At 34.8% G+C, this 72089-nt stretch overlaps 1 protein-coding gene, 1 long non-coding RNA gene and 1 pseudogene across 2 annotated transcripts; 2 read left to right on the top strand and 1 right to left on the bottom strand.

Annotated features, from left to right (window-relative positions):
- Positions 1-2057, top strand: part of LOC114052147 — a 19398-nt pseudogene extending 17341 nt beyond the window's left edge.
- A 15737-nt stretch (positions 2058-17794) lies between these two features.
- LOC114052445 (retinal dehydrogenase 1-like) lies at positions 17795-66926 on the top strand. The gene is made up of 13 exons (XM_027875055.1): positions 17795-17942; positions 26814-26918; positions 36164-36304; positions 40096-40225; positions 45771-45832; positions 46884-47012; positions 48720-48833; positions 51308-51410; positions 53012-53196; positions 56736-56900; positions 60998-61155; positions 64751-64825; positions 66732-66926. Exons 1-13 carry the CDS (start codon positions 17856-17858, stop codon positions 66802-66804), a joined length of 1527 nt encoding a protein of 508 aa, XP_027730856.1. The 5' UTR covers positions 17795-17855; the 3' UTR covers positions 66805-66926.
- LOC114052446 lies at positions 30649-48731 on the bottom strand. Its single transcript, XR_003570244.1, has 4 exons — positions 48686-48731; positions 48511-48568; positions 35497-35618; positions 30649-30730 (listed from the first exon to the last, which is right to left on the bottom strand). It is a non-coding gene; the product is annotated as an uncharacterized LOC114052446 (long non-coding RNA).
- Positions 66927-72089: the final 5163 nt, after the last annotated feature.

Below are 72089 nucleotides of genomic sequence, written 5' to 3'. Positions count from 1 at the left end.
GTGGACCTTGTAGTTGCAGTGGAGAGGGAATCCTTCTCACAGTCCCAAGGCAAAAGAGTGTTTGTGCATAGACCAGAGCACAGGCCAGGAAAGGAGAAAACACCTCACCCATTATCATACCACCTTGGAAGAACTGAAAATTTTCAGGTGCCTAGAAGTATCTCTGAAAACAGGTGCACAAAATCTACAAAACTTGGGACAGTACATTCTCCACACTGGAAGCAGACCACTACCTTAGCAAAGAGTTTAAAACTCACGTAATTGGTTGGGATCATGAGCAAACTTTGCAAAAATGTCAGACCATAGAATCTTTCTTTGGTGAACAAGAAGATCAAAACATACAACCAGAAGAAGACAACAAAGTCAAAGCTCTTATATCCAAAGCTTCCAAGAAAAATATGAATCAGTACCACGCCATCGAAGAACTCAAAAAGGAGTACATGATAGGTACATGATGCAATATTGCATCTTCAAAATTTCAATGCAGGAAAAAAAACACAAATTTACAATAAAATGTTAAATTTGAGATGTGTCTTTTTAAAATGTATATATATATTTAAATCATACAAATTTCAAAAAAAATTAAAGAGTTAAAGAAGGTAGATTTCCATGGACAGACTGAGTAATTTTTTTTAAAGGGGGTGGTAGGCCAGATACATGTGGGAACCTCTGTCTTACACCATACTTTCTTTTATTTTGTCCACCTTCTCTACAAAAAAAAAAAAACATATATATATATATGAATATATATATACATATGAGGGATTGACAACTTTTAAAACCACTCTTTTGCTTTGATATTCTTTCCTAGTATAATAATAAATTTTTAAATACTTCACAAAGAAACTGAACATTTAACAAATTCTTCTTTCTTAGGATAACCTTAAGGACACACAATAATGTCGAGAAAAAGTAACCATGATAGAATGCTAATGGGAACTAATTGTATTTATAATGTGTTGGCAGTTACCAAGTTATTGTTATTGTTTGTCGTTTGTTCTTGAGGAGGACAGATGACATCAAGAAGGTGATGTCTTGACTTGCAAGTGAATTAGATTTAAGTGAGAGAAGGCTGTTCAAACTTACCAGCCTCACTCTCTCCTCCACAGCCATCTTGGTCCGGTGGCAAGGTAGAAATCAGGACAGTAACTCATAGTTACTATGAAAAAATGGTAATAGGCAGTGATTGTGTTTGCATTGTGTTGATCATTACCAAGTAACTGGCCTAGAAACACTGGCTTTCCCAGCTTAAGCTACCATTTTAAACTTCTCCTGATGACTTTTGTCATAAGCTTTATCGATGTTATTGAGGAGGATGAACACATCAGGCCCGAATACCCCTCTAAATTGTAGGCCCAGTTCTAAATGACTATAATTCTCTTTTTCCAAATAAAAGTAAACCCAGATTAATTGAATTTTTTTTCTTAATTTTTAAAGCCTGTTAGAATGCACTATGGTTGAATAATAACTTGACAAAAATTACATTATTTCATTTCTCCAAGTACAAAATGTTTTAGAATCTAAAGCTCCTGGCTTTATTTGGACATTTATTGTACAGTAACTAAAGTACTGCCATGTGAAGATGGTTAAACAGAGAACTTCTTTTTCTCTTTATTTTAGTCACAGGTCAAAGACTTGTTTTAATTATCTAGCCATAAGGTTTCTTAACACAAATGTTTTTTATTAATAATGATAATAGTAGCAACTTACATTTATATAATACTTTAATGTTCACAAAGATATGAATTTAAAATTTAAAAATTAAAAAAAACTTTCAGGTCAAGAAAGCATTTCAGATATAATATTTGCAACATAACCATTTCTTTTTAAATCACAAGTTCGAGAAATCTTTGTCACTGTTAAGTTTTTTTCTTTCCTTTCTATTGTCCCTCTCTCCTTCTCCTTATATTTTCATGTAGATTGATAAAAAACAGTACACCAAAATACTTGCTCTCTTTGAGAGTGGGAAGAAAGAAGGCATCGAATTGGAATGTGGAGGACCTTGGTGAGAGAAAGGTTACTTCAGCCAGCCCACGGTTTTCTCCAAATGTTACTGATGAGAGATGCACATCACCCAAGAAGAGATTAAGATCTTGGTTACATTCTGTTCCTTCAGTTACTTTCTTTTTTGTCTACACACTTGTACACAAAGTGTCCATTTCCAAGACTCAACTAGTTGAATTACTTTCCCAGTAGTGCTTATCTCCCCTTATGTTTTACCTTCATTTGCTTCTCTTTAGTCATTAATACATTTTAGCTGTTGTTATCTAGGCTAGAGGCTTGAACACTCACAAAACATCTGGCAATAACTAAGATTATTATGTGGCAGTTCCAAACTTTTTATACCCAAGTAATAGGAAGAGAAAAATATCTCTATATGCTAGGGGGGGAAACACCGTAGAAGTCATAAAAAGCACTATTTTCACTGGTTTTTTCTCCTTTTCAATGATAGGGAATCTTCCCAACACCACCTAGTGGAGGTCTTCATTAGATTGACTTCAGTTTGTGAAATATCGTTGAAGTCATTGAGCCCATTTAAAAGTCATAGACCCTGAAGAGATCAAGAGACATCAGCTGATCCAGAGCACTGCCTTTTGGCTTACAGATAACGAAACCACACAGAACAAATTGTTTATTGTTGTTGCACTGCCCTGAGAGACAAAAACTTCACAGCATTTATTAGCATCCTCATCACCCTGACTGTCAAGAGATTTTTCTTTTATTCAACTAAAGTTTCTGTATTCCTTTCTTATTGTATCTAATAATAACAACAATGATAATAATTGCTAACATTTAGAAAGCACTCTAAGGATTACAGAGGGCCTTACATATATTATTTAACAGGAACATCGAAAACACACTAGTTACATCTTCCTCATACGATAAAACAATATCCTGCCATTCCAACTTGAAATTTTCTATATTGCATTTTATTCTCACCAAGCTATTGAGCTGTTCCTTGATTATATATAGATGTGTGTGTGTGTGTGTACATATATACACATATATGTTTAAGGCTATTTAAGGATACATGTAATTCCTTACAACAAGAATATACATAAGGAACTCCCTTGTTAGGAAACATTTAGATAGATGGATAGCTAGATAGATAGATACATACATACATACATACATACATGCATACACACATATACAGATATATCGATATCTATGCATATTTCTACATATCTGTGTATGTGTGTGCATCTTTAGAATGGCAGAATGTTCTAGAATTGAACTTTGCAACACAGCTAGTAAGTGTCATGTGTCTGAAGGCGAATTTGAACTCAGGTTCTCCTGTCTCCAAAGCCAAAGGTTATCCACTGTGCCATCTAGCTGCCCCTTATCACATTATTCTTTCATGGAAAAAAAGGGCTTTGTATTAGGTGATGTCTAAGGTCCCCTCCAAGTCCAAAAACAATATCTACACTTTTGAGATATCCAAATCACTAGCCATGTGCTCCATTTATACATACACACATAAGTGTATATAATACACACACACACAGGTATATACACATAACTACCTGTATATGTAAATATGCATATATAACATGCATATATGTATATGGAACCCCATTATGAGGAAACATTGGGATAGTAAGTGACTTGCCCAAAGTTACACAGCCAGTATGGGTTAGAGTTGAAATTTGAACCCAGGTGTTCCTGTCTTAGAGGTGAACCACTAAGTGCCGTCCACTGCACCACACTACCTCTCATGTGATCCCCTTTATGTGGATAGTATGTCATCTGTGCAGTCATCCCATGCACTTTTGCCTAAGACCACAAATCTCTGAAAAGGAAGACATGGGTATGAAAGAACATTTTTCAATTGTATACTAAGTACCAGGCACTGTGTTTCATGCTGGGGACATAAATAAAAATAAACAAAGACTGTCCCTGGTCTTAAGGAACCTACATTTTAATGAGGGAAAACAACACATTAAGGTATATTGAAAGTGTGTTTATGTGTGGAAAGCAATACTTACTTGAGGCCACAGAAAGGAGATGCAAGAAGTATCAAGGAGGCCTAGACTCCAAGAAGATCATTCAAAATCTTACCTCTCACAGTCTAGGGAGCCAAGAGTTGAGTCCAAGTTTCCAACAAAGTGAAGACTGTCATAAAATAGGGTCATTGTAAGGAGACTGCTGGGAAATAACATGGAGACCTAAGCCCTAGCAAAATAAGATTTTATATGTCAAAACCTTGAGACTCAGGGTTAGAATCCATATTTTCAGTGGGGTAAAAGTAATGGGAAAGTAAAGCCATAGTGAAATGGTCTTTTAGAGCTAGAGAGGGAAGGGTAGAGCAAAGAAACCGACAACAAGGAAGTCTTCAAAATCACTCAGTAACTCCCTCTTGCCTGAGACTAATTCTCATAAACCATTGCCATGGCCAGATTTCACAATCACCAAGAATCAAGGCATTCCTACAACAAACTCTTCTTAGCCACCATGGACTTAGGTGAGAATGGCCACTGTAAGAGCAAACCAGTTTTCTGGGACATCCAGAAATAAGTTATTTAAGACTGTATGTGGGGGCCCTGGGGTGGGGTGGGGAGCAGGTAGACAATGTGTGGCACAAGTATTCTTCTGCCCAATGTTAGCCCAGGGAAGAAAGAGGAATCAAGTTCAAGCTATCAATTCCCTTTTGTAAGATACTGGAAATGTAGATGGAAAAGCACATTCAACATTTGGCAGGTCAGGGTATAGAAAATAAATGCCAACCCAACTTGGTTGAGCCACTCCTTGGTTTTATCTAAGTTGTTTCCTCTTTGCTAAATGTAAACCTGCACAAGTGACTCCTGGCTATGAATATAGATCTAGGATGGGTACCCAATCACAAAACATGATCAGTTTGATATTTGTATTTAAAATAGTTTACACCCTGATAAGTATTTTCTTGCAGAAGGTCAGGTGTTGGCATCTGTGGCTTATTCTCTCAATAAAATGTCCCCAAATTTGTAATGTAGTTTTAATCTTTGACAGCAGATTAAAACCACAACAAGACTTTTGGAATACCCTTTTGTACATTTCCATCTAAAGTTAAAAGTAGGAATAGGAAGTCAAAAATAATAAGAAGTTTTAAAAAATCCTCATCTGAAATTTGATTTCTGACATAAATGTCATACATCTTAGGAAAAGAATCACCAATCTAAAACTGGAAGAGACCTTGTAGGTCATCTATTCTAATTTCCTTATTTTACAGATAAGTGAACTGAGACTGAAAAAAGGCAAAATAATTGCTCAAGATCAAACAGGTAGCAAATAGTAAAGTCAAGATTAGAACCCAAGAACTACTGATGGGGTTGGGATCTGGGCCCCAGAAAGGAAAGTAGACTTTCTCACTCGGCCGAATCTCTGGCATTTGCCTGAGGCTATAATCCCATCAACTGGCCTTTCATTGTGGCTACACCCAATCTCCCCTCCTTTGTTTTGCCTCCCTATGTATGGCCCCTGGTCATTTCCCACCCTTAATCCTAGCTAGGCTCATTCTCCCTTGGCCATGAGGTCCAGGTCCCAGGGGTTCTGTTTACCCCAGTTTACTGGCTACTCCTAGGTCCCTCCCACAGTCTTTCTGTATATAAGGTCTACCTTTTCTCCATTAAGATGCTCAGATTCCTAAAATATAGCCACTGCTTAGATTCTTAAAATCTAACCAATAGCTTACTAATGTGCAGACTCTTTAAGAGTCTGCCCAATATGAAGGATGTTCTAATAAACCTTGTCTTTGGCTGAAAGAAGGCTTGGGTCAAATTCTTTTGGGCAGGACCCACATGTTGTGATTTTGGGGTCCCAACGCCCCTGAACCCCTAAATAGCATCACTATGATTCTAGTTTGGTCATTCTTTCCACTATACCATGGCATCCCTTGACCTATTTTCTATTAGAGTACTTATTCAATAAGCATTTTTTTTCTCCCCCCTTTTTTTTTAGTGAGGCAATGGGGTTAAGTGATTTACCCAGGGTCACACAACTAGTGTCAAGTGTCTGAGGCCAGATTCAGACTCAGGTCCTCCTGATTCCAGGGCCACTGTGCCACCTAGCTGCCCCTCAACAAGCATTTATTAAATGCCTACTATGTACAAGGTTCCATGCTAGTCACTGGGAATGTAAAGATAAAACTAAAACCAGTCTCTGATCTTGAGGAGCTTAGAGGAACAATCACAAACCAAATTAAAGCAGTCTACACACCAAAAAAACAAATTAAAAAAACTTGATTTGATTTATATTTGTGTGCTTTCTCCTCACTTTCTCTCCCTCTCTCTTTTTTCTCTCTCACCTTCTCTCTCTGGAGTAGATTTTCAGACCAGTCTAACAAATCATAAAGTTTAAAAGAATTGATGAAGTGATTAGGAGGGGCAACCACACCCACTATGGCTTAGTAACAGGCATTTTTACCAAAGACCTGGATAAAGCTTTGACAATTTCCTCTGTCCTTCAAGTTGGAACAGTCTGGTAAGTCAACTGTTATGAATGTGGCCTTTTAGGAGATTCTATCACATCTCAAATTACATTAACAGAACAACAAGGACATTTGCAGAATTACATTTGTTTTTCTTTCCAACAGATGACTTACTGGGACGTAGCCTTTCTCTGTTTGCTTCAGTGTTACTGATAATTGTATAGATGAGAGACACTGTAATTTAATTGAAGTCTGTCTATCATCCATGGCTTATTTCTTGAAAATATTTTACTGAAGTTTGTTGTTTAATATAACTAACAAAGAAGCAATCTAGTGTTAGTAATAACAATATTAGTATTTCTTGTTGTTCTACTAATACTACTACTACTACTACTACTACCACCACCACCACCACCACCACTACTACTACAACCAGAACAAAGATTTTAATAATAGAATAAATATACTATAAATAACATTATAATATATAAATAAGTTGTACTGTAAATAAATAAATAGTATGACAGGTAACATTACATATAGTGAAATAATAAATATTATAAGAATAGGTAACCTTTATAGGCAGTCATGTAATTATACAATATATAATATTATTAGTAGTAGTATAATAAATCATATTACATTAAATAATAAATAAAATTATGGTAATAGGTAGCCTTTAGAGTTAGACTTTTGATTTCATCAGAATATAAATCTCCCACTGAGGAAAAACTGTGCTAGCAGTATAGATTAGTATCTACTCTGCAATTTAGAGAGTTCTCTTAGAGGTATGATGTTGCTTGGGGTACTGACAGCTTAGTGACTTGCCTGGGTTTACACAACCAGTATGCATGAAAAAGATGAGAACTAAATCTTATTTTCTTGGTTACATTTAGGGCCATGTAATTTAGGGTTTAAGGAGACCCTGGGGCGCAATTATTCCAACCCCCTAAACCTGATACACAAGAAACTTGAGTTTCAGAGAATTTAAATGGCATGCTGACATCACACAGTAAAGAACAGAACCAGGATTTCAGCTGAAGTCCCCTGACTCTAAATTCAGTTATTTTCCTATGTCAGTGCTTCAATGTGATATGGCAACCTTATGCGATTAACATCTTTGTTCTATTCCTTATAGGATTTGCCTGTTCTCAGATTTGCTGCTAAATCAGAGCTTTCCTTTGGGGTCATATTGCCATTTTAAAGTATCTGTCTCCTACTCATTTCTGGTCATTCTTTAGGCTAAAACAAGTGAACATTCATCTAGTTACTCTTTCTTCATTCATGATATTCTCTTGATACTTTTTTTCTATCCACACTCTCCAACATATATATAGGTAATAAAAAAAATAATAATAATTATACAGGCACAAGCAGTCCAAATAGACTTCCTTCTTAGGGAGTGTCCCAGATCCCAGTTTGAGAAGCTCTGTCCTAAGGAATTCCTGGAACCAAAAGATTTTTCTAAGGTAGAAGAAAAATTGGGAAAAGAAATGAGAGGTATGCAAGAGAAAGTCAATGGCTTGGAAAAGGAAGGACAAAAATTAACTATAGAAAACAAGTCCTTAAAAAATACAATTGGCCAACTGGAAAAAAAGTACACTGAAGAAAACAAGTCCCTAAAAAATACAACTGGGCAAATGGAGAAGGAGGTACAAAATCTAATAGAAGAAAACAATTTGCTAAAGATTAGAATTGGACAAATGGAAGCTAATGACTCTATGAGAGAACAAGAATCAGTCAAACAAAAACAAAAGAATGAAAAAATAGATGAAAATGTAAAATATCTCATTGGTAAAACAACTGACCTGGAAAATAGATACGAATGATCAAGGAAAACTGCTCTAAGGTCCTAGAACCAGAGGGTAAAATAGTCATAGAAAGAATCCACAGATCATCTCCTGAAAGAGATCCCAAATTGAAAATGTCAAGGAATATAGTAGCCAAATTCCAAAATTACCAGGTCAAAGAGAAAATACTGCAAGGAGCCAGAAAGAAATTATTTAAATAGCATGGAACCACAGTCAGGGTTACCCAGGACCTTGCAGCATCTACATTAAAAGATCAGAGGGCATGGAATATGATATTCTGTAAGTGAAAGGAGCTTGGATTACAATCAAAGATCAACTACCCAGTGAAAATGAGCATAATCTTTTAGGGGAGGAGATGGATATTCAACAAAATAGGGGACTTCCAAACCTTCCTGATAAAAAGACCAGAGCTCAATAGAAAATTTGATCTTCAAATACAAGACTCAAGAGAGACATAAGAAGGTAAATGGGATAGAAAAAAACAACATGTTTTTAATAAGGGCAAACTGTTTACATCCCTACAAGGGAAGATGACACTTGTAACTCTTGAGAACTATATTGTTATTACATCATTTTAAAAGGGTATACATACAGGGGGTGGGTATAAGTTGACTTTGATGTAATGATAAAAACTAATCAAGTGAGTTAAATGGATCTAAGTAGGTAGATTAATCCACTCTAACTAAGGGAAGGTACTGGGACAAAAGGAAAGAAGGCAAACAAGGCTAAATTACTTAATAGGAAAAGGCACGAAAACCTATTACAGTAGAGGGAAAGAAAGGAGGGAGATGAGCCTTATTTCAACCTTATTCTCATCAGATTTGGCTCAAGAAGGGAATAATATAATCAGTTAGGTATAGAAATTTAACTTGCCCTATAAGCAGTAGAAGGGGAAAGGGGAAAGAAAAGGGGAGGAGGGGACATAAGAGAGGGAAGAAGTAGTAAGGGTAAAGGGGAAGAAAAGGGAAGGGGCTAATAAAAGGGAGGTGGGACTGAGAGAGGTGGTGATCAAAAGCAAAACACTAGTGAGGAGGGAAAGGGAGAAAGGAGAAAGAAAAGCATAAACAGGGGAAAATGGGATGGAGAAAAAGACACAGATAGTAATCATAACTGTGAATGTGAATGGGACGAACTCTTCCATAAAATGGAAGCAGATAGCAGAGTGGATTAAAAATTATAATCCTGCAATATGTTGTTTACAAGAAACACATTTGAAGCAGAGGGACACACACAGAGTAAAGGTAAAAGGCTGTAGTAGAAAATATTATGCTTCAGCTGAAGTAAAAAAAAGTAGGGGTAGCAATCCTGATCTCAGACAAAGCAAAAGAAAAAATAGATTTAATTAAAAGAGATGAGGAAAGAAGCTACATCCTGCTAAAAGGTTCCATAGACAATGAAGTAATATCATTACTAAACATATGTGCTCCAAGTGGTATAGCATCCAGATTCTTAGAGGAGAAGTTCAGGGAGTTACAGGAAGAAATAGAAAACAAAACTATACTAGTGGGGGACCTCAACCTCCTCCTCTCAGAACTAAATAAATCTAACCACAAAATAAACAAGAAAGAAGTTAAGGAGATGAATAGAATTTTTTTTAAAAAGTCAGATATGGTTGACCCCTGGAGAAAACTGAATGGGGATGGAAAGGAATATACCTTTTTCTCAGCAGTACATGGCACTTACACAAAAATTGACCACATACTAGGGCATAAAAACCTCACAATCCAATGCAAAAAGGCAGAAATATTAAATGCACCCTTTTCAGATCATGATGTAAAAAAAATCACATGTAATTAAGGGCTATGAAAAGATAGACTACAAATTAATTGGAGACTAAATAATCTAATCCTAAAGAATGAGTGGGTCAAACAACAAATAATAGAAACAATCAATAACTCCATCCAAGAGAATGACAATAATGAGATAACATACTAAAACTTATGGGATGCAGCGAAAGCAGTTCTTAGGGGAAATTTTATATCTCTCACTGTTTACATGAATAAAATAAAGAAAGAAGAGATCAATAAATTGGGCTTACAACAAAAAAAGCTAGAAAAAAAACAAATTAAAAATCCCCAATTAAATGCCAAATTATAAATACTGAAAAACAAAGGAGAAATTAAGGAAATTGAAATTAGATATAAAGACAGATACTATAAGCAAACTAGGAGAGCAAGGAATAGTTTACCTATCAAATCTATGGAAAAGGAAAGAATTTATGACCAAACAAGAGATAGAAAACATTATGAAATGCAAAATAGATGACTTTTGTTACATTAAATTAAAAAGGTTTGGCACAAAGCCAATGCAACCAAGATTAGAAGGGAAGCAGAAAGCTTGGAAACAATTTTTATAGCCAGTGTTTCTGGTAAAGGCCTCATTTCTAAAATATGTGGAGAACTGAGTTGAATTTATAAGAATACAAGTCATTCCCCAATTGATAAATGGTCAAAGGATATGAATAGGCAGTTTTCAGAGGAAGAAATTAAAGCTATCTATAGGCATATGAAAAAATACTCTAAATTGCTATTGATTAGAGAAATGCAAATCAAAATGATTCTGAGGTACCACATCATATATATCAGATTGGCATACATGGTAAAACAGGAAAATTATAAATGTTGGAGAAGATGTGGGAAAATTGGAATATCAATGCATGGTTGGTGAAGTTGTGTAGTGATCCAAACATTCTGGAGAGCAATTTGGAACTATGCCCAAAGGGCTATAAAATTGTGCGTACCCTTTGACCCAGCAATAGCACTTCTAGGTCTGTATCACAAAGAGACCATAAAAAAAGGAAAAGGACCCATATGTACAAAAATATTTATAGCAGCTCCTTTTGTGGTAGAAAAAAACTGGAAATTGAGGGGATGCTCATCAATTGGGGAATGGCTGAACAAGTTGTGGTATATTGATGTAATGGTATACTATTATGCTATAAGAAATGATGGGCAGGCAGACCAGAAAAACCTGGAAAGACTTACATGAACCAATGCTGAGTGAAATGAGCAAAACTAGGGGAACACTGTACACAGTAATAGCCACATTATGTGATGACTGACTTTGATAGACTTAGCTCTTCTTAGTAACACAAGGATCTAAGACAACTTCAAAAGACTCATGATGGAAAATGCTATCCACATCCAGAAAAAGAACCATGAAGTCTGAATGCAGATGGAAGCATACTATTTGCTCTCCTTTTCTTTTGTTGTTTTGTTTTATTTCTTCTTTCTCATTATTCCTCCTATTAGTCCTAATTCTTCTATGCATTATGACTAATATGAAAATATGCTTAATATGAATGTATAAGTAAAGCCTATATCAGATTACATGCTGTCTTGGAGAAGGGGGAGGAGAGGGAAAGGGAGAAAATTTGAAACTCAGAATCTTATGGAAGTAAATGTTGAAAACTAAAAATAAATAAATTGTTTTAAAAAAAAAAAAAGAAAAAAGAAAATCACTTTTTAATCTCTCCCAGGAATTCTTGTTGGGCTTCTTTACAATTCATAATTTTGTTTGAGGCTTAGCTTATAGTTGTTTTGACTTGATTTTCTTTTTCTGAGACTGTGTCTTGATCATCCCTATCACTGTAATAGATTTTTATGGTCAAGTTATTTTTTTTATTGTTTGTTCATTGATTTTTCTCTCCTGTTTCTTGGTTCTTAATTTTATGTTAGTGTTAGGTTCAGTTCCCAGCATGTGAAAGGGGGAAGGAGCACTGCCTCAAGCTTCAGACTTTTCTACAGTGCTGTTTTCAGAGCCGGCTCTGGGGTTTAGACATTTTCAGTGCTTCCAATGTGTTGTGATCATCTCTGGTTTGAGAACTCCTAAAGCTGCTGCTAATTCTGTCACCACCACCTAGGGCCACTGCTGGAGTTTCATCTACATGAGCTGCAGGTCAACCTCTTCTCCTGTGTCACAGATCTCTCTTTCCAACCTCCCATCTTGTCTTGAGTTGAAAGAAAGTCTCTGTCCTTTTGTTGGCTCTGCCACTCCAGCATTTGATTTGAGGTATTATTTAAAAGTATTTTGAAGGGAAATGTTAGAAGAAGGCTTTATTCCACCATCTTCTCTGAAGTTCTGACAAAATCATTAACATTATGTATATTTATATAAAATAATAATACACACACACACCAGAGCAGAGAGAGTATTTGTATTTGATTTCAAAGTAAAATAAATAAATTGAAAGAGAAAATGAACACGGGCAAATGACAATGAGTTTATCAACAAATTTTTGTTAAATACTTAGTACCAGGCACTTTGCCGAGCATGAGGGATACAAAGAAAAAGTAAGGTTCTTGGTTTTTGTAAACATTCTGAAGAATAGTGTTCAGTATCATGTTGTGTGTCCCTAGGCAGCTTGAGGGGGCAAAGTTTGTATCTGCCTGTCCTGTGTGAATGCTTCATCAAAACAAACCAGAATGAACACTAATACTTAGTTGTCTAGCCCTGAAAAAAAAATGTTAACTCAATGCAAAATCTTCTCAGGCTTAGGTAGGCTTATAAGTATTTTGAAAATAAATTTGAGTGCCGGTCATTTGAAGCTAATTATCTATTTAAATGACTGAGGAATGAGGGAATAAGCCTCAATAAACATTTTTAATAATAATAATACTGTACAAACTGGGAAGAAAAAAAGTTCAATGGCAGAATTTTTAATTTCAGGATTTCCCCATCCCCCCTTACCACATACAGACCAGACCATGTCCTATCCGTGATTTGTTAGTGGGACAATACAATTTTGTTATGAGATTCAACCAGAATTTTGCCCCCAAGAAATAAAACAAAAAGGGCTGGAAATAGAACAAGAGAACTGACAAAAGCCAGAACACTTTAAATGTTTAAAAATGAAGATCTCATTGTATGAATAAGACATAGAATGATAACACAGAAACTCGCTCTTTTACATTTACTGCTATTAAGCCTGTACACATGGTTTTGGTCATATGATGCCAAATTTTGCAATTATGATTAATTCTAGTAGTCAGAATTTAGCACTTTCCAGATGCTTTAATTTTCAATTTCAAAGAAAAATTCTAAAAGAATGTCTTATGATGTTCCAAATCCACCTATATTTCTTCTTCCCACCGCCCATATTGTAATAAATAAGATGTTAAGTTAAGAGATTTATTGTTGGAAGGGACCTTTCAGGTCCTATAGCCTAACCACTCCATTATACAGATGGTGAAACAGAATCTCAAAGAGTTTAAATGAGTTGTCCAAGGGCTCCTCACAGATAATAAATTATAAAATTATAAAATTTTAATTAATTCAGGTGCTCTCTCTCTAAATTCAGAGTTCTTTCCACTGAATCACACAACTTCCTTTAATTTTGTCTCTTTTATTTAGATTAGCATTAACACTATTAACTTAAAATAACCCTGTGAGAGATGGCTATAAATTACTAATAAGAAATACAAAATAAAACTACTCTGAGGTTTCATGTGACTCATAGAAAACTGGTAAAGATGATAAAAATAAAATGAGAATAGTCACTCTCGCAAGCATTATTGAAAAAAAGGCATAGTAATGAATTGCTGATGTAGTTGTAAATTGGTCCAACAATTCTTCAATGCAATTTGTATTTATGTTATGAAACTAATATAATGTCCATGTCCTTTCACCCAGAGGACTCATTTCTCAGAAGATAGCATACATGGAGGACAAAGATAGAAAGATCCAGTAGAAACAAAAAATATTTATACCAAAATTTTTTGTTATGACAGAGTACTGGAGATAAAACATAGGCCTAGTGATTGGGGAATGGCTTAATAAATTATGGCCCATGAATATAATGAAATATTACTATACTATAAGAAATTATGTACATGATTAATAGAAAAGCATGGAGTGATGCAAGGTAATAGAAGCAAAGCCAGAAAGAGAATATACAAGATGATAAACCAACATGAATGGAAACAATTATAACAATAATAATAAAAGCTGAACAATGTGTCATTATACTTAGCAAGCTTGGCTCCAAAGAAGAGATACAGTGTGAAAATGGACCTCCCTCCCTTCTTGACACAGATTAGATTTTCTGTAATGCTGTTTCTCCCCTCATTCAATGAACATTGTGTACAGACCACTGTTCTGCTCCTGACATTTCTCCTGGAGTTGTTTGGCAGCAAATATATCAACGATTCCTTGGCCCTTTCTGAAGCCATTTTCCAGATGAAGGACTAACCTATTAAGGAGGACTCTGGCAAGAATCTTGTCAGCAGTGACTAAGAGAGAGGCCCACAGTGTGGTTGTCACAGAACAACCTATTTCCTTTTCCTTTGTAGAGATGGACAATGGAGGCATCCTTGAACTCCTGAGGGATAATCTCCTCTTGCCATATAACTTAAAAGATTTCAGTTAGCTTTTGTATGAGCAGTGGACCCCTGACTTGAAAATCTCAGCTGAAATAGAATCAATACCAGGAAAGGAGTCTAATGGCATTCAAAGCTTCATCTTCAGTTGGAAGTTTGACTAGAGAGGGGCTGACTTCAACCTGAGATATATGGTCAATGACTTCAGCATTGGTTGATGATGGTCTTTTGAGAATATCATGGAAGTGATCAGCCCATCTGTCAAAGATCATGACCTTGTTACTAATCAGCATGGCTCATCAGTACTGAGTAGTTGGGATGCACCATCGGTCTTTAACCTATAAATAGCCTTCAGGGCATCATAAAAGTATGTGGGGTTATTACTATCAGTGTAAAACTGAATTTCACCTGCCTTCTTACTGAGTCAAGAAACCTACACTTTTCTAAGTTTTGCTTGCACTTTATTTTTGACAGTTAATGTCTGTCTTCTTAGAGACATATGAATTCTGCTATTAGTGAACTCTGTGGAGATCTCATTTTTATTTAGTAACTTCTGAATTCTCCTACAATTTTCCTGAAACTAATCCTGATGTTTGTGAGTGTTCTGGCCCAGATGAGTAAATGCAGTGATATATATACCAAATTTCTGAAAGCTGTGCACTCCTTTTCTGCTTTACTATTGCTAACCATGTGTTGGCTCAGTTTTCCCTTCAAGTCAGCAATAAATTGTTCAGGGAGGAAAAGCACTCTAATCTGTTGACATTAAACCTACTGATAGTCATCTTGCTTTGGGTCTGCTGCTGTTGTTGAATGTAAATATTTAGCTTGAAGACTATGTCTATGATCGGTCCAGCACTCTGTACCATATATGACCTTCATCACTCTCATATACTCTCTGAAATTTTCCTTACAATGACAGTCTACTAAATGTCAATATTTACTGCAAGGATGAATTCATGAATTTTTTTTTGCATTTAGGTAAATGGAAGACAGTGTTGGTAATGAGAAGGTCATGAGATACATGTCTTCAGTAGTAAGTGACCATTGCTATTATTGTTTCTGATTCCACTCTTCCCAAGAACTCCCTGCAATTTCTATAGTCTGTGTCTATTGTGGCATGAAAGTTACTGAGAATTATAAGCTTGTCCCTTTTCAGCACATTCCATGTGCAAGTGATGAATGGAATCATCTTCACAAAATTTTTTGTACGCTTTTTTTTTTGCATGATTTGACTGCAGAGTAGGATCCCTGACTGCTGTGGTAAGCATATCAGATTAGGTTAGGTGAAGCAAACAATTTTTAGGGCACCTTTTCTAGTCCCTTCCTCATGCCAGGAGGTGAGCAGTGAAATCCTTAAAAAAAAAAAAAGGGTTGCTCAGATGCCTGGTAGGGGTGCTGAATCCCACTGCTATTTCAATCCAATGAGAAGATAACCCAATGCCCTGGGCTACCTGTGTGGAGGGTTGTGACTACAACTCCCAGTATATCTTCACCTGATGGTTTATCACTTGCCCAATGCCACTGGACTTCAAGGTAGGTAAAAATGATGAAAAGTTATGAGTGACATCTTTTGACTCACACATAAATTTTACTTAAGCAAGGCAGAGTTATTCCTGGATATTTGGGGTATTAAGGGAAGACATAGCTATGTCTACACCAAGCGTGTGAAGACTTAGTTGGTAGAATAGGCACATGTGAATAATTTGTTCTAATGGGCCATGATGGAGGCAGAAGCTGGCACTGCAGAACACTTAAAGCTTGATTAGACATCAAAGATACCAAGGTTGTCCATTGTAGCCCAAGCCATTGTCAGTGGTCTTGACTTTTATCTTGCCACTGGATTACAATGACTCAGGAAGAAAGAGTGAAGCCAACATGACCCTACATACCTCATGCCTGGATTACTGCAATAGCTTTGTGGTTCATCTCCATGACCCAAGTTTCTCCCTATTAAATCTGACCTCTATTCAGATGTCAAATTGACCTTCCTAAAGATCCAGTCTGACACTGTCACCTCCCCATTCAATAACTTCCAGTGCTTCCTTGTCTTCTCCAAGATCAAAGAGAACATCCTCTGATGCTAAAAGCCCTTCATGACTCTAGCACTTAGCACAGTTCTTGGCACATAGTAGGGACTTGATAAATACTACTTGATTGACTACCTTGCCCATCTCCTTATACCTTAATCCCCCACAAATATTCTGAGATCCAGTAATACTGTCCTGCATGCTATTGCTCACATAGGACAATTGCATCCTCCAACTCCATGAATTTTAACTGGCTGTCCTTCACTTTTGTGATTCTCTCCCTATTCATCTCTGCTCCTTGGCTTCCCTGGTTTCCAAGTACCAACTAAAATCCCTTGTACTAGAAGAAACTTTTGATCATTGCTTCATACTACTGGTTTCCCTCTATTGGTTATCTCTGTAATCCATATACAAGGTGCCCCAAAAAATTTAGTTCAGCTTAAGCTATTAAAACTAATAATTTACCTTGTTATCATTTGTGGCCACAATAAACTTACTCTTATCTTCCTCCAAAATGCTCAGTCATGATTAGAAAGATTGGAAAAAGTCATAAGCTGTCCAATTCTGTCCCTTACTCAAAGGAACTAACTCAGCAGAGGTGATGATATCCCCTTTACATTAAGAATGAAGAAGCCCTAGGGTTTAACACTTTGGAAGCTTGCTCTCTGTGTGACTTCAGGCAAATCACTGAACTTTCATTTTCTCATCTTTAATCTAGGGGTAGCAGTAGCACATACATCAGAGTTGTAAGACTTAGAAGAGGTAACATGTAGAGTGTGCTATTAAGCAGTCCTTCAATTAGAAAAAAAAAAAGCACAGATCTCTTACCCCTCATATCTCACAGAAATGGGAGTACCCAAAGACTACTGCCTTGTTCCCTTTACTAATATCTGTCAGAGAAATTAGTTCACACAGCAAAGGGGTTGAGAGAATGAGTTGGGGGAGGGGAGTGATCTCAACCACAATAATTAAAGCACTCACTGCTCTTGTCAAATATTTTGATTTTTTAAATTATGAATTTTTTTGCATATAAGTTACAGACTAGCTACAGTTTTGACAAAATAGTTTCTTAAAGATTTAAGTTTAAAGTCTGGATCTTCTCTTGCAAAGAAAAAAGTGCTTTCATTTTCTTTATTGCTCTGAATTGGTTCATCCAATCACAATCCAGTATGCAATCACCCTCAGTCAGTTCAGATTAAAAGAAGCAAATGAAAAGCCACTGGTTCAGTCAGCACAAAATTACTGAGACTGTCTGCTGTTTGACTTTACTCGTGTCTCTAGAACCAGCCCAGAAATGTCTTCTAAGGAAAAGACCTCAGCAAATCCAGCAGAGGGGACCATACCCGCCCCACTCACCAACTTGAAAATTCAATTTACTAAGGTTAGTAGATTCAAACTGCATGTCTGTTACCTTACCTTAAGTCAGTGACAAATACACTTATTTAAAAACTGGGAAGGATAATTTAAAGTAGCCTTATTTAAAGTACATTATATGAATTAACAATAGCTATACATAATGGGAATTTAGGTGAAGAATCTTACTGAAAACAAGATATTAAATAGGAAAAATGACCTTTTACAACTTTGTCTGAATTCTGATGCTCAACTGTATTAGCAGGGTTCTTATAGGAGCTATTGCAAATCACTTAAGGGGCATAGTTAGGTAATGTATAGTTTTGCACATATGGATGTTGAGCAGCAGGGAATAGTTAAGGATAATTATTTTAATAATCATATTTGAGGGAAAAACTGAAAACCAGCATACTGTATTGTGCATTATGAATACATTAATTTAACACTTACTGCTATTGAAACAGATGCCTAGTAGCAGACTAATCGACATTAATAGGAACATAGAACCAAAGCAGGTGTCCAGTCTTCCCACTTAGGGAGTCACGGCTAAAGTGAAAGTAAAATATGGTTCCAAAATGTTAAGCCTAAAAATGTTCCTGTGATATTCCAAACTGTTACATAAAAGCCTTGCAGAGTCAAACCACAGGACCTATGAAGAAAGATTTTTTTCCTCACCCAACTCACTAAAGTTGTAATTTATTATATAATTTGAAATTGACTTTAGCTGTAGTGAAAAGCAGAAAGTGAGAACGCTTGTGTCTGAACTCTAAAGAAGGCCAATTTTGCTTTCTGAACAAACCAATTTTAGAGAAATTGGGAGGGAGAAATAACTCTTATTCATGGCCTTGGAGATCTTAGGCATCTTAAAATTTAGCATATTTCTCTTTTCATAAAACTGAGTATTATGGGGTTATTTTTGAAAATGTCAAACTCTATAGATCATTCCTTTCATAAAATGCTTTTTTGGGAGAATAAATTTTCTTTTAATCATTGCAAAAAACATTTTACCAAGCTTAGGGAGTCAACGAATTCCATAAAGATGTATAATGAACAAAGTAACGTCTATATTCCAGTTGCTAACTCCAAGGTTATTTTACGTTACTGGCAACTTTCCTCCCCCTTCCCCAAAGTGGGCATCTTAAATTAATATTTTTATGTGCAATATTCCACATAGTAGCTGGTTTAATTAAGGTTGACTAATATAGAGTTTTCTGTCATAAATAGATGTGCAAAATCAGGTAAATGACATAACCTCTTTGGTCCTCAATTCTCTTTCTGTTTCTATAGGCTGATTTCAAATAAATGTTATTTGTCCCCTTTAACTTCAAAATTATGACAATGTCTGATCTACTTTTTCTATTATCATGTTATGCTTAAGTAAAAGTATACTATACTTCTTAAGCTTTACTATAATATAGTCAAATATATATACATGTATATATGTGTGTTATAATGCAAGAAATAACACAAGGAAATAGCACAGCAATTCTGAATAGAGAAATTGGTTATAAGGTAGAGTTCAAATTTACAAGTTTTCATTGTTGAGGAACACAAGAAACTAAAGAAGAAATAAATAAGTTTCTAGATGAAAAATCATAGAATAAAATTAAGAATATATATAAAGGGGAAAGAATTATGAAGAGGACAAAATAAAGAAATTAATCACTTAAATAATAGGGGAGAAAGGAAAAGAAGAAAAAAATTAATAATTTAAATAAATTAAGAAACAGAAATCAATAAATTATGCAAAACATTAAAACCAGGAGAAGTGTTGACAAATAGGAGGAATAGTGAGGTGGAGTAGGAGAGCCTGTGAAAATTGGCTTTTATCAAATGAGATTAAGAAAAACCAATCCCTGCAACAAAGTACTAGCCTAAAAAAGAACAAGAACTAAAAAAAAAATAGTTAAGCAATATCGTTGACACAAATGGAGGAACATATGGAGATAACTGAAGAAATTACATTATGCTTAAAGGAACCATAAACTACAAACCAACATCACTATTTAAATTATATTCTCTAAGCAACCTAGCCTCTACATCCATAAGGGAAAGAATTTACTAAATTGAAGAATGATTTATATGTATCAGGAACACATGACTCTTAAAAAAATGCAGCATGTATTGGTATACATAAAATTTGCAAATAAATGGAAAAACGCAGAAATGTTAAACATATACTTTAGAGACCACAACACCATAAATAGTATGAAGATAATTAAATAGTACAAGAAAAATACAAAAACATAAGTGGTAATTTAAGAATGAAATCCTAAATAATTATTGGTCAAAGAACAAATTGAATTTTTAAAAAATGAGAACTAGATGAACAGCAATGATAACGAGTCAATCTACCCAAATTTCTGAAATGTTACAAACAAAGGATTTGTTGCATATATTAATAAAAATCAAAAGGATTTTTGAGAAAAATTATGTAACAAAATTAGAAGGTCAATAAACTCTTCAAAAAGACTAACAATTAAGATACTGAATCCTTAACAAAGAAATGAGATACTTTTTCCCCCAGTCAATAACTCCTAAGTATATGTTCTTATTTGCGCAAAAGCTTTTTTCAGTTTCATAAAACCAGATTTCTTTATTTCATATTTTTAATTGGCACCATCTCTTGTGTGGTTAACAATTAAACTTCTCTACATAGCCATGAAAAATACATGATTTTCTTCACTTCTGATTTTTTATTGTATGACCTTTAACAGGGTTTAGAAACTGTGGCCCAAGGGCCAAATCTGGCCCACAACCTGCTGTTGTATGGCCTGTAAGCAGAGTATTTTTTACATTTGTAAATAAAGCTTTATTATATCTTCAAATGTAAAATCCACTTTTATCTCATTGGCTGTACAAAGACAGGTGACAGACTAGATTTGGCCTGTGGCCACAATTTCCCCTGGTCTTTAATGTGCAGGTGGATTATTGATTTTGAATTTATCACAGAATATAGTTTAAGATGTTTGTCTATCTTAATTTCTGCCAGACTGCTTTCCAATTTTCCAAGAAGGTCTTATTAAATAGAGATTTCTTTCATAAGTAATTATATGCTAAAAAAAAAAAAAAAGAAAAAACCAAACAACAATAACAACATCTAAATGAACAAAATAGAAAAGGGGGATTACTGAACTGAATATGGATTTAAAAAAATTGAAACTGAAAAAATCAAACTCCTAACAAGCACAGAAGATGAAATCTTGAATGTTAAAGAGAATTTTATTTCATCAAAACTGGAAAGAAGGCTAAAGAACTGATAAATAAAATTAAGTACTAAAGGAGAAGGGGCAGAATAGAAAGGCTTGTTGGTAAGTAGTGTTGTTTTTCAGTCTTTCTTTACTAGAAAGGTGGAGTTTGGGCTGGGAAGGAAGCTGATGAGGAGAGAAAGACTGGGAATTCTCACATTCTTAACTTCTGGGCCACTGGCATCTTATTTTCCAATAAAGAATGATTTGCGGCACCTTTCACAAGTTTCAGGCTCTGTATTAACTTTTTTAAAGGGGAAGAAGAAATGTTTTTGTTTTGTCTCACAAATGTCCATTCTGACCTCTGAACATAGCCCACTCCCAGGCATGTATCCAACTTGCTTTGAAAAATTGATTTTACTCTCTCTGTATGAGAAATTTTTATTCAAAAACAGAATAAAGAGTGCCCTATGTGATTATATTGGGAATGACCTAGAACCCTTGAAATATCCACCGACTTATGCTACCTAAAATGCTAAAACCATAGTCATTCCATTGAATTATCTGGCATCTTTCAAATTGCAAAGGTCTCTACAAGGGTAATACATTAAACTGTCCTTTTTCACTTGTGTCTTAGCATTTACCATGAGTGTATCATGTTACTTTCTTCCAGTTAGAGCTAACTGAGATAAGACACTAGGGAAATGGGGCCACTGAATCCCAGAGTGGGAGTGGAACTTAAATTACTGCATCTAATGCACATCTTAACAGCAGCCCTTTCTATGACAAATGTTAGGGACATTCATATAGCCCTCACTAGTAAAAGAATAAAGGAGGATGTCTGATATCCCAACTTGGTCAAGATCACTTCTCTCCAGAGATAATAGCATTACTCAGGGAAAGGCTGAGAACTACAACACAAACCAGAAGAGCATGTTAGCCACTGTTTATGATTCTATAGGATCCTTTCCCTCTATTTATTAATGTGAATAATTGAAAGTTGAGTCTATAGTCAAAACGTATTTGGTAATGAGTGCAAAAATTCTCTGACATTCCTAGCTACTGCTGGCCCTATATCAAACATTACATGGGTGAACTCCATTCTTTTTTTAATTGAGTTTTATTTTATTTTCAGTTCTAAATTCTTTCCTTCCCTCCATCTTCTACCCTACCCATTAAGAAGGCAAGAAAAACCAAAGTGTTACAAATATAAATCATTATACAAAACAAAGTCCCACAATAGTCTTGTCCCAGAATAAAAATAAAGGGAAAAAAAGAAATATGTTTCAATCTGCACTCTGATTCCATAAGCCCTCTATCTGGAGCTAAATAACATGTTTCATCATTGAGCCCTTTAACATTATGGTTGGTCACCGTATCTTTTAAAGTTGATTATCTGTATCATATTGTTGTTATTGTATAAATTATTTGCCTGGTTCTGTTCAATTCACTTTGCATCAGTTCATATAAGTCTTCCCAAGTAAATGCGTTGAATTCTGAGGCTAGAAATCACATAACATTCTGTAACAATTCATAACATACAGTGAGTTGTCAGCTTAGAGGCTCTCTTTGATGACAGGTGTGCTTCACTGCTCAAGAAAACCCAATGACAAAAAATACAAATGCACAACACAGATTAATTAATATTAGGTGAAACCAATTAATGACTAGTCTTAGCTTTAAAGAATTTCCGGTAGTCCTTTAAATACCAAGGTCCCTAAAGAATTTAAGTAGCTATTTATAAACCAATACCTGCTAGAGAAGGAGATGGTAATTAGAAACTTGCAAATGAAGTATTAAAAACAATTTTCAATGGAAGACTAATCAGAAATTGACATAAAGTATATCCCAAATGTTAAGTTGCAAGCTAATGCATAATCCTTAATATTTGCAAATTAAGTCTACATGAAACTTCCCAGGATCACAATTATTATGCAGATTGAGATATGCCCATGTCAAAGGTGGTTATTCAATTTTTTTAAAGCAATTTCTAGTTCCTGAGAGAGCCCCAAAAGGCAGTGCATCACCACTGTGATTGCATAAGGAACAAAAGAGGACAGGCAGGAGCACATTCTAAAAGGACTAGACTTTAAGAGATACAGGTAGCAATCTTGGTTGTGTAAGTTGCAAAACTGATTTAGTCATTAGGCATTGTAATTAAAGCATACCTTGAAAAACAACAGAAATGAAATTCAAATGTTTGCCCAAACTTGAAGTCCCATTGCTTTGACTTGCTTCTCTGAGATAAGAGGTCTCAAGGCTTCCAGTAGTTATTCTTTGTAGTATGTAGGTATAGAAAATTGTTTATACTTATTTCAATGCTATTGTAATGACTTCACCTTTATTTTGATAGCAAGTTCTTAGGTGACACATGTTACATGCTTCATAAACTCCTCAGAATAAAACTTAGAAGGAAGAATTTAAGACTTTAAAGCATTTGGGTTATAGGTGTCAAGTTTTTTGTAGTTGGGGTTTTTTTTGTGAATTTTCTTTTTGGTAAAGCATAAGATGAATGTGAGTGGCTATCCTCTCATTTTCCCTGATGAGTTTTTGAAAAGCCAAAGTGATTGCCAATACTAATATTTAATTTTTCTAAAAACTCATTCTTGAAAGTTGTTCTTCAGATTTGACTATCATACAAAATTGAAATGAAAGTGCAGTTTTCCATTCCTCTAATTTGTACTTTGCCACTTATTTTTCTGCTTTGTTTTAATTTTCAAATTTTCTGTGGTTTTTTCTTTTTTTTCTTTTTCTTTTTTCATTCTTTGTTATTTCCTCCTTTGTTCTATATACTTTTTTTTTTTCTGAGTCTCATTGCTGCTTCCTGCTCCAGATTTTTGTTGTAGACTTGCCCTCCAGGAGAGGTAATGAAAAACACTGGTCATAACATCACAGGTCATATGAATAAAGAATTAAAGTTCTAAGGGCCTTTAGAAGTGATTGGATCCAATTCCTTCTTTTTACAAATGAAGAAATAGAATCCTAGAGATGGGTAAGGAATTTAACCAAGGTTACACAAGCAAAAAAATATCAGAAGAAAGATATGAACATAAGTCCTTTAACTTTCTAATGTTCTATGTTGACTTGGCGTTTCTCTCCGACAAACTATAAGACATTGGGTAAGACATTTAATCCCTCTGAATTTTAGTTTGTTCAGTGGAGTACAGTAGAAAATGAGTGGGGATTTGGAATCAAGAGACGGGTTCAAATACTGTCTCTCTCATCTAATATGTGTATGACCTTAAGAAAGTAAATTTACTTCTCTGGATCTCAGGTGCTTCATCTCCATAATAAAGGAACTGGATTAGATTACCTCTAAAGTGCCTTCCAGTACTGAATCTATAATATGTAAAGTAGGAATGCTACTAATTGACTAAATTTGCTTTCTTGGATTGTTGAGGGTCAAATGACATAATGATAAGAAGTAAACACTAATGACATCTGCAATGATGCTTAATAGTTTATGAAATGTTTTTGTCACAGTAGCCTTGTACAAGGCATTGTAGTAGATGGCCCTTAAACTTGCTTTTAGTTCTAAATCTGTGATCCATAAAGTGAGAATGACCATAATGAACCCTACTTACAACAGTAACACATAAAATATAGTGCTTATTAATTTACAAAGTGTTTCCTTCAATGTAGTACACATGGGGGCATTGGACTAGATGGCCTCAAGGGTCTCTTCCAGCTTTGTCTATAATCCTATGATATATACATTAAGCTGAATTTAAAACCTCTCCACATGAGTGTTGAAATGTTGAGAGGTGAAAATCAGATGTGGGACGAGGTAACTGTGCTCCCTTTGCAGTCTGAAAATTGTACTTCCCCGTATCTGAAATTGTGTCTCCAGGAGACTTTGAACCTTCCCCATAACAAATACAACCAAAATGAAGACAAAATAAATAGCCCTGTTTGATGGAAGGTGAGATTTGCTGGAAGGGAGGGGGGAAGAATACATTTAAAAAGTCTACTAAAAGTTTTTCTTCCCCTCCACTGTGTGTTTAAACCCTAATTCTAATAACAACTGGTATTTATAGAGCCTTTTCAGCTTTGCAAACCATGTTACTTGCATTGTCTCTTTCAATCCCTACAACAACCTTTCATGATAGGTACTTTCATGATAGATACTGCAGGTATTACAACAGACTACTTTACAAGTAAGGAAGTATAGGCTAGAAGAAGGTGAGAGACATGCCTATGTTTCATGGCTAAAAATGATAAATATCAGATTCCAAGTTGGCCCTTCCTGACTTTAGGTCTAGATTGATTTCCACAACCACTTCTCTAAATGGTTGCCTTGCAGGTTATACTTGAAGAAGTAGAAAGAAAGAGCATTACTCTTGCAATCAACCATCCTGAGTTTAAGTCTTAGAGGCAGGAATACTTACATACATGTATGTATGTATGTATGTATGTATAGGGATACACACACACATATATTTCTGCTACTGACAGAACATAAGGACAAACTGATTATAGTTTTGGATCATCTGGCACTGTCAATAGATAAGTGCCAGTTTTTCAGAGCTTGCATCAAGTATATGGTTTATATAGTATTCCAACTAGGAATAAGCACTGATACAGGAAATATAGAAGTGCTTTCAGCCATATCCACAGAATCTTTCAGGTTAAAGGACAGTTTTTAAAGGATTTGGCAGTTAATGATATAAATATGTTAAGAACTATACTGCTATCACTAAACTTCCTTTGTGAATATGTATTTTAGGAGACAAACAGAAGTACAAGAAATTCAAAGCTTTTAGGAAATTAATGGGTAGACAAATGTGAAAAAACCTAATCCCCTGTTTTCAATATGCACTAGAGCTGCCTAGTAAAGCAAAGCAAGACTTTTGTCCTCCATACATATTCCAGCCTGGAAGAAGTGAGAGTTATCCTATACTAAGAGAGTGATGGTCAAAGGCCAATTGCACTTGCCAGCAGATGTTTCATAGAAAATGAGGCTTATAACCTCATTCCAATTTGGAAATTCTTTGCTTTGAAGTTGAATGTCACTGAAAAGTTCAAAGACTATAACAATGGAGCAATATTCCAAGTGTTGCCTGCTAATAATTGATTGGTTTAAATTTTAACTAGTGTCAAGTTGGATGCTGCATAGGAGAGACGGGTACCTGTACTAGCCAACAGTGACTTCAACATACATTACAAGCCAGAAAAGACTAGTGTTCATGCATATACACTATACTAAATGGCATGTAGAAAAAGAAATTGTGCTGATTCTTAAAGAAGTTGTGAAGACTATATATGGTAACCAAGGAAATGTACTATGAGTAAGTATGAAGTTATTGAAACCAGAGGGTGTGTGAACCATATATATGAATGTTGTTACACTGAACCAATCTTCCTGGCCTCAGTTGTAAGGAGATGGCTGGAAGCAACATCAGATGCTTGATGAAGAACTGGGGGAATGATATGGCCGAAAAAGCAAAGAAGTTATGCTAAAGGTCTGAAATTCCAGTCACTCAGAAGTACCATTCTAGGGGCAGCTAGGTGGCACAGTGGATAGAGCACCAGCCCTAAAGTCAGGAAGACCTGAGTTCAAATCCAGCCTCAGACCAAACACTTGACACTTACTAGCTGAGTGACCCTGGGCAAGTCACTTAACCCCAATTGACCAAAAAAAAAAAAAGAAAAGAATGAAGGACAAACAAAACATGTATGTAACCTTAATTTTCTTTTGCATTTCCCAATAGATATTTATAAACAATGAATGGCATGATTCAGTGAGTGGCAAGAAATTCCCAGTTATTAACCCTGCTACTGAAGAAAAAATTTGTGATGTGGAAGAAGGAGATAAGGTGAGTTTTCTCACATGAGAGTTATTTGGAAACCTTACTTTCTCACATTCTCTGTTTTAAAAAAAATATTTATTTTTAACATTTTGAAAATTAATTTCTCTCTCCCTCTCCAGCCCCACACTCATCAATTGAGAAGGTAAACAATATGATATCATTTATACATGTGAAATCATGCAAAACACATTTCCACATTAGCCATGTTGCAAAAATGAAAGTTAAGAAAATAATACTTCAATTTTCAGAGTTCATCAGTTCTCTGAAGATAGATAGCATTTTTCATCATAAGTCCTTCAGAATTGTCTTAAAACATTGTAATAATCAAAGCAGTTACGACTTTCACAGTTGATCATTATTACAATATTGCTGTTACCATGTACAATGATTTCCTGGTTCTGTTTACTTCACTTTGCATCAGTTTATATAGGTCTTCCTAGATTTTCCTGAAACCATTCTGCCTATATATATATCTTATATATAGTGCAATAGTATTCAATCAAATCATAATCCACAACTTTTTGAGCCATCCTCCTATTGATGGGCATTCCTTCCATTTCCAGTTATTTGCTACCACAAAAAGACCTGCTATAAATATTTTTGTACTTACAGGTGCTTTTCCTTTTTCTTTTATCTCTCAAAGATACTGACCTAGTAGAGGTATTACTGGGGTAAAGAGTATGCACAGTATTATATCCCCTTGGGCAACTCTGCTTTTTTACTTCAGCTAAAGCATAATAGATTCACTGCAGTCCTTTATTTTAACTCTGTGTATGTGTTTCTGTTTCAAGTGTGTCTCTTTTAAATAACATATTGTTGGGCTCTGATTTCTACAAATCTGCTACCCACTTCTATTTTATGGAGGAGTTCATCACACTCACATTCACAGTTATGATTACTGTGTATTTCCCTCCATCTTATTTTCTTCTATTTATCCTTCTCTCCTCTTTTTACCCTGTCCTTCCTCAAAAGTTTGTTTTGCTTCTGACTACTGCTTTTTCCTTAATCAAGACATTTCATTTCTGGACTCCAGACATTTTCAGTGGATGCACTCAATGCTTGGAATACTCTCCTCTTCATCTTAGCCTCCTGGCTTCCCTGACTTCCTTCAAGTCTCAGTTAAAATTTCAACTTCTACAAGCAGTCTTTCCCAAGTTCTCTTAATTCTGATACCTTCCTTGTTGGTTCTTTATAATTTAGCTTTGTTTATAGTTTGGATACATAGTTGTTTGCATGTAATCTCCTCCCATTAGACAGAAAGTTTCTTGAGCACAGGGACTGTCTTTTGGCATTCTCTGTCTTTCCAGTGCTTAGCATAGTGCATGGTACATAGTAAGTGCTTAGTAACTGTTTGCTGATTTATAAGAGACTCAAGTATCAAAGAAGTATACATACAAAAATTCATGTATTATATTATTTTACATTAGTATCTATTATAAATATTACTTGTATATCTGAATCTATATAATAATCAGTCAATCATGTCAGCGAAAATGTAACTATAAACAAAGAAAGCTGAACATTACTGGAAGGTAACATGGCATAATTCATAGAATGGTTTCAGAATCAGGGAAACCTGGGTTCAAATTCTGCCTCAGGTTTAATTGCTCAATATCTCATATAACTGCCAAAGATTGTAGGAACTGGTGCTGACCTATATTGGTAGGAAAAGTATCCTCATTAATATTTTCTAAGATATACAGAAGCACCATGCTGGCTAAGGTATTATCCCTGCCTCTGAGGAGATGATAAAAACCAGACCAATACATGTGAAACCATCAAAGAGCAATACAAAATTTAATGTAAATAAAGTATTAAACTGTTTAGCTCAGACAATAACAAGAGAGAGCCATGTGGAGGGTTGGAATAGTCAGAGAAGGCATCATTTTATCCAGTCTATACTGGAACTAGATGCTACTCTAGAATATCCAAAGTGGTTTTTCTAGACTGCTAACGATCTTCCTAATACCTGAGGCAGTGCATGAAACTTTTGAATATCTTTAATTGTTAGGAAGTTTTTCCCTTAGAATGTACCTAAATTGCCTCTCTACACTGTCTGACATTTCTAAGTATCCCCTTCCCCATCCTCAGGGCCATACAGAAAAGGTCTAATTCTTCTATATGACAATCTTGCATAATATTGAAAAAAATCTGTCAAGTCATCCCTAAGTTTTATCTTCTCCCAGCTAAACATAAACACTTCTTTCAAATGATGGTAGTATAGTGATAAGAATGCTTGAAGGATGCTAGTATCATCAATGGAAAACCAAAAGTTTGGTGAGGGGTCCATATGGAGAGGAAAAATGATGAGTTCAACTGCCAGTAAACTGAATTTGACATACCCACAGTATATTTGGGTCAACATCTGTCATGGAACTGAATATCCATTTTTTGTGACTTTTGGTGTATTTTTAGTTAATAAGCTTTCTATATAGCTATAGATATCACCATATGAACAAAATTAAGATAGCAGAAGATTCCTAGGAAACAACAGTTTGCTTTCCATTGTCTTTTTGTACTTCTACCATATAGAATAGCATCAATGCAAATCACAACCCCTTCATGACTTAGTAGACTGCCTTTGTGAGCCAATATGGTTAATCACTAGAGTAAGCATTCTGATTATGGCTATCTCTGAAATTAGCGTGGCTAGTCATTAGACAGCACATATAGTATCTATAAATCTATTCATATTTGAAGCCTTTCCGGCTTGTAAGGACTGTCCAAATTTGTTCTGCTTTGGACATTATATTCAAAAACTATATTCTCCATGTGATAATGAATCATTGGAATGAGATTGTACTAGTGGATTGATAGCTATAGTTGAAATAAGCAGCTAGAAATTATTTTGGATTTGTAGCAGAATGAAGATAGTTGGAAAAATGGGCAAATACTGCAAATATTGACTTTAGCCTTCAAAATAGAAATTATACCAAGTGTATGTTGAGTACCTTAAACATAGGAAGAGAAATGTAAAATGAATAGAAATTGTTGTGGTTCATTAGTATTGCATATTACTTTTTTAAGACCAACTGCTGAATTACAGCTGTTCAGAAAGTCAGCAGCATAACTGATGAAAAATCTAGGTCCCCTTACTGTCCTCTCCTTGTTTAACCATCATTTAATTATTTTATTTTATTACTTGGTATATTTACAATTGTTATATTATTTACATCTGCCTTCTTTTATTTTCCTCCTGTAAGAATAAAGATAATTATTCATTTTAGATTATCTTTGCCCTAATTACCTAGGCAGTTTAATTGTACAGTGGATAAAGCTCAGGCCTCGGAATCAAGAAGACCTGAATTCTAATCCTGCCTCAGATACTTACTCATTGCTGTGTGACCCTGGGCAAATCACTTTACCACCAAAAGAAGGAGCACAGGAGATGAGAGGCCATGGGGACTGTGTTCTCAAAATCACATCCATAAGAAATAGCTTCATGTTTTTAGCAGGAAAGTCAGGAATCTACTATGGTACCACAGCTTATCCAGTAACACAGCATTCCACAAAGACTGTTTATTCATAATTGACTGAAGGCTTAATGAAGGCAAGAGATAGATCATGCAAGTTCCTTAATTTCTAGTCAAATCTACATCCATTTGGTTGTGTTGACTCTTTTGTGGGGATTAAAATTCCCATAGATATCCATATTTGGATAAAACCACAAGCTGAATACAGCTATAAGAACTGCACCAAAGAGATCTTTTTAAACAGAGTAGTCAGCATACAGTATGTTCTTCAGTAGCAAGATAGTCTTCCTGTTTATGGTGATTTGTACTCTCTCTCTCTCTCTCTTTCTCTCTCTTTCTTTCTCTCTGTTCAAAATAGAGCAAAATCAGATTCTTTGAATTTAACTTCAATGAGAACAGAATGTATGAAATAAAGCAACATCTAAATATAAAAACTTGTGATTAAGGTTTATCTTCTTATATATTGCTTGCCCATTAACCCTGACTAGGATTTTTAAAAATTTTCTCTCTATAAGGTGTTAAATTATGCTTTGCTATAAATAACAATCATCCTGTGAAATGTTAGGCAATAAGATATGGCTGTTTAGTATACAGATTTTATATTTCTTATGAATGTCTTACCACTGAATTAGGCTCAATTAAATGAACAATTCAATGAAATATTTAATAAGTATCTACTACATTCAAGTCACTTTGGTAGGTTGGGAATACAAAGCACTGTGTCTGGCACATAGAAAATAATACATGCTCACAAAGAAAAACTTTATGCCCTAAAGGGGCTGGCATTCCAAGGAGGAGGCAAGTGCTAGGCCTTACTCATGGGTAAGGAATAGAGCACAGATTAAGTGAACAGTGACCATGTCTTTCCTCATGGAAAGCACCTTGGAACTTTTAAAATCTCCAAAAAAATATGAAAACAGCAGCAAGAAAAAAAAAACCAAACAAACCCTGATATTTGTGAGCAAAGCTCACATAGAGTTCAAAGTCAAGAAATTACCTAGAATAATGAGCAAACAACAAAAAAGTATGCTGACTATAAAAAGCTACTATGGTGATAGGTAAAATCAAGAAACAAACTCAGAAGACAATAAAGTGAAAATAGCTACAAACAAAGCCTCAAAAACAAATGTATATCAGACATCAACCCAAAAAGGTTTCCTTCAAGAGCTAAAAGAAAAAGAGCAAAAAAAAATTTTTTTTAATCACATAAGAGTGGTTAAGAAAAGAAATGAAAGCATTGAGGAAAAAATTATGAAAAGAAAACCAACAGCTTGGTAAAAGAGGCACAAAAAATATTGAAGAAAATAGCCCTCAAAACCAGAATTAGACAAATGATAAAAGAAGTATAAAACCTCACTGAAGAAAATAACTCTTTAAAAAGCAAAATTGGCCAAATGGAAAAAGTTACAAATTGCCACTAAGGAAAATAATTTCTTAAAAATTGAATTTGGGCAAGTGGAAGCTAATGCCTCCATGAGACATCAAGAAACAATAAGACAAAGTCAAAAGAATGAAATTAAAAAAAAAGAAAAAGAGAAATATCAGAAAAACAATTAACCTGAAAAACAAATCAAAGAGAAATCATTTAAGAATAATAGAAATCTACCCAAATTAATCTATTTATTCAGTGCCATACCAATCAAATTACCAAAAAAATATTTTACAGAGTTAGAAAAATAATTTTAAAGTTCATCTGGAAGAACAAAAGATCAAGGATATTAAGGTAATCAATGAAAAAAAATGTGAAAGAAAGTGGTCTAGTCTTACCAGATCTCAAACTATTAGAAAGCAGTAATTATCAAAACAATTTAGGAAATAGAGTGGTGGATCAGTGGAATAGATTAGACACACATTACATTAAATGGTCATTAATTAATAGTGGTTATGTAATAATTAATTAAATGGTAATTAATTAATAGTGATCTAGTAGCTGATAAAATCAAAGATCTAAGCTTTTGAAACAAAAACTCATTATTTGACAAAAACTGCTTGGAAAACTGAAAAACAGCATGGGAGAAATTAGGTATAGAACAACACCTCATACCATATATCATGGTAAGTTCAAAATGAGTATATGATTAATACATAAAGGGTGATGTCATAAGCAAAATAGGAGAGCTTGGAAAAGTTTGTTTGTCAGATCTACAGATAAGGGAAGAATTTAGGACCAAAGAAAGTATAGAGAGAATTAGAAGAATGTAAAATAGATAATTTTGCTTAATAAAATTAAAAAGTTTTTGCACAAACCAAACCAATGCAACCAAAATTGAAAGCAAAGCAGCAAATAAGAAAGGAGGGAATTTTGCAACAAATGTTCTCTGATAGTTTTAGTCTTCTTGCACAAAATGACTAATATGGAAATGTTTTACATGATTGTACATGTGTAAACTATCTTGGATTGCTTACTGTCTCAGTGAGGGGAAAGGGAAGGAAAGGAGGAAGGAATAGAATTTGGGACTCAAGTCTTATTTAGAAATTTAAAAATTGTTTTAACATGTAATTGAGGGGAAATAAAATATATTTTAAAAAGAAAAAATAAAGTGACAGCAACATTTGAAAAAAGAAAAACAGCTAGAAAATAAATAAATAAATGTATGAGAAAAAAAGAATTGTTGGAATAAGTGAAAGCCATGTTTAAAAAAAGTGCCTAGACAATATATTTTAAGGAATTATAAAAGAAAACTGTACTGATATCTTAGAAGCAGAGAGCAAAATAAAAATAGAAAGAATCCACTGATCATATTCTGAAAAAAATCCCAAAAATGAAAACTTAAATGAGTATTATATCTAAATTCCATAGTTAGCTGGTCATGGATAAAATAACTCAAGCAAAAGAAAGAGATCATTCAAATATCATAGAGCTACCATCAGAATCACACAATATTTAGCAGATACCATATTAAAAGAGCAGAGGGTTTGCAAAGGAGACATGATTACAAACCAGAATAACCTACTCAGCAAAACTGAGTAGAATTCTTCAGGGGGAAAAATGGACATATAATGAAATAGAGGACTTTCAAACATTACTGACATAAAAAACCAGAGATGAATAGAAAATCTGACATTCAAAGACAAGAATCAAAAGAAACTTTTAAAAAAGGAGAGCATAGGGACAGTTAGGTGGTGCAGTGAATAAGGCTCTGGCCTTGGAGTCAGGAGGACCTGAGTTCAAATCCAGCCTCAGACACTTAACACTCACTAGCTGTGTGACCCTGAGCAAGTCACTTAACCCTGATCACTTCACCAAAAAGAAAAAAAAGGAGATAATGAAAGAGAAATCATAAGAGGTTCAACAAGATTAAAGTGGTTACATTGCCATATGGTAAGATGAGAAGAACTTTGTCTTTATTAGGAGAATCAGAAGGAGTCTATGTAGACAGAGGGCACAGGTGTGAGTTGATTCTGTTGAAAGGTTTGTAAAGAATAAATGAAGTACTAAGAAAGAGGGCTTCACTGGAAGAAGTAAGAAGGGGAAGGAAGAATGGGGAAATTATCTCATATAAAATTGGTGCTCAAGGAAGAGCTTGTACACTGGAGGGAAAAAATGCACATGCAACACTCAAACCTCACTCTCTACTAAGCCAGTTTCAGGGGGGAAGAATACACACACACACACACACACACACACACACACACACACACAAAACACCCCATATAGTACTATATATATATATATATATATAATAAATACACATATAGTAGATAGTATTATAAGACATAGTACATAGTAGTACTACATATATATACACACACACACCAATCATGTGTTTATAGTATCATATATAGTAGTATAGATATAGCATATAGTAGTACAGTATATATGCCATGTATTTATAGTATCATAAACAGTAGTATATATTATACATGTTATATATGTATATGATGTGTATTATATGTACTGTAGCACAATATATAGTAATATGTAATACTATATTATTATAGTATATGATATATGCTATTTACTACTATATATGGGATATATACCATATATGGCATATATATGTATATATTTATGTGTATATGTGTATTTATAAGTATGTATAAGTATATATGTATGAATATATTTATAAGGATATAGTTATATAAACACACAAACTTAGTTGGGTACAGAAATCTATTTTAACCAATAGGTAAATAGGAGGAGATGGGGAAAAGACAAAGAGGGAAAGCAGATTAAAGGAAGCAGTGGTCAGAAGTAAAAAGACATTGAGGAGGTACAGGGTAAAAAAAAAAAAGAGGGAGAAGGATAAACAGAAGAAAATAGGAGGGAGGGAAATATGCAGTTCATAATTATAACTATGAAAGGGAAGAAGTCATCCATGTAACTGCAGTGGATAGCAGAATGGATTGGAAACCAAAATCCAACACTGTGGTGGTTACAAACACACTTGAAAAACAGAAAAATAAATACAGCTAAAATAAAGGCTGAAGCAGAATCTATTATGATTCAGCTGAAGTTTAAAAAAAAAGGCAGGGGTAGCAATCTTGATCTCAGACAATGCAAAAACAAACCAAAAAAAAAAGATAAGGGATAATTGAGAAACTACATTTTGATAAAAAGATACCATAGATAATAAAGTCATATCATTACTAAATATGTGTGGACCAAACAACATAGCATTTAGATTCTTCACCGAAAAGTTGAATGAGTTACAGAAGGAAATAGACAACAAAACTGTGCTAATGGAAGGCCTCAAATTTCCCCTCTCAGAGGCATATAAATTTTACCATGAAGTAAATAAAAAAGAAGTTAAGCAGATGAATAGAATTTTAGAAAAAGTTAGATATGATAGACATCTAGAGATAATTGACTAGGAATAGAAAGCAGTATAACTTTTTTCCCCCAGTTACACATGTACAGCTAATGTACTTTCACAAAAGTTGACCATGTAAATATCACAAAAAAAATGGAGAAAAATGGAAATATTCAATGTACTCTTTTTGGACCATAATTCATTAAAATTATATTTAATAAATGACCTTGGAATAATAGATGAAAAATTAATTGGAAAATAAATAATCTAATACTAAAGAAACAGTGGGTCAAAGAACACATCATATAAACAATCAATAATTTCATTAAAGATAATGACAACAAAGAGATCACATACCAAAATTTGTAGAATGGAATCAAGGTGAGCCATGCCTCAGTGGTTTAGGGAATCTTGGTGTTCCATTCTATGTAAGTAGTAGTTCTGTATGGGAAATATGTCAATGCTAAAAACCTTTTCCCCTAAAATATTAAAAACAAAATTACATATTTATCAAAAAAGCAAAAAGCTTTGAGTAAGGGATAAACACAACATATGTCATGAAATGAGACCTGCATTTGAAATCAGAACACTTGGATTCAAACCCCAGCTGTCCCATTGTATGATATTGGCAAGTCCCTTCAATTCTCTGGGTTTCCCCATTTCTTTCTGGTAAAATGTGAAAGTTGGGCTAGATACTCTTTAAGTTCCATTCCGGATTTGCAATATATTAACCTTAGAATAGCAGTAAATTTTTCATGTAAATATAAGATTGGGATGTTAAATGTTCCCAGGTCAAATTCTGTGATCCTGTGATTTTAAATTATGTAAATCAATATCTGGAAAATATGAAAATCAGTGAAAATAGACTGAATAGAAAAATAATGTTTGCTCTTTCTATATGAAATTTCCTCCAATGCTCTCTTGTCACATGAATTCTACCACTAAATGTTGTTCCATGGCCAACTTATATTGGGAAATAACTCAAGTATTCTTCCTCTAAACTTAACTTTCTTGGACTTTTTAGGAGGATGTGGACAAGGCAGTGAAAGCAGCAAGGGAGGCTTTTCAGATCGGCTCCCCGTGGCGGACGATGGATGCTTCAGAGAGAGGACGGCTCCTGAACAAACTGGCTGATTTAATGGAAAGGGACCATTTGCTTTTGGCAGTAAGTATGCACCAGATAAAGAAAGGGATTGGTAGAAGTCTCAATCATGTTCATTATAGCGAGTTGGTTTTGTCTGCAATGATGATATCTTATGTATAGATATACACACACACACATATGTGTGTGTATACACATATACAAATATGTATGTATGTATGTATGGAGAGAGAGGGAGAGAGAGAGATTGTAAGGAATACCTTTTGAGAAAATATTTCTCCTCTCTCTCTGCTGAAAGAAATCTTACTGACAGCTCCTTTTATAGGTAGTAGTAGTACAAGTAGTAGTAGTAGTGGTGGTGGTGGTAGTGGTGGTAGTGGTAGTAATTAATAATAATAACTCAATATGTATATGGCACCTTTAAAGAATTATAAAGCACTTAATCAGGGAAGTGGAACGGATCTGGAGAGCATCTAGTTTAACTCTTGTATAATTTAACAAAAAATGTCATCTAGCTTTTGCTTGAAGACCTCCAATAAAGGGGAAACCACTACTCCCAAGGCAACCCATTCCATACTTGGATATCTTTAATCTTCTAAGGAAGATTACATCTTCATATTAAGTCTAAAATTGCCTTGTTGAACCTTCTGCTATTTATACATAACTCTATGAGCTATGACCAAGTAGAAGAACAAGTCAAGTCTCTTTTCCATGTGGCTTTCCTTCAAATATTTTAAATCTTTTTGGTTGCCATATTAAAGAGCTGGCACAGATTGAACTTTCATCCTACTGGAAGGTCATAGATCTTGTTCAGAAGAACTAATATCTAGCTTCTCTATACCCTTCATACCTTTTGTCTGCAAAGCTGATTCTTTGAGCCCTTGTCTGTAACAATATTCTGTTTCTGCATCTGTTGTTCATCATCAAAATGTTCTCCATTATGCTCTCCTTTCATTCAAGAATTTGCTCACATAGGCATTTCTTCTTAAACTAACACACTCCTTTATCCCCATTTTTCCTCTGTTCTTTCTTTGGAAAAAGGTTCCATTCTACAAGCATATTTTTGCTATTTACCTCATTTTGAGCCAAGGTTCATTAATGTCTATCAAGTCAAATTTGCCTCCTTACATTAAACCCTCCTGTTCAATTTCATTCTTTCTCATACGTTGTACATGTTTGATGCTATGGGTTGTAGATGTTTGAGTCTATGAGTTCTACCCCTTGCTGTTTTCTCAGATTTCGTGTCTTTAAATTTTGGGGTAAACCACTACCACTCCCATTAGCTACAGTGTAGCTACTCAACATGGTAGTATTAGCTTGGTAAATAGTTTTGTCCCTCCTTTCTTTTCAGTCATAAAGTGCTTGGTTAAATTTGCAAGATACCAGGAAAACTCATTCTTATCAACCCCTTCTCTGGGTACTCCATCTTTAGCCAAGAGTCTATAACTTCTATATGTTAAGTCATGGTCTATACATATACATATATACATACATACATATATATATATATAATTCAGTTTTCAGAAAAGAATCTTAACAAATTGTTCACTTTCCTTCCAATAAATTTGTGAGGTTGATCTTAATTAAAATTATCTACATGTTATAGATAGATACTCAGGGTGAATGAAATTGTGACCTATCTAAAGTTTATAGAATCAGATTTTAATACTGGGAAGAATGTTAGCAATTGTCTGGTCCTGAGCTTTCTTATCTTATAGATAAGATGACTGAAAAATGACTCACCTAAGTCCATCTACATAGAAATTATTAGAGGCAGGATTCGATGCTGGTGTACTAATACTAAATCCAGGATTCTTTCTACACAGAGCTAATAAAAGTTGGATCTTATCGTATTTATTTAACCAAAGCATTATGTAAATTTTCAAGTCTGGCAAGTTCTTCTGTCCCTAGACTGGCAAACTGTTCTGTCCCTAGAGGTGGTAAGGAAAAACAATAAGTGAAATATATATATGTTGGAATTCATAATGTGAGTATATGTTTTGACACTTATCATTTGTATGCACATTGCATTTCTTGGGATACACTTAACGTTTTAGTGATTTATAGGTTGGTAGTTAATCAGTTAGGGAATAAGACCCCCAAAAATAAAATTCATGGAAGTCCTAGAAATTTAGAGCTGAAAGTTATCTTAGAAGACATGTAGTTGGATACTCTTATTTAAATAGGAAGAAAACTTTGTTATGCATAAAGCTTGCTTGGAGAGCATTCTGATTGAACCTTCCCTCTTCCCCTCAGGACTAAACGAGACTTGAATTTATTCAATCCAACAACAAAGTATTTAACTTTTACTATGTATGGTGCTGTACAAGTTGTTGACATTACAAATATAAAATAAGACTTATTGTGCCAAACAATAAATATCAGAAATGCTATTTCCCTTGTCTACCAAACTGTGTTGTGAGCATCAAATGATATTAGATCAAAGGGAAAGAAAAGAATGTTCATTTATGCAGTACCTACCGTGTACCAGGTACTGTACTCATTTGTTACAAATATTATCTCATTTGACCTTCATAACAACTCTATGCAGTAGGTACTATTATTACCCCCATTTTACAGTTAAGGAAACTGAGACAGACAGAGGTTACGTGACTTGTCCAGAGTGACATACCTAGTAAATGTATGATGTTAGATTTAAACTCAGGTCTGCCTAATTCCAGTCCCAGCCATCAATGCACTACACCACCAACTGACTCACAATTGTTCAATTGATACAATTCATGTGAAAGAAGCTAATAAACTGAAAAGCGTTATATAAATAGTATCAGTATTATTCACCCCCTTCGAGAATGAGTTGCCACAAAGAACTGAGCAAATTTTATATAAAATAGCAAGCCTAGCTAGTATTCAACACTTCATCATTTTGAAAATTATGAGCCTTCAGAATATAAATTATTCATTCTAACAAGTGACATCTTATCAGTGTATCACTATCAAGTGTCTATTACATGCAAACCACTGTACTTAGTAGGGGAAAAGATACAATCGTACTGTAATTAAGACATGGTCCATTTCTATATCAAGTTTATAACCTACAGGGAGTTGGGTAGGAAGGGGAGAGAATGTACCATATATATATATATATATATATATATATATATATATATTATATATATATATATATATCTTCTTTACTGATTCCTGTTGCTCACCAACTGCCTTTCAGGGATCCCACAGTGTGGTTCCACCCCAAGCTGCACTGCCTTGTCTAATACTGCTCTGCTCTATGTCCTGTTAATTTGTGAAGAGTAAAAAATCATCTGATGAATACTTTGGCAGTGGTGCATCTCTCAGAACATGATGGAAGCCCCTAAAGATATATTTTCAGAAGTAATCACAACAAAGATATGTGATTTCTTCAGTAGGAGGAGCACCTGTTCTCCTAACTCCTAATCTCCTTCATAAGACTTATTTTGGAGAGAGGTCTTAAGGTATTGCCATAAGCATGTAGAGCTTTAAGTGGCATTCCCAGAGTCACTGTACTAGTAAGTATTAGAAGAAACAGTGAGGGGAGGCTAGGTGGTGCAGTGGATAGAGCACTCACTGGCCCCGAAGTCAGGAGGACCTGAGTTCAAATCTGGCCTCGGACCAAACACTTGACACTTACTATCTGTGTGACCCTGGGCAAGTCACTTAACCCCAATTGCCTAAAAAATTAATTAATTAATTAAAAAAATAGAAGAAACAGTGAAACCCAGGTCTTCCTGACTCCAAACCTATCTACTACTCTTCCCTCCTTTATTATACCAGATTGTTGCCTGAAATAGAATTAATCTAATACTTTCTTTTAATAGTGTATGAAACTCAATTTGGCACCTGATCTTTTTTTTCAGACAATGGAATCATTGAATGGTGGAAAAATCTTTGCCCATGCCTATCTGATGGACTTAGGTTTGTCTGTGAATGTTATACGCTACAATGCAAGCTGGGCCGATAAGATTCAAGGTCGTACAATCCCAATTGGTAAGTAAATTTGAAAAGCACTTTTTTTTTTTGGGTGAGGCAATCAGGGTTAACACAGCTAGTAAGTGTCAAGTGTCTGAGGTCAGATTTTAACTCAGGTCCTCCTGACTCCAAGGCTGGAATTCTATCCACTGTGCCACCTAGCTGCCACAAGAGGCACTTTTTAAAAATGCATATTAGCACTTGGCACTAGAATTATTTTTAATATTCTCTACCACTCTTTCCTCCTTTCTGCTAGTCTCTTTTCCTTTGCTTTAGTCTCAGATAGACTTAGGAATCTCCTTGCCAAAGCCAACTTTTCTACTTGTATACAAGTTCCTATTCCCTCCTATCATCACCAGGAGATTGCATTCCACAGTCATCCTTTGAATCTTTGCCTTTAAGCAGGCTCCAGTTTTCCTTATCCTTAATACACTTTCACCACATCCTCCCATCTCCTAAGTTATCACCCTTTATCTCTCACCCTTTCTCAGCCAAACACCTTGAAAACAAACAAAAAAAAAAACTAAGAGGCAACTTTATATTATTTGCCTCCACTTCCTCTCCTTTTACTCCTCAGTCATTCACAATCTTCTTTCCACCCTCATCACTCAACAGCTGGCATTCTTAATTGCCAAATCTGATATTCTTTTCTCAGCCCTAATCCTTCTCAACCCATTTGCTGAGTTTTACATGTTAATCATCCTTTCCTCCTGGATACTCTCTCCCCTCTAAGTTTTTCTGACACTACTTTCTCCTGCTTTGACTCCTACCCATCTGACTATTTCTTCTTTTTTTTTAAATATAAATAGCATTTTATTTTTCCAAGTACATGTAAAGATGACTTTAAACATTCATTTTTATAAGATTTTGATTTCCAAATTTCCTTCCCTCCCTCCTTCCCTCTTTTCCTTCCCCAAGATAACAAGCAATATGATATAGGTTATTCATGTGCAATTATATAAAACACATTTCCATATTAGTGACTATTTCTTCTCAGTCTCTGTGCTGATTTATCCATATCCCATCTTCTAACTGTGGGTATCCCATAAAGTTCTTTCTGAGGCTTCTTCTTTTCTTCCTTTATATTCTCTTTTAGTAACTTCTTCAGTTTCTATGGGTTGAGCCCTGGTCTCTAAACAGATAATTCTTCTTTTTACATATCTAGCCACAATCTATTCCCTGAACTTCAGTTTATTTTTTTTATTAATTTATTTTGATTTATCAATAATCACTTCCATATGCTTTTGAGTTTAAAATTTTTCTCCCCCTTCTACCCCACCACCCTCCCGAAGATGGCACACAATCTGATATAGGCTATACATTTACATTCATATTAAACATATTTTCACATTAGTGATATTGTAAGTAGAAATTAAAACCAATAGGAGGAACCATCAGAAAGAGGAAACAAAACTCAACAGAAGAGAAAAAAAAATAACAATTTGGCTTCCACAGTTCTTTCTTTGGGTATGGATAGCATTTTCCATCATAAGACTTTTGGAGATGTCTTAGATTCTTGTATTGCCAGGAAGGGTTTAGTTTATCAGTAGTAGTCATCACACAATGTGGCTGTTACTGTGTACAACATTCTCTTGGTTCTGCTCACTTCACTCAGCATCAGAACATACAAGTCTTTCCAGGTTTTTCTAAAGTCAGTCTGTTCATCATTTCTTTTTTTGTTTTGTTTTGTTTTTGTTTTTGTTTTTTTTTAAGCAATTGGGGTTAAGTGACTTGCCCAGGGTCACACAGCTAGTAAGTGTCAAGTGTTTGGTCTGAGACCAGATTTGAACTCAGGTTCTCCTGACTTCAGGGCCAGTGCTCTATCCACTGTGCCATCTAGCTGCCCTTGTTCATCATTTCTTATAGCACAATAGTATTCCAACACATTCATATACCACAACTTGCTCAGCCATTCCCCAATTGACGGGCATCCTCTCAATTTCCAATTCTTTGCCACCACAAAAACAGCTGCTATGAATATTTTTGTACATGTAGGTCCTTTTCCCATTTGTGTGATCTCTTTGGGATATAGCCCTAGAAGTGCTATTGCTGGGTCAAAGGGTATGCACATTTTTATAGCCTTTTGGGCATAGTTCCAAATTGCTCTCCAAAATGGTTGGATCATTTCACAACTCCACCAACAATGCATTAGTGTTCCAATTTTCCCACATCTTCTCCAACATTTATCATTTTCCTGTTTTATCATGTTGGCCATTCTGAAAGGTGTGATGTGGTACCTCAGAGTTTTGATTTGCATTTCTCTAATCAATAGTGATTTAGAGCATTTTTTCATATGACTATAGATAGCTTTAATTTCTTCATCTGAGAATTGTCTGTTCATATCCTTTGACCATTTATCATTTGGAGAATGGCTTGTATTCTTACAAATTTGACTTAATTCTCTATATATTTTAGAAATGAGACCCTTATCAGAGAGATTGGTTGTAAAAATTCTTTCCCAATTTTCTACCTTCCTTCTAATCTTAGTTGCATTGACTTTGTGCAAAAACTTTTCAATTTAATGTAATCAAAATTATCTATTTTGCTTTTCATAATATTCCCTATCTCCTGTTTGGTCATGAATTCTTCTGTTCTCCATAGATCTGACAGGCAAACTACTCCTTGCTCTCTCAGTTTGCTTATAGTATCAGCCTTTATATCTAAATCATGTACCCATTTTGACTTTATTTTGGTATATGGTGTGAACTTCAGTTTCACATGCTCAATTACCTTCTGGACATTTCAAACTGGATATTGTAGAGATATCTTGAAGATAACATTTCTAAATTTGAATTTATTATCTTTGCTGCTAAACTCTTTTCACTTCCAGACTTTAATGCATCATCCTCCTTCCACTGTATCATATTCATTGACTTGGACTCCTCACTCTACACTCTCAAGCTGTGTCCAAATCTTGCCGTTTCTATTTTTATGACAACCTTCCTATCCAACACCTTCTCTGCACTCATACAAATGTTGATTTGGCAGGCTATCATCTCCTCTTAGCAAGATTATGAAAACAGCCTCCTAATTGGTCTACCTTTCTCAAATATTTTCTCACTCTAGTCAACTGCTGCCAAAATGATTTCCTTTAAGTACAAATCTGACTGTGTGACACCTCCATTCAGCCAGTTCTGATGGCTTCCTAGTTCATTAAGGGTCAAATATAAATTCATCTATTTAGCATTTAATGTCCTGGGCCGAACCTACCTTTCCAATTACATTGAACACTATTCCCCTTCCTACACTCTATGTTGCAAATAAACTGGCCTTCTCTGTTACTCATACATGATACTCTATGCCCCTCTCCATGCTTTGGTAATGGCTTTCTCTTATTCCTCTAATGCATTCCCTCCTTATCTTTTCCTCACAGAGTTCCTTTCTTCTTTTAAGATGCAATTCAAGCTTCTGGAGAAAGCCTTTCCCAGGCTCCCCAATTTTATACCCTCTCCTCCAAGTTATCTTGTATTTACTACTTTATATACATCTTTATTATTATGTATCATATTATAATTCTATATTATATATCTTTTCTATTTGTTAACTTTACATTTATACTGAATACATTTTTATATGTACTTGTCTCCCTCATCTGAATGCAAGTTTATCACAAGTAACCTTCTTTGTATGTGTATTCCAGGCTCCTAGTACAATGCTTGACACAAAATGATGCTTAATAAAAATTTGTGGTGATTTGTTGATTAATAATGAAAAATTTCTATTGTAAAAATCTGTTAATATTTATTATTTGCCATTCAAAAGCTCAGCAAAATTATGTCATTAACAGGCTTAAGAAATATTTTTTTAAAAATAAATACAATATGAAATACACTAAAGTACAATAGTTATTGAAAAGAGTAAAATGTAACACACATACACCTATGTATAGATCAGACATTTCAAAGCTTACATTTAGTGTTATTTCTCATTTTTGGAGGTTTTCTTTTGTTTTTAATCTGCAAAGAGATGTTATGCTCATATATCAAGTAATAGTTAGCTGACATATTTTCAATACTCCAATACCATATAGGTACGGCCACCTGCCCCAGCCTTGCTTTGTACCATTGATTTAAACTTTTGTTGAAAGTTGTGGACTCAGAAAAAGATAAAAATGAATCCATAACTTCATAGCTTCGAGTCTCAGACTGGAGATGGGAAAGAACACATTTGGGGTTTTTTTAATGGTCAATGCAGGTAATGTTATGGAATGATAAATACTTAGATATCTGAAAAACAAGAATTGGCAGTGTAATTCAGCTCAGCTAGAATTCAGAAAAGAAGAAATTTAAGTGACATACTTGACTAAAATTACTTACTAAGTGAAGGAGAGGCAGAGTTTGAGCACAAAGGTTGAGAGATCAGTTGAGTGTTCATCTAAAACCTGCTTCTAAAGAGCAAATGAAGGAAAGTTGTCCTCAAGACATGCTCTACTTCCAGCATGCAGGACTGACTTCACTTTCCAATTTAATGAGCCTGATAGTTGAAGATTTGGTGGAAATTATCTTTAAGCTTCCCTAAGGATTTAAAATAACCCTAGCAACACTGAAACTACCTAAAAACTAATAAAGAAGCCCAGCCAAGATGAAGCACAGATACGAGATGGGGATTGGGCAGGTCAACAGCAGTGAAACACAGAATGAGAATGACAAGAGAGCAAGGAAATCATGGGGCTTTTGGGGGGGGGGGGAATCTAGTTTCTGTTTTGATAAAGTGCAAGAAGGAATAAAGTGTACAAATGGATTGAAATGAATTAGTATTGAAAAGCAACAAACATTTATTAAGCATCAACTATATGTAAGGTCATTACTTTGCTATTCTAGGAAAATATAAATATGATTTTTTTTAATTAGCAGGAAAGGCAAAATTGAATCTTATGCAAGTAGAATGAAGTCAAATTCAAATTTAAAACAGAAGGCTTTGGGTAGGGATAAGAGAGAAAAAGAAGACGAGGGAATGTTTATGGCTTTCTGTTTTTATTATTTAAATCATTTAGGACAGGCAACTCATGGAGGTGGTACCACCAACCAAGGAAATCAAGCATGAATATTTTAGGAATCCTGAATACTCTTTTGCTGTTAAATCATTGATACATTGATATTCAACTCCAGGATGGCATTTTGCCATGCTCCCTGCCTACCCACCACCTCCACATACATGCCATTCTCTGTTATTTACAATTGACTTTCTGGAAATCTTTACAAATATGTTTCAGAATGTTTGAGAGGCTGGATTATACTACCTTTTGAATCCCTTCCAACACCTATATAGTTGTTCTGATGTGACTTTGATGCATTGTTTGAATGACATAAAAATGCTATGCCATATAATAAAGATCATTTAAATAAAAAAATAAATAAACCCACATTTGTAGTAGTAAGAATTTAAATGTCCCATTGGTAAAAATAAGATAATAATATCATACACTATTATACCATGCAATATTATAAAAACCTTTTTTTCAACATGGAAAATATTTGCCTTTGTTTCTACTGGCTATTTCAGAACAATATTTGTCTGATATACTATGTTTTGTGGTTTGTTTGTTCATTTTGGTTTATTTCAGATGGAAAGTTTTTCTCATATACAAGACATGAACCTATCGGTGTTTGTGGCCAAATCCTTCCTGTAAGTTGCTTCCACTTGTCAGATATTAAAAACAAGCATTTGTTTAAAATTCCTTTAAGCAAGAGTCCATCCTTACTGAGATTTCCTTTAAAGCCAAAGAAATGTCATCTGAATGTTGAAAGATTTGCACTTTCCTTTTAAATAGATAGATAGATAGATAGATAGAGAGATAGATAAGATAATTATTTATTTATTTTAGTGAAATTTTTATATTTGAATTGATTTTTTTAATATTTTGATAATTTTATATTATTGGTATTTAATTGATAAATAAATAAAAATAATACCACATATACTTTGCTGAGCTCTATACTTTCAACAACCTAGTTGATCTATTGGGTCATTTCTAACATTTGAAACCCAATATAATAATTTGAAAACAATAACAAATGACCAAAAGAAGTGTTTTGGTCTTTAATCTCTTATTGTCACACTGAGAATGTGGTTCCTACTCTATGAAACATTGTTCTTTTGGCAGAAAAATCATTCATAAGAACATCAATTAAAGGGCCAAACTTGTCCTTTCTTCCCAGCCCCACACTAAGCAGTTGTTTTTTTTTTCTAAAAGTTCTTTTTAAATATATGTGAGTTGCCATTGTACTTGTACTCATTTAAAATCTATAAGATCCCAAGTTGAGTTAGTACTACTATAATTATTACTATTTAATGTTTGGGAAATGTTGAATGTGTAGGAAATATAGTGACTGAAATTCCATTCATTATTTTAATACTCCACAAATCCATGATTTCAACAGTGTGAGTTCTTCTTTCTTTGATCTTAATAATACTCTCACAATCTAAATAGTCTTCCTAAGTTGTTTGTTTGAAAGTTGGTAGCCACTCCTCTGATTAACCTCTCCAAAAATAACTTTGGTCTATAACTTATCACTTCCCCTAAATTCAAAAGGCTTTTAGCTGGATAGAGTCTGCTAGAACTTCCATTCCACTACTCACAGTCACTCCATGTTACCATGAGGCATCAGGGGATGGGTTTATGGAAAACATGATTCAGTATTAATGAAGAAATCAATGTTTATCTATTGCTTTATAGTGGAATTTCCCTTTGGTTGCACTAGTTTTGAAAATCGGACCTGCCCTTTGCTGTGGAAACACTGTGGTTGTCAAACCAGCAGAGCAGACTCCACTCACTGCTCTTTATCTAGCATCATTAATTAAAGAGGTAAGTTTGCTAAGTCACAATGTGCTCTGTAACAATCCACTACGTGAATAATTGGAGTACTGCCCTCACAAAGAAGCATTCTGCTGATCCAAATTCCTTGCTCTGTACTATGTGAAACCACTACTTCACCTAACTGTAAATGGGCCAATGAGCCCTGCCCATTGTGAAGAAACATTAAAATCCTTGACACTGACTTCAGAAAATCCACATAAATATATCCTAGGATGAAATATTTGCATGAAATCATATAGAACAAGGAGTAGAACCAAGAGAATGTTTTATGAAGTAACACCAATATTGTTTTAAGAATGACTTTGAGCAATTAAGTCATTTTGACTATTATAAAAACACAAATTAAAAATAAGGGAGACATGAAAAAACAATCTACCTGGACCCAGAGAAAGAAATGATGTATAGAATAATTTTATGTATATACATATATATATATATAGCTATTGTGTCTAATGGTGGCCATCTCTAGGGCAGAAGGAGGAAAAAAAGGAAAAAAAGAAATTTACCTGGCAGCTTTGTTGTATGTCTGAAGGGAATAGCAAGTTGTACATGATAGATTTGCAGTTTTATGTGCAATCATCTCTTTTTTTGTACTATGTTACGGAAATGTTTGTTTCGCTCCATGAGTTGAAAATAAAATAAATCCGTTATACAAATATAAACACACATATATGTGTGTCTATATGTTTATATATATATATGTGTTTGTGTGCATGTATATATGTGTATATATGTATACACATATATACACACTTACATATTCCAGCATAAAGAGGTATCAGAAAGTTCTCTATGCCTAAATGTCTCAGAAATACATTTTAATTGCTTGTGTTGATTATTTTTCTGTTTAAAAAAATTTAAGTAGCATCGTATTTACATTACCAATACACCTTTTTGTAGTTTGTTTGGATTGCATACGGTTTTGAATAACTCTCAATGGTTACCATCCTCTCTACACACAGACCCTATTTTATTATTCTTCAATATTCCAAGAATGTGATTTTCTTGGTGTAGAAGTTATCTCCCACTGACATAGATCTTGCCTACAATACAAATTAGTTGAAAATCTTGAGAGTTGCTGCAGCTGAAAAATACGACACTTTGCAACCAACAAGGCTCAAACTTAGGCTGATTGTTAGACATAGGTACCGATTTTATCACTTGTCTAGTTTCAAAGCCTTGTTAGCTCAGGAGGACCTTCCAGGGCATGTATTTTGAGCCAGATAACAAAATTCAGGTCTTCTCTATAACGTCTTGCTCTAGTACTTCATCATGATGCAACGCATTTAAGGATGAGAATGTTCCTTCCTCTCAAGAACTCTAAGAGCTGAATCGGATTCTTCAGTGGTTAATCTTAATATTGTAATCTAAAAGGATTGTGGGAATTGAATTAGACATCATGATGAGTCCTTAGAAAAAGAACCAAGGGGAACAATAGATGGAGAGATAGAGGAAAGAGAGATAGACAGAAGAAATATGTACATACCATTCATGACTCCCTTTTCTTTCTAGCATGGTTACTACCATCTCCACTCTATCCCTTCCTAGAAAAAGGAAGTGAAAAACAAAATATTTTATTAGGAATGTCTTAAGAATACACCAAAGATTTCTGTCATGATGAATGAATGAAATCATGCTTGGAGAAAGAGTGATTTTTTTACCTTCTGTTCTTCTTTTACCTCATGAATCCTTTAGGCAGGATTTCCTCCAGGAGTAGTAAATATTGTGCCTGGTTATGGACCCACGGCTGGAGCCGCCATTTCTTCTCACATGGATGTAGATAAAGTGTCCTTCACAGGGTCCACAGAGGTAAGACAGGTTAGATATTAAGGCATTTCCAATGGTTAGTTTAGGTAGCCATGTGGCAGTCAAGTTACATTTAAATTACATTCGTGTCTCATGCCATCAAACAAGGTTCAGAGGGAAGTAATTTAGAGAGAGAGCAGTCTTCAGTTTAATTCAACAGATCTTCATTAAGTACCTTCTATTTGCAGAGCACTGTGCTAGGTGTGAGAGAATGTAAGCCCCCCTGAAGGCAAGCGTTCTCTCTCCTTGGCTTTTGGTATGGCGTCTAGCAAAAACATTAGCAGAGACTAGGCACTGAATAACTGCTGTTTGATTGATTGATGGAGGTATTGTTATTTCCCCTCCTCACACCTGTCAGACTGCTGTTCCTTACTGTGTTTGACATAGATAGACAAACATCAAAATAAGCTTGAATTCTATGAGCACACACCAACTGACAGGATGAGGAAGGCCAAGATGGGTCACATTGATGAGTCACAAGTGGATGTATAAGAACTGGCTGGGATTGTAAGCAAGACAAGTGTAAGAAATACTGAATTATTAGGTTCCCACATAAGTTGCAAAAAAAAAAAAACAGGAAAGGTGCTGAATGGCTAACTGATTAAGGGGAGAGTGATATAGGTAATGATGACAACTGTAATGGAAACACAAATCAAGCCTTGGAAGTTTTAAATGAATACTCTCTATTTGGGGTATTATTTCACAGGATCAAAACTGAATTGCATGCCAGGGTTAGTAAGGTCTTACCTGCCTGTGATGCTTTAGAAATTACAAAGCACTGTTCTTACAGCAGCCCTGTGAAGAATAGCACAGGCCTTGAAGTCAGAAATTTTGGATTCAAATCCAGGTTTTGTCGTTAACTAACTACATATTCAGCAAATCACAACCTCTCAGTGTCTCAGTTTCCTCTTCTGTATAATAAAGGGTTTGGACTAAATAAACTTTAAAGTGTCTGCCAATTCCAATAGTCTGTGAGTTGGATAGGAAAGGCTGAGGGAGAAGAACAGGGAGAGAGAGAGATCCATACATATAAGTACCTATGTTAAGAAAAAGAGATCACAAGTGTATGCCATTCCCATCTACATTCATTACATTAATGTGTCCATCTGAATGGTTATTAAGTATAACATTAAGTATATTAAGTTATTAAGTATAATAACCATTCAGATGGACTCCACACCAGGGTAAATCTTTTTCTAGGTTCACAGAACACAGTTGAAATAAAACTCTAAATTAGTTTTAATATAACCAAAAAAAAACCGCAGGTAGATTCAAATATTACGTTGTAATTTATGGCAGCAATCAGGAAGCTACATGTTTTCATTGATCCATTATTCTATTGGTGTTGGTAGTTCCTTGATTAATAGAATTTATAACCCCTTGATGCCTCCTCGTTCTAAATAATTCCTGTCCATTTTCTCCATAGAGGGTGTACAAAAAGAAATGGAGGACTTTCATTTATAATTTTAGTGCCTTCTGGGTACTCGTATACCAAATGGAAATTCTAGCTATAGTCTCTTATTCTTGTTACCTGACCACCTCCTTTTCTGATCACACATGAGCTCAGTTTAATCTTTCATACTTCCAAGACATTGTTGTTGATCATGTTCTACAGCCCACTTATATAAGCCTCATGTCTTTCTACTGCCCTTTGTACTATTAGTAATTGCAATTCTTTTGAGAATATTGATAATCAACAGATTATTTCAGCAGTAAGATAATTGGGATTGCTGAAAGTATTGCACATTTCTCCAATTGCAATGTAGCCTGATTTCTTCCTACTATTCAATTCTACATTTAACTCATTGTCCATCTAGAGTGATTGCTAAAGTTATACATGTGGTCAGACTTATTTGACCCACTTCTCACCCAACTGTGGTGTAAAATGGGCAACATACATTTGTCATCCACTTTGGTTTTTCACTATTAATGGACAATAATCATACAAAATAAAAACTAGCATTTCATAAGCATTCACTCTTTTTTTTCAGTTAGTTAAATTTAAATGTTACTAAAATACAATATTTTGGCATCAAATGGTATTTTAGGAGCTCTCTATATTCTTATGCTAAAGTTTAATTTGGAAAACAATTTGCCAAATATTAGTTATTATAACAGAAACTGATTTGGGGGTATTGTTATACAGCAAGACAAAATACAGAGATATCTGAATGCAAGCAAAAGGCATCTCCAAATGCATCCTTCTAGTTTTCCTTCTCAATAGTGTGTTAGTTAAAAGGAGATTGAGATAGTGAAGCTAAAGAATAAAGGGAATCACAGAATCATACAACTTTCCATTTGGAAAGGATACTGGAAACCATTTGGTCCAGATTCCCATCTGAGCAAATACAAAGACAAACAAACAATATAAGTGAGGGAACATCATGAGAAATTCAAGACTTAGAAATCTAAGTGCTATGGATGAGAGCCAACCAACTTTCCCTACTGGGGACCAACTTCTTCATGTTCTCTTTCAGGTTGGCCTGCTAATCAAACAGGCTGCTGGGAAGAGCAACCTAAAGAGAGTTACACTGGAACTGGGAGGAAAGAGTCCTTGCATTGTATTTGCTGATGCTGACTGTTAGTATGATTAATGCTTTTTTCTCTCACTTTTGCCCTGTCTCAGAGCAATGTTTCACCAATATTCTGCAATGCGCTAAATTATTTCTAACTAGATTCCTGGGATGAGACTTTTTTAAATCAACAAGCCCTTTCTGTTTGCAAAGTACTTTGTTAAGTTCTAGAGATACAAAAGAAAAAAACCAAAGCAGTTGCTCTTTTCCAGGGGCTTACATTTTACCTGAGTTCATATTAGAATAAAACAAACAAACAAAAACTCCATTATCTTTACTTTTGGAAGATAATCAACAAACTAAAAAACTCTGAATTATGCTTTTAGACCTTACCATATCAACAGGAAGGCTAAGCTCAGATGTAGAGGATGTATGGACTTTGGACACGGTACTGTAACATCTACTTCCTGACATTTTTACTGCATAACTTTTTAGATGATACTGTCCTTGCATTTTCTGTACCACATTAAGAGATGCTTGTTTTTAAAAGCCTTTTTTAAATTAGTTCAGAAGAATTTTAAGAAGGTGAGAAAATTCCATCAAGTTAAAGGAAACTGAGTACTTAGGCTGCTATAATAAAGATAATGATAAAAATAACAATAAAATCTAACATATACGTATATGCATGTATGAACATATGTGTATATGTGTGTGTGTGAAGCTTGGAAAAGTGATTTACAAATAGTATCTCATTTCATTGTCACAACAATCCTGGGAAGTAGATGACATTATTATCCCCATTTTACAGTTGAAGAGACTGAGTTTGTGTAACCTGCCAAAGATCACATAACTAGTGTCAGAGGATAAATTTGAACTCAGATTTTCTTGACTCTAGACTCTGTCCACTGTAAAATTTAATGGCCTCTAACTTAACAAAGAGTAACATGGGACATCTCCCAAACTAAACACTAAAAAGATTAAATTATCTTTTCAGCCAGGAAATAAGTTGATGTTCACAGTATGCAAAGTTTAAAAAAAATTATACATAACTCCAAAGCTAAGTTTCTGAGAAATTAGTACATTGAAAAGACTATATTGTCTTCTGATAAAAACTTAACCATAACACAATCATATAACTTTTAAATGCGCATATAACTATCTCAACAAGGCATAAGTAAGTGAGTTTTTTTTGTTTAGTTTTATTTGAAGGATATTGACTCAATTTTTGAGGTATTTTGAAAGATTCTTTCTGTAGAACAAGATTCAAAGATTGAAAGGAAGGAAAAAGGAAACTTTAGCTTTCATTCCAGTAGTCCGTTTTACCTTATCCAGAGGGCAATTACTCGAGTCTTTTCAAAGCGATATTTTGATGCAATTTAGCCCAAGAGACTTGTACAATCATTTCAAGTTTTTCCCACTATCCAGTTTTAATGCAGTCTCTATCCACAAATATTCAGTGACAGTGAGGTCCAAAAAGAGCCATAGAATATATGCTGTGTATTTTACGGGCTAAAAGACACTTCCTCTCCTCTTGGCAAAAAAGAATATGTGTGTATATTTTATATATATATATATATATATATGCACATATATGTATATAAAATCTTTTGGAAATGTGTTCTTTTTGACTTTGTGTAACCTGTGGGTTTTATGATATTTCTTTTACAGTGGATAGTGCTGTAGAATCCGCACACCAGGGTGTGTTCTTCCACCAAGGCCAGTGCTGCATCGCCGCATCGAGGCTTTTTGTGGAAGAGTCTATTTACAATGAGTTTGTTCAGAAGAGCATAGAGCGTGCCAAGAAATACACACTGGGGAATCCTCTAAACCCAGGAGTGCAACAAGGTCCTCAGGTAGGTAAATAAAGGAATAGGAATTGTGGGATAGGAATAGGAATTATCCACAGAGGATAAAAGAGACCATTTCAGGCAAGCAGAATACTGTGCACATTAACAAAGTGTTGGAATACATTTGGGGATTATTAAGAAATACAGTCAGATAAGTAGGGTGAGATCCAGTTAGAAATGGGTTTGAAAGCCATGCCAAGGAGGTTCAACTTAATAAAGTAGACTTTAAACATGATGAAAGTGATATTTTATGAAGATTAGGTTTACAAGCTTCTTATATGCAAGATGGATCAAAAGGGAGAGAGCCTGAAGTCAGAAAGATGATAGGGAGGTCATTGCATAACATTGGTAGCAGATAAGAAAAGATATTTTAAAAGATGATAACAATATGGTATGAAAAGGAATATGTAGGTTGAAAAGAAGAGGAAGGACTCAAACATGTCCCAAATATTTCTAGCATGGCAACCTAAAAGTATGATGATACTATGCCAAAAATTGGGAAGGAGAGTCAGTCTAGGGAATGGAGGAAAAGAAAGATGATGATGTCAATTTAGAAAGGGCACTGGATTTGATTCCCATTTCTGCACCTTAATACCTTCATGACCTTGGGTCTGTCATTTAAACTCTGGGCCTCAATTTCCTCAACCACAAAATCAGCTTGTAGGATCAGAATTATATTCATTTGTCATAAAATCATAGAATCAGAATTGGAAAAGATCTGAAAATTCATGTGTACAGCCCCAGATGAGGAAGCAGGGGCCCGTGAAGCTTCAGTGACCTGCCCAGAGTCACACATTTAGTAGAAGGCTAACTCCAAGGCCTAGGTGAAATCTCAGATCCTATAGAGTTCTAAATCTATAATCATATTATTCTGCTCATTAATTGTACCATGATAAGTTGGAAATGTGAAACTTAAAGACAATGGAACTTAAGGTGTTAACTTGTACATCATTATAGTGGGTTTGTCAGAAGAAAGTGGAAACACTGTTCCCAGACCCATAGGTGTGAATTTCTATTCCCAGCCAGCCCCATGAGTGCAGACTAGACTGGAAGCAAAGAAGGGGAGTACAAAAGGAGATGGGAGCTGATCCATGAGTGTTCTGCTTTGGGAAGGTCATCATGTAATCTTTGACTCACTTGTAACCTAATAGAGTGACATGAGTTAAATACTGAAAACCTATTTATACAATAAGCAAGATTCATGAAAAAATAATTATCTGTTTCTTGTTAAGTGGCAATGAAGAAAATAGAACAGGGACTGTTTTCACTTTTAATTTGTAACCGTAGAGCTTATAACATAGTAGAGAGGGCATAGGGATTGAACCTGGGATTTCATTGGGATAAAGCAGAGGTGTCAAACTCCTGGCCAGCAGGCCACAAGCAACCTGTAAAACTCCCAAGTATGGGTAGAGCCAGATGAAAATGTATTTAGGAAATGTTTAACAAAATAAATAAAAATGCAATATAATATGGATGATTTTAATTTGTGGTTTCCTAAATCAACAAGTGCCCTAGAGGGATCAGTTTCTATTTGAGTTTGATGACACTGGAGAACTCCCTGGAGAGGAAACTCCCTCTTATCAGTGCAGGTCATCACTTGCTCTGTAACTTAAAGAGTTGCCTAGAGCATTGATATTTTAAGTAATTTACTTAGCCATCTGCTAACTTAGCAATCAGCTGACTTTAAAGTAAGCTATCTATTACGCCATACTGTTTCTTAGCAACACATAGTAAGTGCCTTATTGCTGGATGGATTGATTGATTGGATAAGGGGGTCCTCTTAAAAACTAACAGTATTTCATTTATGTAATACTTTGGAATTTTTTTTGGGGGGGGGAGTTATTCTGATAGTATTTTTTTCCCCAATTACATGACAAGACAATTTTTAGCATTCATTTCTACAATATTTTGAGTTCCAAATTTTTCTCCCTTCCTCCCTCCCTTCCCCTCTTTCAAAAATGCTGCTTTGGAACTTAAAAGCACTTTTCTTATAACAGCCCTATGAGACAGTGCAAAATGTTGTCATCCCATTTTAAGTATGAGGAAACTGAGACTCATAAAGGTTGAATGAATATCTTACAGTCACTTAGCCAAGTAAGTAGTAGAGCTAGAATTTTACCTGAGTCTTCTGACCCCAAATCCAGTCCTATTTCCACTCATCATATTTTCTTTGTCAACCTTTTCCCACCCCCTCTCACCCAAAAAAATGTGTATGAGGAATCAGGAACTTTTAAACCACTCTTCTTTCTTTGATAAGCTTTACTTTTTTTCATGACACAATAATAAATTTGAAATGCTTAAAAAGAAACTGAATATTTACTAAATTCTTCTTAAACTTAGGATAACTTCAAGGGAACCCACTAATGTCAAGAGATAGTTATCATGAGAAAATGCTAATAGGGAGTAATTGGGGGCAGCTAGGTGGTGCAGTGCATAGAGTACCCTCCTTGGAGTCAGGAGGACTTGAATCCAAATGCGGTCTCAGACCAGACACTTGACACTTAGTAGCTGTGTAACCCTGGGCAAGTCACTTAACCCCAATTGCCTCAAAAAAGAAAAAAATAGGAAGTAATTGTGTTTGTATTGTATGAGCAATTACCAAGTTACTGGCCTGGAGACACTCACCTCCCAGTCCAAGGTACCATTTTATTTTATTTTACTTTTTGGTGAGGCAATCAGGGTTAAGTGAGTTGCCCAGGGTCACACAGCTAGTAAGTGTCAAGTGTCTGTTGTCGGATTTGAATGCAGGTCCTCCTGACTCCAAGGCCAGAGCTCTGTCCACTGAGCCACCTAGCTGCCCCCTAAGTTACCATTTCAAAGTGAGGTTGGGACTATGCACAGCCCTCCTCACTTAAACCAATTCACTTGCAAGTCATGGCATCATCTTGATGTCATTCTCCTCTTTGAGAACAAAGGACAAAAAAGAACAAATTACCATTTTAAACTTCTCTTGATGAGTTCTGCCATAACCTTTATTGATTTCAGGACAGAGTATAAACTCATTGGGAACAAATATCCTTCTAAATTATAGGCTAGATGACTTTTTTTTTAACCAAATAAAAGTCAACCAAGATTAATTGGAGTATTTTTTCTTAATTTTTAAAGCATATTAGGATGGACTTTGGTTGAATTGTAATTGAACAAATGATTATTATTTCATTTCTCTTCATAATCTATACATTTACATTGAGACATTCTTCAGTAATTTAAGACCAGCCATGTAAAGGTAGCTAAAGAAGGGGTGTTTTCCCCTTTATTTCAGCCACAGGTCAGAGATTCATTTAAATTAGCTAGCCATAAGATTTCTCATTATACATTTTTAGTAATAACAATCATCTTTACACTTAGGTAATACATTGCAAAGATAGATTCAAAAAAAAAAAAACTAACTTTCAGTCCAGGAAAGCTATTTAGATATATTTGCAACATTGGACCATTTTCTTTTTTTCTTAATCACAAGTTCAAAGAATCATTGTCACTCTAAGTTTAATTTTTCTTTCTTTTCTGTTATCCTTCCCTTCCCTGCCACTCATATTTTCATATAGATTGATAAAGAGCAGTACAACAAAATTCTTGACCTCATTGAGAGTGGAAAGAAGGAAGGAGCCAAATTGGAATGTGGAGGAGGCCCTTGGGGAGACAAAGGTTACTTCATCCAGCCCACAGTTTTCTCAGATGTTACTGATGACATGCGCATCGCCAAAGAAGAGGTAAAGGACTTGGTTCCATTCTGTTCCTTCAATTACTTTCTTTATTGCTACACACTTGAACACAAAGCATCCATTTTCAAGACATAACTGGATGAATAAGTTTCCCCATAGATGAGAATTCCCTCCTCTATTTTACCTTAATTGGTTTATCTTATTCATTGATAGAACTTTAGCCATTGTCATCTAGGCTAGGGAACACTGAGCACTCCCAAACCCTATGGCAATAATTACTAATTATCATATGGCAGTTCCAAACTACATTATACCCAAGTAATAGGAAGAGAAAATATTTCTATATGATTAAAAACTTAGAAATCATAAAACAGCATATTAATTAGTATTTTCCCCCTTTTCAATGATAGGGAACCTTCATAACACCTGCCTTTGTGCAGGCCATTATTGCCTTGACTTCAATTCATAAAATATAATTGAAGTCATTGTGTCAATTTAAGAATCATGGACCTTGAAGAGACTGGAGATGTCACCTGACGCAGAGCACTGCCTTTCATGCCTGGGACTAACAAAGTTATCCAGAATAAACTGTCAGTTTGTTGTTGCAATTTCTGGAGAGATGAAGACTTCACAACATTTTTGTCACCCTGACTTTCAAGAGGTTTTCCCTTCAATCCAACTCAAGTTTCTGCTTCCCTTTCCATGTAATTTCCTTATTCCATCTAATAATTACAATGATGATAATAATTGCTAACATTTAAATAGCCTTCTAAGGATTACAGAATGCCTATATTTAACAGAAATGTAGAGAACACGCTAGTTATATTTTCCTCACAAGATAATAACCTTGGAGTTACTCTTTAGTCTTTTTTGTTTTTACATCAAACATATTCCTTTTACTTCTCCTTTTTCCAACAAACCTATTTGTTTCCTCTCCTTGGTAGTTGGATCATACTGTTAGGAGCATAAGCTCATAGAACTAGAGCTGGGAGGGATCTCAGAAGACTTTAATACCCCTTTATTTTCTAGATGAAAAGTTGAGGCTTGAAAGAATAAATCATACAAAGTCACACAAATAGTTAGCAATCAATGGGGATGTGAACCCGAAACCTTTGACTCCAAAGAAAATCAATGCTATTTCCACTGAGCTACTCTCACCCCTCTCCAGTTTCTTAACATCTTTATATATGGCAAAGACCAAAAAAAAAAAAAGCCGCCATATTGAAACACAAGAATTTCCTTAGAATATCATGTAGTAGAAGCATTGCTCCTCAGCCGTAGAATAGAATGGTTTATAGCAATGTCTTTCAGGGGTATGCTGGAGGCTGTTCCACTTTAGATTCAGACCTAGCTGTTAAATGTTCACGTGCAGTTACACTTTAAAAAACATCAAATCTTACAAATCATGGTTTGATTTGTTATTGTGTTGACTTTCTGGACTTGAGAGGGGGATGAAGGAAATGTTAATAATGCCGATCAAAACTAAATCTGAGTCCCCATTTTTGGACAGCCAGTTGTACACATTTCCCAGTGTGTCTATGCATACTATCTTCATTTGTTGTTGTTGTTGTTGTTGTTGTTGTTCTGTCATTTCAGTTATGTGCAAAACTTCATGACCCCATATGGGGTTTTCGTGGCAAAGATACTGAAATGGTTTGCCATTTCCTTCTCCAGCTCATTTCACAGACAGGGAAACTGAGGCAAACAGGGTTAAGTGACTTGCCCAGGGTCACACAACTATCTTCTTATGCCTATTTAACTTTTCAGAGAGTGCTAGAATCTCTGCTGTCATTATCCTTACTCAAGCAGAGACATTATGAATTATGGATAAGTGTCAGGCTCCTGGTTGGAAAACACCTGGTTTTAAATCTTGCTTCTGACACTAAATAGCTATGTAGACATGTCACTTAACCTCTGTGTGATTCAGCCACTCCTCAAGACTTACCTGCTAAATCATAGCATGGTGATCCTCTGATTTTGTTAGTGGGAATTCCCAAAACTGGTAAAATCAGAGATCCTCTATATGTTTCTGTTACCTCACTCATTGTTATTACCTTTTTGACAGGTAAGCTAACTGAGGTTTAGTGATGGCAAAGTGACTTGCCAGAGGTATCACAGCTGGTTGATGGAAGTATGGAAACAGAATCCCAGTCCTGATTCTTACCTACAAATTCTCTATATTACACCACTTTGCCAGTGATAAACATGCTGTTTTCATTTACAATCAATCTATCTGCATTGCAGCCATATTCAATTCCAAAGGCCTCTGGCCATATGTAAGTTATCATTTCTCTTTCAGAGAGGAACTTTACTTTGAGAAAGTAGTTTATCTGACTTTGTTTAAAGAATCCTTAGGCACCTATGGATTATCGCGGTTTTTGTGTAATGCTTGTTTGCCAGACAAATGCCAATCCAAATTGAAGGCATTACAAACTGGACAATTCTTCAAGATTCACAAATATTTGAATAGCTTTCACTCAATTTCTTTTTCAATGAAATGTTCCCATTTCCTGGCTACAGCAGGATAGAAGGGAGAAATAGCTAAGATGTTATTTCAGAATGGTTATAGCATGTCTGGAAGATGTGTCAAGGAAAACCCAAAAACCCGAAACTAATTACAAATACTAAAATATTTATTCTGTCCATTGCCAGAACAAACAACTTTTTAGTTCTAAGAGGCAAGCCTTCAGTAATTTCTGCAACCATTTGGAAGTCCTGAAGTATTTTTGAACTATTAACATTTACTGGTTGCATTTGCTCCTATAACTTAATGTGATATCTGCATTTAAATAAAAAATTCAATCTATTTAAATTTATGACTTTTCTGCTCCCATCTCCAACTCCAAATTCACAAGTACTAGGTAGGGGCAATACCCCTGGCTAGGTTAGGATCATAGTAATAACGGGATTAAGAGATAGAAACCACCTTAAATATTATCTAGTCACATTATCTAATTTTAGGATGAAGATAATAGAGGCCCAGAGAGATGATGTGATTTTCCACAGTCAGTTTGATCATAAACAAAAGACATAATTCTTACTGACTGGATCATGCATTCACTCGTGGGCCATAGGAGATGAAGGTGTGGAGCTGAGTACTGAACACTCAAGTCACTCCTTGGTTTTACCCAAGTTGTTTCCTCTATCTTAGGTTCCAAATTAGTAGAAAGACTCCTGGCTGTGGATACTGTTATGGGCTAGTGACCAGATCATAAAACATGCTCACTCTGACAGAATGTTTATCAAAATAATTCACACCCTGATGAATGCCTCCTTTCAGAAGGTCAGTGTTGACTTCTGGGGTTTGTTCTTGCTATAGGGTATCCCCAAAGTCTTAGTGCAGATTTAACCTTTGAAAGCAACTTAAAACCACCCTCAAGACTTTTGGGATGCCCTATATTTGTGCAGTTTTCATCAAAAGTTAAGAGTAGGAATGGAAGATTAAAAAAAGCCTTCACCTTAAATTTGATTTCTCACATAAATATCATTTATCTGAGGTATAGAATCATAGCTCTAAAGCTTTGTAGGGGCCTTGGAGGTCATCTGTTCTAATCCCCTAATTTTAAAGATAATTAACTGAGACTGAAAAAAGGCAAAGTGATTTGAGCAATATCAAACAGGTAGTAGGTAGCAGAGCCAACATGAGAATCCATGTCCTCTGATTCTGATTCTGCATTCTCTCCACCATACCATGGTGCCTCCTGACTTCTTTCCTATTAGGGACAATCATTCAACAAACATTTATTAAATGACTACTAAGTGTAAGGTACTATACTTGTCACTGGGAACAAAAAACAAATCTAAAACCAATCTCTGATCTTGAGGAGCTTACAGTCCATTTCACAAAAATTACTTGCCATTGATATCATTCTAATACATAAATGTGGGAACTAATTTACCAATTTACCAATGATTTCATATGTCATTTTAGGAAAACTTCCACTTATAACAAACTTATCATGCTTCAATTCACGTCCCAAACCAAAACAAACCAAAAACAGAAACAAAAGAAAAACCAAGAACAAACTGTCCGCACAACAGAAAGAGCAGTCAACTTTATCTGATTCATATTTATATGCTTTCCCCTTGACTTTCTCTTTCATTCCCTCCACTTATTTCTTCCTCTCCTTCTTTCTATGGCGCAGATTTTTGGACCAGTTCAACAAATCATGAAGTTTAAAACTATCGACGAAGTGATCAAAAGGGCCAACAACACCCACTATGGCTTAGCAGCAGGTGTTTTCACCAAAGACCTTGATAAAGCCTTGACCATTTCCTCCGCCCTTCAAGCAGGAACAGTCTGGTAAGTCAAAACTTAGTGAGGTAGTTTTTTTTTTTTTTTACGAGATTCAATCACATCTCAAATCACCTTAAGAGAAAAACTTGGACATTTGAAAAGCAACATGCTTTTCTTTCAAACCAGGCAGACCACTGAGATGTAGATTTTTTCTGCTTGTGTTCTAAGCTACTGATAATTTTGTAGATGAGCAATAGGGTAATTTAATTGAGGTCTGTCTATCCTCTATGGTTTGTTTCTTGAAAATAATTTAATGAAATTTGTTGTTTAAAATCAAGTAATTGAGAGTATTGTGGTGTTAGTAAAAATAGTTACTACTACTACTAAGACAAACAAATTTTAATAATCTATAACAATGTAAACATATTGTAAATAACATATATAAATATTTATAAAAATAAATAAAATATTCCCTAATATATAAAACATACATTATATAATTTAAATATTGTTTATAAATAAAATATAATATATGAAAAGTATATAAAATAATTTGTACAAAATATGTAACATTATTACTATAAATACTACAATAAATACTATTATATGATAATATAAAATAAAACTATTATAATAATAGGTAGATTTTATGTAGAACTTTAAAGATTGCAAAGCACTTTACAAATCTTATCTCATTTTATTCTGAGAGCAATCCTGGGAGGTCGGTGATAGAATTGTCTACATTTTAAAGATGAGGAAATGGAGGCATTTATGTAACTTAGTCAAGGTCACACATCCAGTGAGAACCAGCTTTGGAATCAGGAAGACTGATGTTCAAGGCCTTCCTCTGACAAACACTAGCTGTGTGGCAAGTCATTTAACCTCTTGTGTTACAGGATTATGTTAAAGCATAAGTTGTCTTGCTCCATCAATGGAAAGGATTTCCAACTCAGAGTGAAAACTCTACCAGTGAAATTACAGGTCCAATACAACAGGGAAAAATTAATTAATCAATAAAAATTTGTTAGTGTCTATTACATGCTCAACACTGTACTAATTGATGTAGAAGACACAGTGTTATATGTTAAGATTACATATTTTTATTTGGGGTCTAGACCTATAATGTCATTAGTACAGAGATCTGCCACGAGGAAAACCCCACTGCCAATGCATATTAGCACCTGCCCTGAAGCTTGGAGAGTTGTCTTAGAGGTATTTTCAAGAGCTGCCAGTGGCACTGAGAGGTTAGTGACTTGCCCAGGGTCACACAACCTGCATGGTTGAGAGTCAAGAACTGAACCCTATCTTCTTGGTTATATTTAGGGACATGTTATTCAGAGTTGAAAGGAAATTTGGGATTCATTTAGTCCAACCTCCTGAATATGATAGATGAGAAACTTGAGTCTCAAAGAAGTTGAGTGACATGTTGAAATCACACAATAAGGAACAGAACTGGGACATGAACCCAAGTCCCCTGACTCAGTTGTTTTCCTTCATCCTCACTTCAGGGGGATATGGCAGCTTTCTGTGACTAACCTCATTGTCCTGTTTCTTATAGGAATTGCCTGTTCTCAGATTAGCTGCTGTATCAGCCTTTGGGGTCACATTGCAATTTTGTAGTACCTACCTTCTAGTCATTTTTGGCCTTACCGTAGGCTATGGCAAAGGATCATTCATCTAGTTACTCCTTCTTAATCCAAACTAATACCTTGATGCTTTTCCCACCTACATTCTCCATCATAGCTGGAGCTAATTACATATTAATTAATATAATTATTATATATTTTATTATATTAATTATATATAATAATATATTAATGCACACACATATGTATAATGTGTGTGTGTTATGCACTGGCATAAGCAGTCCAAATAGACTTCCTTCTTAGCGAAAGTTTCAACTTCCAGTCTGAGAAGCACTATCCTAAAGAATTTCCTGCAACCAAAAAATTTTTCTCACCTTGAGAATTTTCCAGTGGTTCCGTTATCTGTTCTGTAGGGATTTCTAAGTATTTAAAAATCACTTCTGTCTTTGCCTTTAAAAACATGCTATGTTCTAAGAACTTTTATCTGTGGTTCCTGAAACAAAAAGAAAATACAGGGTCAGAATTACAAGTTACCTAAAGAACATGGGTTTTGCTGATTCCTACGCTCTCTTGACAGGTTTTTCTAAGTGTATGCCTACTCTCCCCCACAGATACTAAGTGCTATGGTGAAAGATTATGACCTAAGAAGTTCAGTGGACAAGACACTGAGCCTGGAATCAGAAAGACCTCAATTTAAATGTGGCCTCATACATTTGTTAGCTGTGTGATCCTTGGCAAGTCACTTAACCTCTATTTGCCACCATTTCCTCATCTATGAAATGGGAAAGATAATAGCACCTTCCTTATGAAGCTGTTTGATCAAATGACATAATAATTATAAAGTGCTGGCACATAGTGAGTGTTATATAAATCTTAGTAATTATTATTATTATTTATAGGCTGTAATACTTTTCATTGTTCAAGAACTTGTTTTAATATATCAATACCTGAAATGTTGTTGTTATCTTTCTTTTTTTTTTTTGCTTTACTGTTATATAAATGATTTTATTTAAGACTTGAAAGTGTCATCATTATGAATGGCTTGTTTACATAAATGAAAATGCAACAGTGGGGGCTCAAGAGATAAAATGGTAAATATACCAAGTGTATATCCCCCAAAACATGCTTAATCCTAGAACGTCAAAAGAATTTTAATGTAATCACATTGAGGAAGTCCATTTCAATGGGAACTTTAGGCCCTTCACTGAGAGAGCAGGTTGAAGTGGGTGAGATAGTCCACAGAGTAAGTAGGTGTTGATATACCCATATGAGAGGTGGAAATATTAAGTAGGGGTAACTACCTCCTTTAATTTGTTATACTAATAACATCAGTTAATATTAAGTATTCACAACATATCTCATAAATAGTACAAGATTCTCTTATGCTGCAATCCATTAAAATATAATAAAAATATAAATTCTTTTGGCTTTTTGAGTGTCACACAGACTCCAAAACAAGTGGATGGGCCTGTTCTCCAATAGAGGGGAGTACCCACATTTATGAGATGACAATGCCATGGAATTATTGAAATAAATATATAAATTACCTTAGAGTTAATAGCTAAAGAGTTAAATATTTTCACCTTTTTAGTTCATCTAAACCTAGAAAATTTTGCATTAATTACCTACAATAAACCTTGCAGAGAGGTAATTTGTTCTATTAGGTAAAGAGATGGCCTCAAAATCTTGAAGGCCTTGATTCAAGGCCTGCATCTGACAGATACTGGCCATAGCTCTGGACAGGTCATTTGACCATTAAATGTCCTGGAACAATTTAGGACTGTAAGCTGCAGAGCAGATGTAGGTCTGCTTTGGTAGAGAAACATTTTTCACTGGGAGTTCTGTATCGAAATGAAATTACAGATCTGATCTAGAAGTTAAAGGAGATAATATTTGTAAAGCACTTAGCACAGTGCCTGACACATAATATGCCCTTAATTAATGCTTATTCTACTTCTTTTCTTGCTTTCCCTTCAAAAAAAACAAAAACAAAAGAATCTCATTCATAGTAGGCACTAAACAATTCTGAATTAAATAAAATGGAATGTTAATAGAAGATACTCTTGTCTTTGAAGGGTGAATTGCTATGGTGTGCCTTCTCTTCAGGCCCCTTTTGGTGGATTCAAGATGTCTGGAAATGGGCGAGAAATGTACGTAAAGCCTTTTGGCATTTTATGTGGTATTTCTACAATATGTGCTATTTAAGATTTGTCTTCATGATACTAGATGATGTTTCCTGTGTGCTCAAGAATAAATTCAGTCTCTTTTTTGTCACGTGGCCTCCCTCCTCTTTCTTAGGAACCTATAAACCCAAATAACTCATTGAATCTTAGATTCAGATTAATATGAAAAAGAACATTCAAATAGATAAGACACATCCTTACATTTGTAGAGATATGAATTGTTTCTGGACAAAAGATAAAAATCAAAATAGAACCATATTCATACTCATTTAAAGAATTATACAACTTATTTTTCTTTATAAATTCATCATTATAAGAAAAATGTACTAATTTTTTCATTTTTAAAATACATAGGAGCTATGTTAGCTTCTCAGTTTTAAGCAAAGGTCTTTCCATTTCATCTCAGCCAACAAAATAAACATACTATGGAATATAGTTGGCTGGTAATAAATACCTGAATGTTTAATTCCTCTGTGGTATTTTTATAGGATTTGTTTATTTAGAAGTACTGTTTTCTTCTTGTTTTGCTGTATCTATTTTGTGGTGTTTATTTGAAAGAGTATTAGAATTCTCAATGGTAAATCTTTCTATTGAATGATCACCTTTAATCTCATGCTAATTCAATAAATTTTTTTTTGGCTAAACAACGGGGTTAAATGACTTGCCTCGAGTCACACAGCTAGTAAGGGTCAAGTGTCTGTGGTCAGATTTGAACTCAGGTCCTCCTGACTCCAGGGCCACTGTTCTATCCACTGTGCCATCTAGCTGCCCCCAATAATATTTTAATAGTCACTCTAAAAGATTCTTGAATACCATGAAGATTCAGGTTCCTCCTGTTCAGTGGTCACCTAGAAAATATATGTACACTACTCACTTGTGTTTCAAAATCCCACTCACCTAGAAACATAACTAGGGAAGGGTGGTAAGGACTTTGCATCAGGTGGTAATCTGAAAAGAAAGGAATATTTACTCTCCTCATGTTATAAATGTTCCTATACACTCTGCCTCACTGGCTACCAACCTGCATTTCTTCAGGAGTTTGGAGGTATAATAGGGGCTCTAAGAGACGAAACAGGGTCACAGCTCTTAGCAGAATGACAGAGGGGTAGGCCACCCCTTTATCCATTGAAACTGTACATAGTTTAATTGTCCTCTCTACATACTGTGCCCTATCACTTCCAATTGTCTTCTGTACGGTGTTGCTGTCTCACTCCACTCTTTACCCTGCCTCCATTGCAAGTTACTTGCATAGTTAGATATTCCCCTGCTATTGGCTTTGGAAATATTTCTAGGATATCAGTCCTGTGTCTGATGAAGTAATCCACGTATTACTTAACTATAATAAGAACACCAGTTTTAAAACTACCAATTTCTAAAACAATATAGCTGGGCATCCAAAAGAGCCCTAAGTTTTTATATGATTTTATAGGAGAAAGTCATTAATACATAAAATGCCTCTAATAGTCATTGCTTCTATTCTTGATGTTTCTGAGAAGATAAAATGTTTCTGAGGGCATTAATCCTAAAGTTTTTGTGAATGGTCCATAAATGGGATTTTGTGAACATGGGAAATTACCCATGTAGAAATATCTCCTACTGATATAGATCAACAACTCATCTTTAATGTATATTCCTGGATATTTGAGGACCTTAGACACTCAGTGACTTACCCATGGTCACAGAGCTAGCATGAGTCAGAGGAAGGATTTGAAACTTGGCCTTCTTGATTCCAAGACTTTCCTTCTAGTCACTACCCTACCCTGTCTTATATCTGCCCTAATGAAAAAAAGCCGAATTCTTACTTAGACATTGACTATATTGTAATGGATAACAGTATCTCAAATGCAATTTTGAATTTTTTTCTCCCCTCCAGGGGAGAGTATGGTCTCCATGAATACATCGAAGTCAAGACTGTCACAGTCAAGATTTCTGAGAAGAACTCATAAGAATGACACAGGAGATGATGCTCCATATAATCAATGAATAACCTAAAAAGTGAAAGATATTACAATTGCCATTTTCCCTGATTATTTACATTAGCAGCATTAAAAGACACTTATATCTAAAACATGTCATGTGGCTTCTTATTCTTATGTAAACATGGTGAATTCTATTCTTCCTGAAATTTGAGTAGTCCACTTAATCCAAGATCTCTCAAGTATTGTAACAGTCATGAGTTTTTCTTAATAGATGATTGTGCAGATTTTAAGTCATTAAAAAAATAAGAGTGTCATTTCTTGTTTTACTTTTTCTTTCTGTTAATGGTTAATTGAAACAGTACACATATTAAATTATAAAATAGATGTGCTCTATTCACTGATGTCGTTAAGTCATCTTTACCTTTGGGAACAATGGCTATGTCCAACGCATCACTCTGCTTAACTATAATTTCAATATCAGATTCATTAAAATAATGTACATGTGGACATTTTAAGAATAGATCTTCATCTTGGAGGTTTCCATTTCATACAATGTAAGACATACTCGGTGTTGAATTGGTCATGCACTTTATTTTTTAAGTCTAAGGCATAGATCCCTGAGCTTTTCCTCATGAAGGAAGTGTGTTGTTTTGATTTTTTTTAAATTTCACTTAAGTCCTATGATTGCCATATTGAAGAATGTGGAGAGGAATTGATGAGCAGGGTGAATATAGAAGACTGTCAAGGGAAGTGCTGACAGTTCAAGTTATCAAATTTACACTCTCTATGGGAACCCACAATTTCGGGGTTGCAGATTTGAAAGGTAATTTGGAAGTTATGTATTCCAACCTCCTCATTTTGCAAATGGGGAAACAGGGCAGATAGGTTAAATAGTTATTAAGGTCACAAATGTGACAAATAGCAGAACTGGAACTTGGGGCCAGGTTCTCTGGCTCCAAATCCAGCACTCATTCCCATTTCACCACCCCTACAAATTTGGAGGAAGAGGGAAGGTAGTTGGCAGCTGCTTTATATACCAATCCATGTAAGCCTTTTAAGTCAACTTGTTGAACGTGATGGAATTATTGGGAAGCTCCAGTCTAAGCAATAGTAATAAGCATTTCCTTTACTTTTCATCAACACCCTTGGCCATCCTCAGTTTTCTACAAACACCTATATCTTCCTACTGATATAACTTCCCATATGAAGTATCCATTTTTGAGAAACTCAATGTCTTGTCCTCTAACAAGCCTGGGATGGCTGAATTTATAGGATCATAGATTTAGAACTGGAAAGAATATCAGAGATCATTTACTCCAATCCCCTCATCCTATAACTCAGGCAGAATGAGGGAAAGTGATTTTCCCTATTTGCACTAAGTGCTGCCTTTCTTCCTACTCATAAAATTAAAACTAGGCACTTTTACTTTTCCTTGAATCTTGTTGCTTAAGAAAATTTCAGCATTTTGTTCTTGATCTTCACATTTTTCCAAATTGTTATTTAATCAGACAATTACAAAGAGGGGGAAAAAATCGAGATATTCTTTTTGACTAGATGAATCACCTTTGCTTATCAACTAAATTTATGTTCCACAGAAAGAGGGTTAATTTTTATTATATTCCTTCCAATGAAGCACTAGAATTTACACATAAAGGAAGATATCAAAATAAATATGAAAAAGATGACTGCCAAATCTTTTGTTAATTAAAAATGTTCTCTATCTTACCCTGACACACCATGAAGACCTTTCCCGAGGAAGGGAGAAAATTTGGAACCCAAAGTTTTAAAAACAAATGTTAAAAAAATTATTTTCACATGCAACTGGGAAATAAGATATACAGGAAATGGGGTATATAAATCTATACTGCTCTACAGGAAAATTGAAGGGGAAGAGGATAAGAGAAGGGGGGGGAGATAGAAGGGAAATAAAAGGCAGATTAGGGGAAGGAGTAAGGGGTGGGATCATCTTGGGGTGAGGGGAGGGATGAGATGGGAAGAAAATTTGGCACTCAAAACTTTGTGGAGGTAAATGTTGAAAACTAAAAATAAATAAATTAATAAAAAAATTTTGAAAAAAAAGACCTTTCCCATCAACTAATGATATCACTGCTTTCATCCATAAAATATACGGATCTAAACACAATGTAAAATAATTCACAAACTTTTTTAACTACTTTGTGATGTCTTCAAAAGGAAAAGTAGAAATTAGTGTCTGGTAGGAAAAGTTCCCAAATATGAGGCCCAGAATAATAAAGCAGCTAGGTGGCACAATCAATAGCATGTCAGGCCTAAAGTCAGGAAGACCAGATTTCAAATCACAGATACTTACTAGGCATGTGACCTTGGTTTGGTCATTTAACCTCTGTTAACCTCAGTTTACTCATATATAAAATGAAGATATGAATAGCACCTCTCTCCCAAGGTTTTTGTGAAAATAAAATGATATAATATGCGTAAAACACAACATAGTGCCTGGCACATAGTAAACACTATATAAATGTTAGCTACTGTTTATTATTTTTATTACTATTATTATAGTTACATATATATACTTACATAGAATTTTCAGATTTGCAAAGTACTTTACATATGTTATCTCTCATGATCTTGCGGGGGCAGCCTGTGAATTAGGTGCTATTATCCTCATTTTAAAAGTGATGAAACTGAGAGGTTCAGTAAAGAATTCAAGAAATAAAATTGGGTGATTTGTCAATGGTCATATGCTAAATAGCATATGAGTCAGTATTCCAACTTAGATCTTCTTGACTCCAAGGCTGGCACTCAATCCATAGCACCACCCACCTACTTAGAATGATTAAATGTAGCCACATAAGATTGAAATTTTATATTTAAAAAAAAAAAAACATTTACAGGTAGATAATAAGGGGCATGTTGAGTTAGACAAAAGAAATTATTTTGATAATATCTTACTGCCTTTCATATATGAATGTGTTGTCTCTGGCATATTTAATGAATTTTGAGATGCTTTTCTTTTTTTTTTTCTTTAGGCAACTGGGGTTAAGTGTCTTGCTCAGGGTCATACAGCTAGTAAGTGTCATGTCTTTGGTCTGAGGCCAGATATGAACTCAGGTCCTCCTGACTCCAGGGCTGGTACTCTATTCACTGCATCACCTAGCTGCCCCGAGATACTTTTCTAATAGTGGTAATAGGTTTGGTGAAAAAGGCCTCATTTTTGAGATAACTGCCTCAAGTTTGAAGTACAATGATCATAGAACCAAATGTCTTCTATATCAGAATTAGATAGGAGAATTTTGTGTTCATGGGGTTCCTGAAACAGGAAGTACATTAGTAGCATCTGCTGCTTGAACCATACATGCTCAGCATCAATGAATAAATTATTTTTTAAGTTTTATTGATGTCTTTTGTTTTCTGTCATTTCTGCATCTAACCAGACACTTTCAAATGAAGCAACAACTCCTAAACACTCCAAAGTGTTTACAACATTACTCTTTTGCAAAAAAAAAAAGCTAATGCATATAGGAGCAGCAGCGTGTAGTGGCTAAAGTGACAGGCTTGAAATTAGGAAGAATTGAGTTCAGACTGCACATGCACGCGCACACGCATGTGTACACACACACACAGACACACACAATTAACTGTGTGATCCTGAACAAATCACTTAACCTCTCTGCATCTTGAACTATGACCCAAGATTTATCTACTAAGATGTAAATAAGTTGTGTTTTGTGTTGTTGGAGGGAATTCACCAACCTGACAAAATCATTGATGGTATCTGTATTCACATAAGTTATTAATGTCCCACCACACAAACACCCTATGACAGAACAGGTGTTTATTATTCCCTTCTTGATTATGAAGTAAAGTGAGTGAATTGAAAGTGAAAACGAACAATGACAAATGACAAAGAGTTATGCAATAAACAATTATTAAGCAATTAATGCTAGACACAGTGCTAAGCACTGGAGATATAAGGGAAAAAAAGGGTTCTTAGTTTTTGAAAATATTCTGAAGAATAATACCCATGATATTGACATCCATGCCATGTTGTCAATATCATGTTGTGTGTCCCCAGGCAACTGGGGGTGGGGTGGGAGGGGAAATCTTAGAGATTGGTTATGTCTGCCCTGGATGAAGGCTTCATCAAAATAAATGAAAAATGAAGGTTAATATTTACTTGTCTAGCCATGAAAACAAAAGTTATAACTCTCTGCAAAAACTTCTCAGGCTTATTAGTGCTTTGAAAATGGGTGTACTGAAGGAGTCCTACAAAATTATTTTTTATGGTGCTGATAACCAAACTGGGAAGAGCCAAATTAGAGAAAGAAAATTATAGACTAATTACCCTAATGAATATAGATGCAAAATTTTTAAATTAAATATTAGCAAAGAGATTACAGCAACTTATCTTGAGGATAACACTATGCCTAGGTAGGATTTAGACCAGGAAGGCAGATCTGGTTCACTACTAGGAAAACTATCAGCATAATTGACAATATCAATAACAAAATTAACAGAAATCACATGATTATCTCAATAGATGCAGAAAAAGCTTTTGACAAAATACAACACTCCTTCCTATTAAAAACAGTAGAGGGCATAAGAATAAATGTAGGTTTCCTTAAAATGATAAGTAACATCTATCTAAAACTATCAGCCAGCATTACACGTAATGGGGATAAGCTAGAAGGATTTCCAATAAGATTAAGGATGGAACAAGTATGTTCATTATCACCACTGGTATTCAATATTGTACTAAAAATGTTAGCTTTAGCAGTAAGAGAAGAAAAAGAAATTAAAGGAATTAGAATAGGCAATGAAGAAACAAATTTATCACTCTTTGCAGATGATACAATGGTATACTTAGAGAATCCAAGAGAATAAACTAAAAAAACTACTTAGGATAATTAACAATTTTAGCAAAGTTATAGGATAGAAAATAAACCCATATAAATCATCAGCATTTCTATATGTTACCAATAAAACCCTGCAGCAAGAGAGAAAAAAGGAAATTACATTTAAAGCGACTATAGATAACATAAAATATTTGGGAGTCTACCCGCCAAGACAAACCCAGGAACTATATGAACATAATTATAAAACACTTTTCACACAAATAAAGTCAGATCTAAATAATTGGGAAAATATCACTTGCTCATAGGTAGGTAGAGTTAATATAATAAAAATGACAATTCTACTGAAATTAATTTACTTAAGGAAGGAGGGCACATGATTAAAAAAAGAGACTTTGAATTTCTTGAGTACACAGGAAATATTAACTGGTATCATGAAGACAAGTCAAATAATGCACATCATAGATATGCCATATAAAA

This window comes from Vombatus ursinus, unplaced genomic scaffold, assembly GCF_900497805.2.
Source record: "Vombatus ursinus unplaced genomic scaffold, bare-nosed wombat genome assembly UNPS02014807.1, whole genome shotgun sequence".
In the NCBI taxonomy this organism is placed as follows: Eukaryota; Metazoa; Chordata; class Mammalia; order Diprotodontia; family Vombatidae; genus Vombatus; species Vombatus ursinus.
The sequence above is the reverse complement of the archived record's forward strand: the minus strand, read 5'-3'. Positions and strand labels throughout refer to the sequence as shown.

What these genes read in the sequence shown, in the direction of transcription:
- LOC114052445 (XM_027875055.1), top strand. Translation starts at nt 17,856, where the DNA reads ATGTCTTCTAAGGAAAAGACCTCAGCAAATCCAGCAGAGGGGACCATA. An exon ending in TGTATTTGCTGATGCTGACT is followed by an intron (nt 51,411 to 53,011) that starts GTTAGTATGATT and finishes TTTCTTTTACAG; the next exon opens with TGGATAGTGCTGTAGAATCC. An exon ending in CTTCAAGCAGGAACAGTCTG is followed by an intron (nt 61,156 to 64,750) that starts GTAAGTCAAAAC and finishes TTGTCTTTGAAG; the next exon opens with GGTGAATTGCTATGGTGTGC.